This window comes from Mustela erminea, chromosome 8, assembly GCF_009829155.1.
Source record: "Mustela erminea isolate mMusErm1 chromosome 8, mMusErm1.Pri, whole genome shotgun sequence".
Taxonomy (NCBI): Eukaryota; Metazoa; Chordata; class Mammalia; order Carnivora; family Mustelidae; genus Mustela; species Mustela erminea.
The window spans coordinates 15,214,254-15,286,342 of NC_045621.1; the positions used below are offsets into that span (position 1 = coordinate 15,214,254).

Below are 72,089 nucleotides of genomic sequence, written 5' to 3' on the forward strand. Positions count from 1 at the left end.
CAAATGATTCAAAGCTGTAGAATTCTTTCTTCAAATAAGGCCATCCATAAAAACACACCATAAGAAGCAGTTCCAACTGAATCTCCTCTCACCGAGGTAGGAGCAGGAGTTGGAATCTGTCTCCTGGTAGCTTTTACAGCATGTGGTCTGTGGCGAGCAGTTTTAAGACCAAAGTCCCATTTGGGGCCCTCTGTTGTGTTGCCTCTGAGGAACTTGAAGACATGCCTTTGCTCTCTTAAGTTATATCCTCAAGTAAATTCTTTTTCTTTTTTTTTTATTTTAAAGATTTATTTATTTATTTGAAGGAGAGAGGTGGGGGAGGGGCAGAAGGAGAGAAAGGGGCAAAAAGCCCAAGCATACTCTCTGCTGAACATGGGGCCTGCCACAGAGCTCAATCTCATGACCCTGAGATCATGACCTGAGCCAAAATCAAGAGTTGGATGCTCAACTGACTGAGCCACTCAGGCGCCTTTATCCTCAAGTAAACTCCTTTTTTTTTTTTTTTTTTTTTAAGATTTTATTTAGTAGGGAGAAAGAGTGTGTGTGTGTGAAAGCAGAAGGGGGGCAGGCAGAAGGAGAGGGAGAAGAGGCTCCCTGCTGAGAAGAGAATATGGAAGCCCCGCTGGATGCCAGGACCCTGAGATCATGACGTGTGCTGAAAGCAGATGCTTAACTAACTGAGCTATCCAGGTGCCCCTCCTCAAATAAAATCTAAAGAAAGTGTTATGAAAAGTAAAAATTTGATCCCTTTCAAGTCTGAAAATGTTTTTATTTTGCCCTCACATTTGATTAAGGATATGTGAGTTGAAAATAATTTTGCTTCAGAACTTTGAAGGTATGTCTTCATTGGCACAGGAGTCTGATGCCCTCTGATTTTCTCATCTCTTATGTGGGGAATATACTTGTTTCCTCTCTCTAAACAATTAGAATCTGATTTTAATTTTTAAATTTTCTTTCACTATACTTATAATTATTTGTATTATGTGCAGCACACACACGTGTGTGTAGGTGCAGGAATATATGCATTCTTTATCACCCTTAACATGTTAATGTTCCATGTAGTCCTTACTTCTTGGATCTTGGTTCATCTAGATGTTTCTGCAGAGAAATGATTCACTTCCATAGCAGCCGGTGTTGTTAATCCCTCCCTTACATCTAGAGATGAGAGATCCCTGCTGTTACTGTCCTAGAAACCACTTTAAAAGCCACATGGATAGAAGTCAAGCAGAGAGAGTCAACTACCATATGGTTTCACTTATTTGTGGAGCATAAGAAATAACATGGAGGGCATGGGGAGATGGAGAGGAGAAGGGAGTTGAGGGAAATTGGAAGGGGAGGTGAACCATGAGAGACTATGGACTCTGAAAAACAATCTGAGGGTTTTGAAGGGGAAGAGGGTGGGAGGTTGGGGGAACCAGGTGGTGGCTATTATGGAGGGCAGTACTGCATGGAGCACTGGGTGTGGTGCATAAACAATGAAATGTTACAATGAAAAGAAATTAAAAAAAAAAACCACCTGGAGTTTTAAATAATCAACGTGTCCAGAGGTATAGGAAGAGCAGATGCTATGAAAACAGGAACTATATAGAGCTGGTTCTGAAGCCAGATTCTTAGCAAGGACAATTCTTTGTATTCCCATATGGTTATGATGATTAATTTTATGTGCCAACTCGACTGGAGCACCGGGTATGGCCATTTGGACAAACATTATTATTCTGTGAAGGTGTTTGGGGTGAGTTAACATGTAAATTGTTAAACTAGATAAAGCAGATTGCCCTCCCTGACGTGAGACTTACTCAGTCAGTTGACTTGAGTAGAACAAAAGGGCTGACCTTTCCTGGGTAAGAGAGAATTCCTCCTGCATGAGTGCTTTTGAACTAGGACATCTGCTTCGACTTGGCTAAAGCTGCACCTTCAGCTCTCCTGGGTCTCCAGCTTGTTGCCTCTATATCTTGGGGGCTTGTCAACCTTTATAGTTGAATGAGCTAATCTCATATAATTATATGTACATATATTACACACACACACACACACACACACACACACACCCCTTGTTGGTTCTGTTTTTTTTGGAGAACACTGGCCAACACACTGATGTCCAAATTGATACTTATCTGTATGTTTTAACATTTATTTTGTCTCATTGACCAGATTTCTATAGACTAGTGCCTCATGTAGTTTATCAAGCACTTTTCTTTAAAAAATAAAGAAAGAAACCGGTTTCTGGTCTGGCAAATAAGGAACATAGAAGTTGCCATTCCATTATAACAGAAAGCAAAAAGCTGAACAAACTAAAAAGTCAAAAACCCTTCTTATATCTTTCAAAGAGCTGAGGTCAGAGGGTCAACTGCTGTGCCTAACATTGGAGAGGCAGGCAGATACAGATAATCATGACTAACCAGAACAGAAGCACCCAACCGGAAACCTCTGTGGGAACCAGTGCTAGGGTAGGAAAACCTGAACTATAGTTGATGAATTGCTGGCGGTTCAGTGTGGACAACTGTGAGAGTTAAAAACTCCACGGAGATCCAGTCAAGGGTGGGGAGGGTCCTGTATACTTTTTTGAGTTACACCTCCAGGAATTCTACCAGGTCTCACAGTGAGTCCTGCAGAAAAATTTTCTCCTATTGCCGGCACAGGGAGGAAGAAAAGAAGGAGAAAAAGAAGTGAAAAGCATTGGAGAAGTTCGTAGTGCAAAGGAACACATTACCATTTACATTAACAGCTCCTGAAATGAAATAGCTAAGTATAAATCTCATAAAATACGGTTAAGATCTATGTGAAAAAAATACTAGAGTTCTGATGAACAAAGTCAAAGAAGTACGAAATAAATGAAGAGTTAATTCCACACCTATTGCTAGGAAGACACGATATTGTCAAGATACCAGTTCCTCCTAACTTGATCTATAGATTCAATGATATCCCAATGAATAGCTCAAAAAAAATATTTTGTGAATATGGACAAACTGGCTCTACAGTTTATATGGAGAGAAAAGATGTAAAATAGCCAACTCAATATTGAAGGAGAAGAATAAAGTTGGAGGACTGACAATACCTGTTTTAAGACTTATTATAAATCTATAATAATGATTGCTGAAAGAATAAAGAAATGGGTTGCAGGGAGGGAAAAAATGAAGCAAGATGATTTTGGTGGGGGACAAACTATAAGAGACTTTTAATCACAGGAAACAAACTGAGGGTTGCTGGGGGGTGGGGGGAGGGATAGGGTGGCTGGGTTATGGACGTTGGGGAGGGTATGTGCTACGGTGAGTGCTGTGAATTATGTAAGACTGATGATTCATATGCCTGTACCCCTGAAGCAAATAATACATTATATGTTAATAATAATAATAAGGAAAAGAATGAAGAAACAGATCATGGAAACAAAATAGAGAGCCCAGAAGTAGACCCACATAAATATAGTCAAATGGTTTTGGGCAAAGGAGCAAAGGCAATACAGTGGAACAGAGATCATTTCTTCTACAAATTATGTTGAAACAACTGGGCATCCATATGAAAAATAGTAAATCTTGACACAGATCTTAAACTCTTAACAAAACTTAACCTAAAATGGAAAACAGACCTAAATGTTAAACCTAAAACCGTAAGACTCCCAAAAGATAACGTAGGAGAAAAACTTACATGATCTTGGGTGTGACAATAACTTTTTAGATATACATCAAAGGCATGATCCTGAAAGAAATAACTGATAATATAGACTTCATTAAAATTTAAAATGTCTGCTCTGTGAAAGAGAACATCAAGGAATTGAGAAAATGAGTCACAAACTGGGAGAGAATATTTGCAAAAGACACATCAGATAAAGAACTGTTATCCAAAATATGCAAAGAATTCTTAAAACTCAACAATAAGAAAAGCAACCTGATTTAAAAAGTGGGAAAAGACCTGGACAGCAACCTTACCAAAGAAAACACACAGATGGCAACATATGAAAAGATACTCCACACCGTAGGTCATCGGGGAATTGCAAACTAAGACAATAATGAGATCCCACTACACACCTATTAGAATGGCCCAAATTGGAACACTGACAACACGAAATGCTGGCAAAGATGTGAGGCAACTCTCACTCATTGCTCAGGGGAATGCAGAATGGTATAGCCACTTTGGAAGATAGTTTGACATTTTCTTACAAAACTAAACATACTCCTACCATATAGACCAGCAACTGGGCTCCTTGGTGTTTACCCAAATGAACTGAAAACTTAGGTCCACACAAAAACCTTCCCATAGATATTTATAGCAGCTTTATTTATGCTTGCCAGAACATGGAAGCAACCAAGATGTCATTCAGTAGATGAATGGATAAACTAGTACATCCAAATAACGGAGTATTATTCAGTGTTAAAAAGAAATGAATTATCAAGCCATGAAAAGACATGAAGGATGGGGCACCTGGGTGGCTCAGTGGGTTAAAGCCTCTGCCTTCAGCTCAGGTCATGATCTCAGGTCCTGGGACTGAGTTCCACATCGGGCTCTCTGCTCAGCAGGGAGCCTGCTTCCTCCTCTCTCTCTCTCTTCCTGCCTCTCTGCCTGCTTGTGATCTCTCTGCGTCAAATAAATAAATAACATCTTAAAAAAAAAAAGACATGAAGGAAACTTAAATGAAAATTACAAAGTAAAAAAATCCCATCTGAAAGGACTACATACTGCATGAGAACGGAAAACTGTGGAGACAATAAAAACCCCTCCCAGAGTTAAGAGAGAGGGAGTTATGAATGGTTATATCACAGAGGATTTATAGGCCATTGAAACTATTCTATGATACAATGATGAAGGATACATGTCATTAAACATCTGTCAAAATGTTTAATGCATAGAAAGTAAAACACCAAGAATGAATCCTATTATCAACTATGAACTTTGGGTAATAATGATATATCAATGTAGGTTCATTGATTGTAACAAATGTATCACTCTGTTGTTACACTCTGTACAACAGAGTGATACATTTGTTACAATCAATGAACCTACATTGATATATCATTATTACCCAAAGATTTTGATGGTAGGGGAGGTTGTACATTCGTGGGGACATGGGGTCTATGAAAACTTTCTGTACTTTGCAGTCATTTCTGTTGTGAACTTAAAAACTGCTCTAAAACATAAGGTATATTAATAATAAAAATATGTAGGAAGAAATATATTTGGGATAATATGAGAATTTAGTGATTATTCATAGTTTAGAGTGCATTAGTTAGGGGGGATGTCTTTTTTCTTCTACTAAGGGGAAAAGTGAGCTTTGATTATGAGTAGGGAAAGGAAGAAAATGGTAAGGGCTTAGAGAAACATAATAACACGGATGGGTAGAAATCAGTAGGTAGTAGAGGAATTAAAATGCACCAGTGTCCTTTTTTTTTTTTTTTTTCAGCTTAAAATGCTATCTAGGTTTGGTTCTATGTTATATGAAGTCATTGTTGCATTGATATACACAGGTTTATTTTTCTTTTATAACTCAATTATTTGCATGTGTAATTTTGTGTTTTCCTTTTCAAGGGTTTTACTCCTTAATTCCTTTTCTAGTCTTATTGCATTAACCAGAACTTCTGGAATAATGTTGAGTAACCAGAGTATGATAGCTGAATTCCTGGGTCTTGTTCCTGACTTTAATTTGAATATACCCAGGATTTTAATCATAAATATAATGTTTGCTTTTGATTTCTGTTAATAATCCAAGATTAGAAAAATATATAACAGTAAAGTATACTAAGAACTTTTTAGAAATGGCTTTTGAAATTTGTCAAATATTAAACTATTTTATTTTTATTTATTATAACTTTTTCATAAATTTCTTAACTATTTATACATATGCACATGCTTACACACATGCATAATTTTCATAGATGCATACGTGTGTAATGTCTGTACTTTTTACATTCTTACTACACTTTCTCCTATAACCCAGATGAACAGTTTAAGATGGATCCTTCTATTTTTTCCCCAAAATGATATAATTCATTACACATGTTCATTGCATGCACTCTTTTGGTTTTGACTTCTCTTATTCCACAATATTTCATGGAAATGCCTCCAAGTTAAACAGATGTTACATTTTAGTCTTGCCTCTGGTATTTATTAATTGCATGTCCTTGGGTAGGTTAAGTAACTTCTCTGGCACAGGTTTTCCCACCTAAACATGAGGATAATTATTCCTTTCTCTAAGGACTACTGTGAGAACCAAATGGTATGACACATCTAGCACTAACATGAAACCTGGAAAATACTAGGTTCCAAACCAGGGCTACTTGATCTCAAGTCCAGCAGTGGGAGAGCCACCCCCTTTTGGCAGTCATGGCCTTTGGCCCAGGGATTTGTAACTCAGCAAATGCCTGAGTTACCTGAGCACCTGCTGCGGGGCCATGCGGGTACCCTGTGTGGCACTTGGGTTCAGAGCAACAGTCGGGATCCCCACGGTCTGGTTTTGAATCTATGTCCATCTCTTTGCTGTTACGTTCATTACAGGGGACAGACTGCTTAGTTTCTCTGTGTTCCACATGCCTCATCTTCAAAATGCAAACAACCGTCCTCATCTGTTACATTTGTCATGGGTGTAAACGGCACGATGCACGTGGCACACTTGGAAGAGGGACAGGCACACCGAAATGGGGACAAGCAAGTAATGTGAAAGTATATGGGTCTCGAAGCCATTCAGCTTATCTTTGCCATTTACCCGCTGTGTGACTTGGCGGTTACCATGAGCTGTTTAATCCCCATCTTCATGTGGAAAACGGGGATTCTAATACCCGCCTTCAAGTGTTGCTTGAGAGTGACGGAGGTCAGGAATGGTCAGTGGGGGCAGAATGGGCGCTGTGCGCGCAGTGCAGGCTGCCTCCCGCCGCCCTTGCTGCATATGGTCCCGGCTACGAGTGGCTTTGGCCATCCAACAGCTCTAACCACCCTTCCCTGTTCTCACAATTCCAGACATGGACCTGCCAATGAGCTACCAAAGTGCATGCTTTCAGTGAGTTGAAGCGTGTCTGGGTCCCGACTGTCCATTCTCTTCAAGTGGTTCATCACCTTTCCCAGCAGGGGCTGGGGCACTCTCTGTTCTCAGGAGCCTTTGCTACCTTGTTTTGTTTCCTTCCTGTATGTGGAAATATACATTTTGTTTGAAGTTTCAAGATCTTTCCAGAAGACTACAGATTTTCTTCTGGTCAGGTGAGCACAGGAGGAAAACTATGAAATGCATTTGCAGTTAGAGAACAGAGAAATGGGACCGAGATGAGGTGGGCAGGTGCGCATGGCTATGGGCTGGTTTTCCTGCCTTCATTAGGCTATTGCAATTCTTCAAGGACATCCTGGTTTCCTTCTCAGATCTCTGAGTGGAAGCTCTCCCACTAACCTCCCCAAAGCAAAGCAAGATAAAAAAATGGATAGGTTTTCAGGTAGTCATCTTTCAAAGCAAACACAAAATTCTTTTGACAGAATCCAAGGGAAGGTATCACTACATGGATTTACCCATCTCTTCTTGCAGAGATTTTCTTGCTTTTGTTGGCAATACAGGGATTTACTGAGTTAGCTTTATTGGCCTATACAGCAAACTGTTAAAACAACAACAACAACAAAAACCTTTCTTACACTGCATGGCACGCATGCCTATGGAACGAGTTGATGGGTATTTTTATTTTTTCATTTTGCGAGCTAAATGTGATTCAGCACCACCCCCTAGTGGCTATATTTGGAAACTGTCGGAAGTTGTGCAATAGAAATGAATTTTGGGACTTCAAAGCAGGAAACGTATAGAAAAACTATTTTTTCTTTAGTACCTAGTGATATGGGCTACCCTGACACTCCCAAGTATGTTTAATTACATAGAACTCTTTTTAATCACCTGACTGCTTTGTTTTGTTTTGTGGGTTTTGTTTTGTTTGGACAGCCTAACTGAATAGAAACAACTGCTTTTCTCTGTTTTGGCCTTTGGAATATTCCATCTGGGCCATACCTCTGCCTGTCACCACAAGCAGCACAAACCCAGGAAGGGGTGGCCAGTCCTATTCTTTGATTAAAGAAGATTCTGCCGTGCCGCCACGACATGACAATGGATTCTGTATTCTACCACAAGCAGTTGCACTTTGATATCACTTTCTAAGCTGTGGATGCACACTGTTTGTACTGCTTGTCAAAGGAATTATCCCAGCTAACCACAAATAGGTCAATGCTTCAGCCTCTCCATCAGACATTCCAGATAATTAAGAGTTACCTTATATACTCCTTACATAAATGACTAGGGAGATCTAGTCATTATCACGAAACCTGCTGATGGATAGACTCTCTATAGTTTAGTACTAATTTAAAAAAAAATACATTCGACAGACAGAGATTACAAGCAGGCAGAGAGGCAGGCAGAGAGGAGGAAGCAGGCTCCCTGCTGAGCAGAGAGCCCAATGCAGGGCTCGATCCCAGGACCCTGAGATCCTGCTTGGATCCAAAGGCTGAGGCTTTAACCCACTGAGCCATCCAGGTTCCCTGTTAGTACTGACTTTTAAATAAATTATTAAACATGAAAAAGCTGATAAGATGAAACACTTAGGCAACGGAGCCAGCTGGAGAATATATAACGGAAAGAGTGAAATATGTGAATCCCAGCCTCTGCCCGTTGCTATTTTCTTGATCCTCAGTTTTCATATCTGGTAAAATGGAAACACTGAGCATCAAATGAAAGGTGTGTTAAGGTCTTAGCACAGTGTACAGAAGCTTGAGTAAACCTCAGTTCTCTCGCTATGTCATATAGAAAGAGGGCGAAGTTAAAACAGAGTTTACAGTCGGTAAAGCTTGAGTTGTGGGATTTGAATTAACAACGCTGCGGCTTCAAGAAAGTGTAGTGAGTATAAGCCTGGACTATGGGATTCCCTCCCCATATTTCAGATTCTAGATCTGCCACTTAACAAGCAGAAGGATGTTGTACAACTTACAACCTATTTGTCACTCGGGGTCTTTGCTTGCTAAGCAGGGATAATAGCAACATCTATCTTATCAGATTTTGTAGGGATTAAACGATTTTGTAGGAATTAAATGATTTTATAGATTTTATTTTTACCTATTTGAGTCAGAGAGAGAGAGAGCACAACTGGAGAGAAGGGTCAGAGGGAGCGGGAGAAGCAGGCTCCACACTGAGCTCTCGATTCCAGAACCCTGAGATCATGACCTGAGCCAAAGGCAGATGCTTAGCAGACTAAGCCACGCAGGTGCCCTGGGCTTAAGTGATTTAATACAAGTAAGTGTTTACAAAAGATTCTCAGCAAACCTTGGTTGTTATCAGAATTAAAAGGAGAAATACATCAAAAGAGCCTAGAAAATCAAAGATAATTAAATCCCTACATTTTCTACTGTGAATGTGCTCTTTTAAGTCATATACTTAATTATATTGTGTGGTGTCAACCAACACTGCCCAATAGAACAATATTGTGATCACTTACAGGATTAAAGCTTTTGTAGCAGCCACACTAAATAAAAGTAAAAGTCAACAGTGAGAAGGCATAGTAACACCCCAAAGCCCTTGGTTGGCTACACTGGAAAGGATAACTCTCATCTGTAATTTTTCTTGCCCCAAAGAGAAAGCCTCATTGCAACCAAGAGAAAACACAGATAAGCCTGAACTGAGGGTTGTTCTGCAAAATGAAAGATGAAGTGCTCTTCAACAGCATTAGGTTCATGAAGGATGAGGAAAGACTGTGGAACTGTCACAGATTGAGACTAAAGAAACATGGCAACTAAATTCCATGTGGTATCTTGGATTCAGTCCTTGAAACAAAGCAAAACAGAACAAAACCAGTAGAAACAAGTGGTGAAAGTGAGTATAGTTTGTAGTTAATAGTATCAGATCAATGTTAATTTTTTGGTTTTGAGAATTGTACTATGGTTATGTAAGATATTAATTTGAGAGGAAGCAAGGTGGAGATTATATGGGAACTCCATATAGCTGTGCAACTTTTCTGTGGGTCTTAAATTGGTTTAAGTAACTTAAAATTTAAAAAGAAACAAGTAGGGACACCTGGGTGGTTCAGTCGGCTAAGTGTCTGACTCTTGGTGTAGCTCAGGTCATGATTTCATGAGTTGGAGGATTGTGCAATTGAAACTTGGGTTGGGGGGGGGTCCTCGCTCAGTGGGGAGTCTGTTTGAGATTTCCTCTCTCCCCACTTGCATGCTCTCTCTCTCTCTAATAAATAAATATCAAAAATGAAAAAAGAAACAAGTGAACTTAGCTTTACTGTTTTATTCCACTCAATACATCCACAATATTATTTCCACATGTAATTGTTGTGAAATTATTAATGAGATTTTATGGGTTTTTTATGGTCTTAAAAAAAATCTGCTGTGTATTCTAGACTGGAGGCACATCTCAGTTTCAACTCTCTGCAGTGACACCTTTTCCAGCTCTGGTCTTGGGCCTTCCCCTAGAAACTCTGAGCCCACAGAGATGATTAGCCCCTAGGAGGGGGCTCAGGTAGACTAAGTCTGGTTATCATTGTTTTCTGGTCTCTGAGAAAATGTATAATGTGTAAAGACTATAGTCCTTTCTAAGGAATGAAATGTTCATAGCCCCTGTACTCTCCAAAGGGTGGAATGGATGCAATTAATTTTAAGAGATGTAAGACAAAATGATTTTGAGTGGTATTTGGCCACTGAATAACATTGACTCACAAAGTGAGAATACATTTTTTCTCATTTCAATTTTTATTCTTTTTGATTACATTAAAGAACAAGTCTCATTTAGTTCCTTTGTATCTTTAGTATATTGTTAAAAGAGGCTAATCTCAAACTCTCTCTTGCTAGAGTTTAATGCTTTATTTGTTTCCATTTTGTTTATTTTTGTCATTGCCTTTTATTCTTGGCAGATAATACTGGCTTTCCATTTAATTACTGATATGAAAAATTTTGAAGTTTTTTATCTAAATGAAAGACTTTCTTTTAATATTTTATTTATTTATTTTTTAAACAATCTCTATGCCTAAACTGAGGCTTGAACTCAGGACCCCAAGTTCAAGAGTCACGCGCTCTACCAACTGAGGCAGCAGCGCGTGCCCCTTTAAGTTTTAAGTAAAAAGAAATGTAAGGACAAATTTAGTAAAAACACAAATATTAAGATAATCTTATAGCCCAAGGGGCTTTGGGAAAAAATAGAAACAGAAAAAAACACCCAAGAATATCAACCACCAAAATCTCCCATGAGTACAAGAATGTTTCAAATTTGGGGAATTTACGGATCAGATCTTCGTTTCAGAGGTACCCTCCTTTTATAGAAGCTCTAAGAAAATATTTAAGCCTAGAAAGGCAGAATGAGGTATTCTCAGTAAATCAGTAAATCTTTCTCTAGAGATTAGTTTCCTTCTCATAGTCCCCTGTTCCTCGGGCTGTTGTCTCTCCTTCCCTCTTTTATTTTATTTCTCGCGCCTGCGCCCTTTCTCCACCCCCCTCACGTTCTCCTCACCCCCTCATTTGTTGCCTCTGCCGCCGTATCTTCCACCATCTGACCAATCAGGGTGCTGGGTCAGACACCTGGCAGTTTCCAGCTTCCTCTGGGATCTTCAGAAGAGGACTCGCATACAGAAAGGCCCCTCCTTGGATATTTTGAATCCATTTAAGGTGACTTTAACAACTTCTAGGTTCAAATTCTGCATAACTGGAGGGTACTTTTATCTGTAGAGAGTAACCCTGCCCATGATGCTTTCATGCTTGACTTCTCTTGGACCCACCAGTGGGTTTTCCGGGTGGTGGTGCACACCATTTTATGTACTTTGTGCACTGCTGGGACAGCACAGTGAAACTTCTGGAGTGTGGCTTTGGATAACTTATGTTCTTGAAGGACTGATATTGTAACATAAAGTTCTGGGGGTGCTTAGGAAAAGCACTACCAACACGAAACTAATATGTCCAAACAAGGCCATCCATTTGGAAACGACCTAGGGGAAAGCAATGACAGTTTCCCTCTCTCCCACCATGGTCCTGGGTGGAGTTGGATAGGAAAGAGAGACTCAGGGAATTGTTCCTCACCGTGAGACAATATGAGAAAACCTCACACCCCAGAGCTGAAACTAATGTCTGATGCTGCATTTAAGGTCCTTTGACATGACTTCTCTTTTCTCGCCATCTTTTTCTCTTCTTTCCTCTTCCTTTCTTTTCTTTCTTTTTCAAGATTTTATTTATTTGAGAGAGAGAGTATGAGCAGAGGAAGGAACAGAAGGCAAAGGAGAGGGACAAGCAGACTCTGTCCTGAGCAGGGAGCCCCACTGGGGGCTGAATGATCCTGAAATCATGACCTGAGCCAAACCAAGAGTCAGATGCTTAAGCCACTGAGCCACCGAGGCGCCCCATCTTTTTTCACATCTCTTATTAGTCCTCTTGTCTCTACATTCAGCTTTCGAGCACATAATAAGGGATAGCTTCAACTTTTTGCTAAATCTTACAGGTTGGACCAGAGAAAGTTGGAGTTTTTTTGGTTTTGTTTTGTTTTGTTTTGATGACATTGAACAAGCCCTGCATCTTCAAAACAAAACCCACTGAGAAATCTGGTGTCACATAAACCTCACCACCACCGCAGGCCCAGTGCAGGGCCCCTAAAAGACAACCTGCGGTTAAATGGTATTGACCATTTAACCACGCAGGTCATGGCGGAGAAGTGTGAAGAAGGGGTGAGAGTCACGTGCTCTTTGTCTGTAAAACCAGCGCAGCCCACACTTACCGACCCAACGAAACATGTTAGATTCTAGTGGAAGTACTTGACCTGTGCTAACTTACCCAATGCCTACAAGAAGCCAATGAGGCAGGGATTGTCACTGTTTTCATTTTACCCTGGAGAATGGGGACCTCGGGTTCTGTCACCTGCCTGTGGGTCTGCATGCAGCTAGAAAGCAGGGGTGGGGAACCTTGGGCTTGAGCCCAGAAGGCGTGGCTGCAGGAGGCCCGCTCAGCCCTGCTCAGCCCAGCTTCACCCCTGCACCGTGAATGGGCCTCTGCGGGCCAGGGGTACGGCTGACTCCACAGTCTTGTAGCTAACCAGAGTCTATAAAGGGAATCCAGTTTTCCCTTTTGGGAATCCAGTGGTATTCCACAGGAAAAATTACTAGGTGTTGGGGGGTAATGAATACCACATTTGAGAATGAGAGAAAACTTCTAATTTTATACATTTGAAGGAAAAACTCACAGAAACTATCATTAAGAACATGAAGCCTCACTAAATTAAATAAAAATGAACAGCTCTGGAACTTGAAAGGAAAATGAGACAGTATAAAACAAATGACTCCACGAAGAGGGTTTCTGTCACAGATGGCAGTCCGTTTTTTGAGGCCGAGATCTCTAAAACCCTAGCAGTTTGGTTTTGATTTTCTTTGAGTTTGTTTTTTAATCAGTCCCAAACCTACTTGATGCTTTTACATTTATTTTTCAGGCAGTGGGTTCCCAAGCACAAATTCCAAAAGAGAAATCTATTTTTTTTTAAATTTCCACTATAGCAGACATATGATAACCTATTAGTTTCAGGTGTACATCATAGTGATTCAATATTTTTATACATTTTTAAATGATCCCCATGATAAGTCTAGTTACCTTTTGTGGGCATACAAAGTTATTACAATATTATTGAATACATTCCCTATGTAGCGTGTTACATCCCCATGACTTATTACTTTTTAATGATTGCAATAGAAGCAGGAGGTATCTTGGTAGTATTTACTCCTAGAGAGAGAGAAAAAAATAAATGTGATTTCCTGGGGCTCTTTCTTTGTTCTCATTGCTGTTTACACCTTCCCTGTTCATATAAGGCACTGGCCAACAACAAACGGAATAGACCATTAATCCTTAGGAAGCAAGTCTGGCAAATTAAGGGGTTTGGTTTAGGTCAGGGCTCCTGGAGACCTTGCTGTCGCAGGTAAGGCGATGAATAATGTTTGTTGGAGTAGCAACACCTAGAGGCTGGGTAGGGAACTGACCTCTATGACCCAGGAGGAGTCTTCTCGTATCTTATCTTATTATTTTATTTCTTACTCTTCACCCCAGTTGAATTGCCATATCTCGCCACCTGGTAATCCTTGCACTTTATCATTGTGTGAGAAGAGAAAACACATTAAGTCCTAACAGGCCAAGTCCTTGTTTAGAAATGAGGCTTGTCTGCGTATTTGGTGGGACGGTGGGCAATAGCCCAACCCCAGGTTAATTTCCCCAGAACGGCTGGCAAATACATGCACTGACAATTTTACTGCCTCAGATGATGGATCTGATGGCATATATTGCTGAACAGATAGATAACAAAATGGCTTGCCTTAGGGTTTATACATACAACTTGCAGCTTCATGATGCTAAACAATGAATTAATGTGTTTTTCTTGGTCTTGTGGAGGAGGCTTTTTTTTCCCCCTCCCCCCAAAAAGAAGTCTTTACTTTAGGACCCTTTGGGGTTGGGTATAAATTAGCCTGCTAGGGCTGCCATGAGGAAATGCTACAGATTGGGTAAACAACAGAAATGTCTCACAATTTTGGAAGCGGAAGTACAAAATTAAGGGGTTGGCAGGATTAGTTTCTTCTAAAGGTCCACGAGGGAATGATGTGTTCCAGGCTTCTCTCTTTGGCTGAGAGATGGTTGTTTTTTTCTTCACGTTTTCACACAGTCTTTCCTTTCTGCCCATCTGTCCTAATCTCCTCTTCTTAGAAAGAACCTAGTCATACTGGATTATGGCTCCCTCCCCTGACCTCACTTTACCTTGATTATCTCTTTCAAAGTCATATCTCCAAATCTAGTCACATTCTGAGGAATTGGGGGTAGGACTTTGACATATAAACTCTGGGGGCGACACAATTCAGCTCCTAACCATGGGTAACCTCATTTGTTCTATGCTGATAGAGGTGTTTAACTTTAGAGCTAGCCTACAAAATTTTAAGTTGAAAAAGTCTATCTTTAGTACACACAGTATTTTTTTTTTTTTTTGCCCTGGATCCTGTCTTCACTGTGTTGTCAACATTTTCTTTATCCTTATCAGAGTCTGTGCCTCACTGTTCTGTCATCAGCCTCACTCTACCATCAGTGCTATCTCTCTTGAGAGAATCTGTTATCAGTCATTTATATAGTGGGAATATTTTAACTCAGGGCAATTTGCACGTAACAGTGTAATGAAAGGCTCTGTCTCCATTTCAAGGAAATCCACCCAGTAATGAGTGCATCAGTAGGTGACAGGGAAGTGAGATCAATGACTTTTCCTTGCCCCGCCCCTGAAATAACAAGATGTAGCCAGACACTAACTAAATTCATCTTTTTACAAAATTTGTCCTTGGGATCAATGGGGGTACCCTGGCCCACTGCCTGCCATAAAGGAAATAAGCAGTAAATGCAAGCACGAGTAGCTGAGAAAAGCTTAATAAAAAGAGACTATTTGCAAGGGTGTGTATAGGGTTAAGGAAAGCCAGTAAGGAATGGGTGGACATCCCAAGGCAAGCAACAGCAGGAAGCCCTTACCAACTGTAGTCTGAACATCAAGGGCAGGAAATGCTGACCAGAATGCAGACAGAGCCATAGGAGTAGCTGCCAGTGTTAGAGGGTCCCAGGACCGAAGCTATGGGTTTGCAAGGAGCTAGATTAGGGAACAGTCAACCTCACTCTCCTCCTGACCTGCGATCTCCTGCCAGTGCTCCCTCTGCTGAAAGCAAATGGAAGCCAGAGGTTGAGGAAGTCAGTGTGGTCTATAAGGTTCAGCAGAGCAGACCAAAGCAGAGCAGAGAGGACCAGGTCCTTCTCACTCTGTGTTTCATCTCTTTGGGGCGTACGAGGAACAGTCCAACAGTGAGAGCGAACTCCAGGATCCCATTTTCTCCTCCTCTGTTTTTAATGATGAAATGACTAAGAAAAGGCCTCTGTTAATCACTGTCAATTATTTAGTTTAAGAGTCTTGTATACAACCTACTGTAATGAGTCCTTATACTGTGCCTTGAACCTTTATTTTATCAGATGAAGGAGGCATTCTCCCATCTGTGCAGACTTCTGCTGCTTTTATCTGCTTAACATTCCTTTTCTTCCTTTCTGGAAACAGCAGCTTGGGTTTCCTTTAGGGGTCACTGTCCTCAGACTCTTAGTTGTGCTTGGGGCAGGCTGGCCCTGGGCTCCAGGGCTAAGCAGGGCTCAGCATCCTCTTTGCCATGGGATTATTTTTTTACAAAGTCATGGACTTCTATCAGTTGATGCATCAGACCCATATCAGTTGATGCATCAGACCCATGACTTCTGCTAGTGCAATATACTCTTTTAGTTATTTATTTATGAAAGATTTATCTGTTTGGGAGAGAGAGAGAAAGTACATGCAAGTGGGGGGAGGGGCAGAGGGAGAGGGAGAGAAGCAGACTCCCCACTGAGCACAGAGCCAAGGCTGGGTTGAAGTTGAGCAGCTGGAGATCATAACATGAGCTGAAATCCAGAGTCAAAGGCCTCACCGACTGAGCCACCCAGGAACACTACATGCTTTATAAGCTGCCGCATTTGTAAAGCTGGCAGTGTGTAAGCCCAGAGTTTATTAACTTCAGAATGATGCCATGACAGAAAACAGCAGAAAAGAGATACAAATAAAGATAGATTTCTGGATCTAACTAACTGGATCTAGTTAGATCCTGAAGATCTAACTTCAGGAACTACCTGAAGTTCTCTTGAACTTATTTTAAGTTTCATGAACAATAATTCCTTTTCTTTTCTTAAGCCAGTTTGGGTTTCTGTCACTTGTAATGGAAATTTCTGACTAATATATTCTCTGTGGTCTTAAAAGTCAATATTGCTTTACGTTGGGTTCTATATACATTATATAAATGGTCTGGGCTCAGTCCTGCGCTTTGTGTTTCATCACAGGGATAGGGGGATTACAATGTTGAAGGTTCATTTTTTAGCAGAAAAGTAAAATTCTGTACAGGCTATCAACTGGCATGTTTTTGTAGAAATAGAAGCCACCTATCCATTGTAAAGAATATCACTTTTTTGATGGAATAATGCAGAATGAAGACATAGGCCATCCAGGGAATATGGAGCATTAACTTTTAGGGTTTTTTTTTTTTTAATGTGTATATACTATAGAACCAGGTTACTGGAGCAACGAAACATATAGCACATTTAGAAGCTGCTCTTATTTCTTATAGATCTTTAAGTTACATTAACCATATTCCAAAGCCTCCTTTCCTTAGTCTGGGAAGGAAAAGCAGAAAAGTTCCTATTACCTTTTCTATTTGTTTTTGATATTATTGTCTTTGTGATGATACGTAGGTTTTGGCTATTTCCAGGGCAGATTTTCAAAGCTGGAACAGGTATATACTCTAGCACATTTCTCAACACTAAACAATTAAAAGAATAGAATTCAATCCTTGGATGATTCTAGATGGCTCTAAAGAAGAGGAAACATCTCAATGTTCAGAGTTTGTGTAGATTTGTAATGTAGAGGCCCATCTGCCTATGGGCTTGAGGGTCCATCAGAGTTTCAGTAAGCAAAGGCCCGGATCTGTTTGGAACTCTCTGATAAAGTGGTAGAGCAGACTTCCTGGGAGAGGTCCCTTGGTCGGGAGGCTGCATGATGGGCTTGAAGACTTGGGATATTTATTATCAATGTGCTCTTAGGGAGGTTGTACCACTGTTCACTACTACCTCCTGTTTATATCAAAGTGCCCATTTCTTATTTCTTGATCTAAAACTGAACATTAGATTTAGTTTAAAATCTTTTAGATATCAGGTTCCTGGGTGGCTCAGTCAGTTGTCTGCCTTTGGCTCAGGTGATGATCCCAGGATCCTGGGATCAAGTCCCAGCCCCCACTGGGCTCCCTGCTCAGCAGGAGTCTGCTTCTCCCTCTCCCTGCTCTTGTGCTCATTCTTTCTATCTCCCTCTCAAATAAATAGGTAAAATCTTTTAAAAAAATAAGAAATAAAATCTTCTAGATATAATGTAATATCTTTTAAATCTCATTTAAATATCTTTGCCAACTTGGGAGGACAAAAATGTATGTTTTGCTTTCCATATCATTTCACTTACTAGGGAATTTGAACTTTATTTTCCTTAATGTGGATTTTGAATTTTTGCCTTTCTCTCTTTGTGTAGATTGCCCCCTTGAGCCCTTTATCAACTTTTTAGAAGGTTCATCTTACTATGGATGACTTGTAAGCAATTTTATATATTGATCATATTGGCCTTTTGCTGTCAGAGTTACAAATACCTTTTCTGCCTTCCCGGTTGACCTTTAACTTTAGATTTTTAAAAAGATTTATTTATTTATTTGAGAGAGAGAGAGAGAACAGGGGGAGGGGCAAAGGGAAAGGGAGAGAGAATCCTTAAGCAGACTCCCTGCTGAGTACAGAGCCTGATGCAGGGCTCAATACCAGGACCCTGAGATCATGACTTGAGCTGAAGGCAGACACTTAACCAACTGAGCCACCCAGGCTCCCTAACTTTAGATTTTGATGCATGAACATTTGTGAGTTTTTGTGAATTAGACTTATTAAGGTTTTTCCTTTGTCTTATTTTCTCTTTGATTTTGTATTTAAAATAATTTCTTCACCCTGAGATGAGGCACATAGTCATCTATATATTTTTCCAAAGAAATCTTTACTATTTTTTTTCATGATTTTTTATTTAAAAACCATGATAGTAGAGATGAGGAGAATGTTTGAAAAATAACTATGAGGAGCGTTAACCTTTCAAGAAGTTAAGAACTTTTCTCATTTAAATTTTCTCCGAACTCTTTTATGATTTTTTAAAATTTAATTTTGTATCAGGAATTTATTTTGCCATTTTATGTGAGGTTAGAACCCTACTCCAACTTAATTTTTTTTAATTGTTGGCTAATTATTTCTAACTTTATTTAATGAGAAATACATATTTCTTCCACTGCCTTGAAATTTACATATCTATCATTTTGTCAAATTCCTATGTTGTGTGGATTTGCTTCTGGACCTTGTATTTAGTTTAGCAAATTCATACATCATTCTTGGGGTTCAACCACTTTGACACCTCACATTACAGTCCATTAATTGTTTTAGTTATTTTCAATTTAAAATAATTGAAGCCACTCACAGAATAGTCTGGGTGCAGCTCTTTTGTTTGGGCTGGTTTCTTGGTTTCATTTTTATTTTCTTCTTAGGTTATTAGTCTAATCAGTTTTCTATTTGTTTCAATTTTCTATGTCCCAGAAAATTGGCCATTGCAACCATATTTTAAAAAGATATAGCTTACTAGATGTTGTATTTTCTTAAAAAAAAAAAATCTCATTAGTATCTGTATTTTTTTCTAACATTGTGCATGTATATATTTTTTCCCTCATACAGAGATAGTCTTGCTCAAGTTAAAGATTTTTAAAATAAAAACATAAATTTTAGTATGTATATGTTTCCAAATTTAGTTTTTCTATTTGTAAATATATATTAACTCTACGTCTCTGCCTTTTAAAGGCTTAGTTTTTATTTTTGTATCTCATATTCTAAGTGATTAGCTCATTAGTATTATTTTATTCTTATTTAATAATAAAAATCTAAAGTTATGTGAATACTTTTTTTTTTTTTTTTTTTTTTGCCAATTACAGCTTTGGCAACATCCAACATGTTTTGGTAAGTTGTGTTTTTTCCCAAATAGTCTATAATTTCAATTTACTATTTACTTTTTGACCAAAGAGTTATTGTAGAGTGATTTTTGAAAATTCTAAGACATATTTTTAAATTATTTTTATTTGTTATTATTATTATTTTTTTTTGGAGAAAGAGAGAATGAACAATTGGGGAGGAGGGTGAGAAGGAGAGAGGGAGAAACAGATTCTCTGCTGAGCAGGGAGCCTGATGTGGGGCTTGATCCCAGGACCCTAAGGTCACAGATGCCTAACCAACTGAGCCACCCAGGTGCCCCACAAGCAGACATAGTTTTAACATTTAAACTTTTCTTACTAGTTCTTAATTTAATAGTGATCACAGAAAGTGTATATCTTCTGTTCTTGAATTATATTGAGGGTTTCTTTGAGTCAATACATAATCATTTTTTATAAATATTCCAGATGTATTGGAAAAGCAGATATATTCTCTAATAGACTAAAAGTTTAATATGTATCTAATAAAATCAACCTTTATATTTTGTTTTTCAAATTTTATCTTTATACTTTTTGCTTACTTGAACTCTCAAAGACAAAAATAATCTCTCATTACTGTTCTGTTTCTGTCAATTTTCTATATATTTCTGGCAGTTTTATTTCTATATTTCAATGATATATCATGTAAGTACTAAGATTTATGACTACTAAAGCTTCACTGTGAATTTTTTAATCAATATGAAACTGATTGGATTTTTTAATCAAGATAAAACAACTTTTTTGTTTTGAGTTTTTCTTTGATAATGTTTTGACTCCATTTTTGTTACTGTTTATCATACAGAGACACGTCTTTTTATACTTTCCTTTGTCAATTTTATATCAAGTGCTTAGCCTAACCTCTCTGTGAGGTCTTAATGTTTTCCTGTCAGTTTTCATAGCATTTTACATATGAAAGATATCAATCCTTTGCCTCTTTCTTATAAATATTGTTTGTAATCTGTTTGAATTATAATCCTTAATTTTTATGTCGTAGAATTCTTTTTGGATCTAACCTGTTACTGTTTCTCTAGGAGATTTGTTTTGTTGCTTTTACACTTAGAATATACTTTTTCATATTCTTTTATTTTTTAATGTGAATTTGATAACTTTTAAATTCATATGCATTTTATTTTGGTGTATGGTAAACTATAGATCTAAATAAATTTTTTTCCAACCAGGTATCCAAAGATTTTGTCATTATTTATTAATTAACTCTCCTTCTAGCTGATGTGAAATGCTTTTTTTGGTAGATACTAAAAATTGGCTTGCTCAAGTTTCATTCCAGCCTCTGAATGAGTTCTCCTGCCAATGTGGGAAATAGGAAAACTACTTTTCTGGGATCTCTTATGGCTAAGGTTCAACTGAATTTTGGTTGAGCCAATCAGATGTGCCAACACAGCACTAACTTTTGGAATCACATTAATGGAAGAAAAGGGAAAGACATCTATTTTGCTAGCACAAATTATGGCAGAGGCAGGATAGTCTTATAGTCAGCAGATTTCTGACACAACAGTCTCCAACAGTGTCCATGGTAGCTTTTATGATCATCATAGGAACTCTGTTAGCTGTAGGGTTGGAGAATTATTTTTGGAAGCTAAACCCAGAGTTTACTTCTTTAGCCTTTCCAAATATTTTGTAATATCTGATAACAAATCACTTCCTGGTTAATCTAGAGAGGATGGTTTCTGTTATCTGCAATAGAACCCTATGTAGTATAATGATTTTATCAAACATTTGAGGAAACTGCTCATCATCTGGGCTGGGGGTCCAGGTTGGACTCTTGATAATAAGCCCACTATAATGGTTACAAATAATTCTAAGATTTAAGGTAGAAATTTTTTAAAATTTAAATTCAAGTTAGCTAACATATAGTGTCTTATTAGTTTCAGTGGTAGAATTTAGTGATTCATCATTTACATACAACACCCAGTGGTCATTATATCAAGTGCCCTCCTTAATACCCATCACCCAAATATCCCATCCCCCCACACCTCTCCTCTAGGAAGTTAAGAGTTTGTTCCCTCGAGTTTGTTCCCTAGAGTTAAGAGTCTCTTATGGTTGAAGTTTCGATAATAAAGTGGGACATTAATTTTCTTTTTTGGGGGGGCATTGATTTTTATTGCTTTATAACTGTACCCACCAAAACTTTTTTATATTTTAATATCAAATGATTTACGAAAAGCTAACATCAAAGAAGTCTGGATATTTCAATACATATATAATCTGGAGAAGGAGCAATGGTTGCATGAGAAGAGGCTAGGTCCAAGATTATTCCTAATTGCATTCTGTAAGCATAGGAAATTATAAACTGTCAGAGACTGATATAGAACAAAGCCTCCGAGATAATCTTCGATAAGCCCAGTATGTTTCTCTCTTTCTTCCTACATACTTATAAGAATAATAATCTGAAGCAAGTACAGAGGAGTTTTGATTTTCACTCTGATCTAGCTAATTTGGGCAAAATACTCAACTTCTCTGAGACTCAGGTTTCCATTCCTGTAAGAAGGGAAATAATAACTATTCTGTGCAAATCATTGGTTTTTAACTTAGTGTATGTGCAGGTGTCACATGACCTCCACCACGCCATACAAATATGAATTAACACATTTTCTGTCTTTTATCACCTCTTTTACCTAGCTTCATCATCAAGACATTCTGCTCTATCTTCTTTATCAAGCTCTGCAGCCCTCTCTGATTATTCTTGACCTATCATGAATCTAAAACAGCTACTCATTTGCCTTAGTTATTATCACCCATTTAATCTCCTGGTGAACACCACTAGTCTTTGCAAGATCCTTGCCCTTCTCTCCTCAAGTGGTTTGGACTCAAGACTGAGGAAAACTCTTGTTACATGCTAATTTCCTGTAGCTAGTAACGACTCCTCAGGACATGAAATAGTGCTTAGGAAATAAAGATGGACATTGATTAAAAAATACGAGATTAATTTTGTACATGTTAAACTTTCATTGGACTTTTAAGATGAAATGGTTAATGAAAGCTATGAATTACCAGGCTGTAGGATGCTCCTGGGATTAGAAGCAGTACCATAGATCTGGGCACGAAATGCCAAATGAACTCAAAATCCCAGTGGGATTTGAGGTGTGAGGATGTTGGACAGAGAGAACTTGTGAACATTTGACAATGGTTATTAGGTTCATTTGGAAAAATAATTAGGTAACAATGGATATTTTTAAAAACGAAGAACAAATCAGAGGCTTCGCCTGGCCAAAATGTAAAGCTTGTTATTAAGCTATTTAATCACTTTTGTCCTTTGTGCTTTTGGTATTTTGCTTCCTCATGCATAAGATAATTTCATAAGACTTTTGCTAAAGAAAAAAAAAGTATCTTACACACACACACAGTGCTTAGTTGTTCCTGTTATGAGAATGATACATGTTCATAGGAAAAGATTTCAAAAGTTCAGAAAAACACAAAGGGAAAACAAACATTTGTTATACAAGCAAATTAATTTCTGGTGCCTATCCTTTGAATTTTTATATACACTTTATATTTTTTTATTTATAAATTTTCATACAAAATTTAAACATTAACCTCATATATGTATAATACATGTAACTCGTTTCTACTAATTGTATCATGGACATTTTCTCATGATTCTATGGAATTCTATGGAATTCTATGGAACCTGTACCTCTAGCAATTACACTTTGACAGTGGAGGACTCTGTTACATGTTCTCCCCACCCCTTATTTTGTCTTAAAAGATGAACATTTATTTTTCTTCTTAAAAAGAAAAAAGCAGATTTTCATTTTATGCCAGTAGGTGTCATCCGTTCACACAAAGCACAACCCAAGAAACCTAATGTAATTTGACTTAACCTCCATAATTTCTACCAAATTCCAATGTTGTGTTTTAGCTACCTTTGCCCTGAGGGTGCTTGCAAAGCAAGCCAGAAAAAAAAAGAAACAGTTTTAAAATGGAATAAATTTCATAAGCTTGAAGTCATTTTACATTCTAAAAATACATTAATTACTGGAATAAGTTATTAAAATCTTACTCTGAGTAGCCACTCAAGAAAGGTCAATGATATTGTCATGTTTTCAGAAAAAGAGGGTCACGCATCTTGATCTTATGTGCAAAATTTGAGATGTGTCAAAATATAATAAAGTATTTTTAAAATATCAGAAACTTATGGAAAAAGTCATGAAATTTAAACATTATAATAATTAGATCACTTGGTAGCATGTAATAGTTCTTAAGAGCTTTCATGTCCATCAGCTTTTGGTCCTCACAAGAACCCTTAAGGTTATAGAAAATAAATTTCTGTTCAGAGAAGTTAGGTATCTTGCTCAGGGCCTCACAGCTGGTAAATGATAAAGCGAGGTCTAGAACAAGAGTCTTCTGACTTTATATGCATATTTATGTATTGCCAAAAGAGTTATCTTTTATTTTTTATTTTTTTAAAAGATTTTTATTTATTTCTTTGACAGACAGATCACAAGTAGGCAGAGAGGCAGGCAGAGAAAGACGGGAAGCAGGCTCCCTGCTGAGCAGAGAACCCGATGCGGGGCTCGATCCCAGGACCCTGAGATCATGACCTGAGCTGAAGGCAGAGGCTTAACCCACAGAGCCACCCAGGCACCGCAAAAGAGTTATCTTTTAAAACAGAGGTTAAAAATTGATAGTTCATGGGCCAAACTGGATCCTTGAATGTTTTACCTGTCTTCTATTGTGCTGGCTCACACTATATTTTAAATTATTTAAATGAGTTGCAAAATTTAAGAATTGGAATATTTCCCATCAAAACTAGATTTTCCAATCTCTTTGGGAAAATTCAGCAAGTATGGCTCCATTGGACTTCTATTCTGTTTTAGCAATGTATAGTTGGATCTAATTGGCTACTTCTCCTTTGTGGTCTCCAATTTGCCCCGGTTTCCTCCCCTCCCTATTGCTTTATACCAGGTCCACTTCATTCATGTGTTCCATCTGCCTGGCCCCTGTATGCGTGTAAGCTTGTGAGTCTTTTGAGTTTCAGTCTTTTGGGAAAGATTATGCACTTATTTCAGCAATACCATTATGGTTCAAACATTTGTTCGAATCACAGAATCACAGAAGAGACATGGGGCAGATATTTTAACCCATGTAATTTTTTAATTAACAAGACATTATCTGCTTGATCACTTAGGTAAAGTATATAGAAGGAGGAAAGCAGAGAATTGAAGCTTCAGTTCTGGGGAATATCAAATCAGCATTTAGGAGGACAGAAACATGGGAAGAACTAGCAAAGAGGCTCACACTGGAAGGGGTTTGAGAGATGTTAAAAAGAAGACAGCAATGATTCTGACCATATATGGGGACCATGAAGGGGCTGCAGTGAAATGTTTGAAATCAGGAAGCTAAAGGTTTCCTTCTGAGAGTTTGACTTTAATTCAACACAGAATAGATCAGATTAAGCATATGCAAAGTAGTCTAAAAAAGCATAATGGTTCTTGGTTCTGATTACTCAGTCAGAAATGGGTGCTACTGTTTCAAGATAAAGTCTGTGTAATATCAACATAAAGTAGTATAGCATCAAATGATTCAGAGAGGTCAAGGAAGGAAAAGATAGAGGATGTTGGTTGGATTTGGCATTGTAGAGCTCATGGGTGGGCTTAGGGAAAAGAGTTTCAATGGAATGATAGAGACAAAAATTAATCTACAGTGCATTCAAGACTATCTCGGAAGACTAATTATGGACATCTCCTTCCTAAGAAAGGAGAGAGAGCAAGAGATGGCAAGGGTTGCAGGGTCTGAGGAAATGTGTTAATGACCGGAGAGCTCCCAGCTCCCTCAATAAAAGGGAAGGAACCATAGTAGGTGGTCCAGGGGCTAAATATGGGACCGAGGGGACCAGAACCCTGGAGAGGCTAAAGGGAATGAGATGCAGGGAGGTGCTTTATGATGTTTTTGTGCAATGGCACCATCACCAGAAGGAAGGCCTTCTTTGACAAAGTGACTATGTTGGGGTATTTTTGCTAAAAATATAAATAATTCACTTTATATAGTTACATCTTACACTGAATGTTTTCACTGTTTATGGAAATGTGCAATTATTTTTCTGGGCTTCATGAATTAATTACTTTTAATTTAGAAACTATTTGGCTGTTAAAACAGACTGTTCTTTTGTTTGATGTTTAGAGATGGACAAAAGGTTGGATCAGAGATAAATCAGAATGATTATTATATTATTGAATTAATTTCCATGTGAAATGCAAACATCTTGATAATTTTCTGCCCTCAAATTATGATTCAAAGAGCAAAGTGTTTAATTGGTGGTTATTCCAGAGGTAATATGGTTCCTTAAAAAAATCAAGGATTTTTCAAACATTCATTCATTCAGCAAATAGTGATGGTGGAAAATTTTTTAAATTTAAATTCAAGTTAGTTAACATATAGTGTCTTATTAGTGCCCCTGGTGCTGTGGTAAACATTGACGATATGGATGCAAAGAAGGCATCTTCTTTGGACTTTAGTTATGGAAGTTGTTGGTAGTGAATGAATCAGGAAAGGCATCTTTGATGTATTGATGGGTGTGTAAGCAAAGGCCTGAAGCATGGTAGGATTCTTGATAGAGAAGGGAGGCTGCGGTATTGGGGAGAGTAGGGACAAGAAGAGGGCTCCTGGCATTTGGAGGAAGTGTAGCTTGGGGAATCTGAAGAACACCACATCATTCAATATGGCTGAGGCATCCATTGCAGAAGGAAGAAAGAGCAGATGTGGCAAGAGATGATGTTAAACGGGGGGCTTATTGTAAAGCATCTTGTAAGGAGGTTAGGTCTTACCTAAGACTTACAGGAAGCCAACGGAGGGTGCTAAGTAGGGGAGCAAGATGAATTAGATTTACATTTTGTAAAGATTACTTACTCTTGGTATACTGTGGAGACAGATTGAAATGGGACAAACGTGGGGACAGAGAGATCAGGAGAGAGATGCTGGAGGCCTGATTTAAAGCAATGACACTAGCAAGAAAAGAAAAGAAACAAGATGGCTGCAGCCAGGAAGTAGAACAATAGGGTGTACTGGTGAATTTCTGAGGAGCAGAGGGAGCTGATACACAGGTTTCTGGCTGATTCACCGACTGAATCGTGGTACCTCTCAACAATGGAGAGAAGTGAGGAGGAGAAACCATCCTGATTAAGGAGAACACTTCTCTTTCGATGCTTTTCTACCAGAGAATGGCAAACCAAGTTTAGGTGAAGCATGAATAACTTTGCAGGAGCTTTTTAAAAACCCCATTGTTGGAGCTCAGTGGCTCTGGCGTGTGGGCTCCTCTACACATGCACATGTTGCTTTCAGTAGGTTTCAAGCAAAGCAAAAGAAAGCTATTCACCTGTGGAACTTCAAAAAAGCAAGCACACAGCACCACCCAGGCTGGTGCCCACAAGGCAAGGAATAATAAACATTCCATTTTTAACGTAACAGACTTTCCATTCCCCACCCTCACCCCAGGCCTCTGCACACACAAATCAAAACCCTCTTAAGTCATGGAATGAAAAAAAGAAAAAAGCAAATATAAAGTGCTTCCTGGGGGAGTGAACGGAAATTGTTGCCCAGTTTATTTTCCAAGCACATGAAAAGTAGTTCTGAATATTTAAAACCACAAGTAACTGCATTCTTAACTGAGATTTTTGAGAAGAGGCAGCCCGGACAGGATCACTCCCAGGGGTCTTGGACATAAGGCACATTTACATCAGAGCAAGGCCTGTTCCCCTTTAATACCAGTTATGACCAAGTGGCTTACAGAGAATCGTGTTGGTTGGGAAAAAGCAAAGAGATTCAGAACAAATAAGAATATGCATACTCAGTTGAACTAATGCGAGCCATACCATACATAAAGTGTGTTTCCTCTCCTTGAGATGGAAACACAGCTCCTGAATTTATTAGGAAAACTTTTTTGCATTAGAATATTTTAAAACTTCGTCTGGGACCTAAGTGTACCCTTCTTCCACCAAAATATGAGGCCCCAAATCATGTTACCAGTAATTTCTGACCAGATAAATGAAGACAAGCACATGAGTATAGAGTGGTAATTAAGAGTGTGGAATTCACTTCCATTCCTTTCCTTTTTTTTTTTTTTTTTTTAAAGGTTTCTTTATCTTGGAGAGAGTGAGCAGGGAGAGGGGCAGAGAGAGGGAGAGATTGGGGATCCTAGTACGGGGCTCGACCCCAGGGACCTGAGCTGAAATCCAGAGTTGGCTGCTTAATGGCTGCTTAATGGATGTCCCCCAGGCATCCCATGGAACTTGGTTTCTTTGTCTGGGGTTGACCTGATTCCATTACTTATTGGCTGTGTGAGCTGGGACTAATTACTTAATCTTGTTAAGTCTCAGTTTTCTCATTGTGAAATGGGAATAATAGTGAGATCTCTGTCCTAGAGTAGCTGTGAGCATGGAATGAGATCATTCACATGAAACACAGTTTTGGCACGTGGTATGTACTCCATAAATGTTCATTATTAGATTCCTGCCCTAGCGTCCTCTGCAGAACCACAGCTGAGCTCTAGAATTTGTGGTAGCTTTTATCAGATGAAACGAAGAGCTTTCTAGACTGAATTCCAGAGCTTGACCACAACTAGGTTAGAAAAAATCAATTATTCTCCACTGTGTCCTTTTGGCTGGAAAAGGACTCCAGTACCATGACCATAGGTCTGGAAGCATTTCCTCTTGATGCTATCAGGGAGTACACTGGAAAGGAAAAGAAGGAAATCAGGGTAACAGGTTTCCGGGGTCTTGGTGGGTCAGTATTTCTTGGTCAGGCTAGCTCAACAGCTCAAATAGTTTTTTTCACACCCACTACTGAGGCCTAGGAGCCCTAAAAAAAAAGGTTGGAGAACATCAGATACTTAGTGGAATCACTGTAGGATCAGCCTCCTACCTTATTTGTGCAACCCCTTGGCTCTGATCCGGGAGCCCCCATTGCTCTCCTAGAGCTTCACACCTGGATTCTGCTTCAGAGGTCATACATTGAACTGAAACCTTGGTTGCCCTGACCTCCTGATCTCAGCTTCTCACCTGGATGTCCCTTCTGCAGACTGACAGTTGGTCTCGCCCTGTTATTCCCCAGAAACCCAACCTGGATCCAGCATCTTGGAAGTGGTTCAGACCTCCGGATGGTTGGCTTGAGAGCCTCTACCCCTCTGGTTATGAGTGAGGACTCTGGAACTAGACTCTCCAAATCCCAGCATTGCCACTTACTATTTGATTTGTGCCAGTACTACACAACTCTCTGCCTCAGTTTTTCTCATCTGTAAAACGGGAGACTAGCAGTCCCCATCTCATAAAATGGTTAGGAGAATTAAATGAAATAATATATGTATAAAACATAATAGAAATTCATATACACAAATAATCCAAATTAAAATAGTAATATTAGCTATTTCTATTCTGTTTTATACATAGTAAGTATATATGGTTTTACATTTAATTTTATGCATGTTTTACATTAAGATGAATATCCCATATAAACACATATATACAAATCTACTTATTCATATTATTATTACTATTGTTGTTATTGTCGGTTCTATCTCCCTGCAGAGATGGAGAGACCATGGGTAGGCTTTTCAACTTTCTTGTTTTCATCTGAGGCTATAGGCACAGAATTCCTGGCTTCTAAAAACTCTGCTGTAATATGCAGGACAGAGTTTAGTTTTGATTAAAATAGACCCTATCATTTGGAGAATTACAATCTGCAGTGAATGTGATATAAATATTTCTCTGATTCCTACGTCTCTCTTCTTCCAGATACATCTTCATTTCCATTTCTGTAATAATTCCCTTTTTTTCTTGTCCTGTTTCAAAGGGTTTCTATCTCTGGAGCAAATCGTGGAAGATAGAAAGGTATCAAAAAACATGTTATTTATCATGTGGCTATTTTTAGATCCTGTTATCCCCAGTAACTACTGATTCAGTGGAGTAGGGTGGCTTTGAAAATAGGCATTGCCTCTTTCCCTCATTATATTGGAACCAGAATGAAGGTAAGGTTTCCCTCTGTTTTCAAAATTTTCAGCAATCCAATGGATTAAACTAAACCCCTGTAAACAGTAATGTCTCTCACATAGTCACTGACATCAATGGAGAGACACCTCCTTGCCTTGATGGTAAGTGTCAACCCTCATAAAACCCACTTCCTTTCCAGCAAATAGAAAACAGTTGAGAACATGAATTCACTGTCAGCTCTGAACACTGGTGAGGACTGCATCTGTTTCTGGCAAACATGAAGTCAGACTTGTGCTTTTTCCTTCTCTTCTGCTTCCAAGTTGAAGTCCTAACAGGTAAGTGGCCCATTGATTATTTCTTATTAAATTATGATTCAAGTGAACATTAAGAAAACCCAAAAGGAAAAAAAAAATCAGGCACCCCATAGGAGGGCTTTTTGTTTGTTGGTTTTTTCCTGTGTTTTGTTTTGGTTTTGTTTTGTTTTTTTGTTTTTTTGTTTTTTTTTTTAAAGATTTATTTATTTATTTGACAGACAGAGATCACAAGTAGACAGAGAGGCAGTCAGAGAGAGGAGGAAGCAGGCTCCCTGCCGAGCAGAGAGCCCGATATGGGACTTGATCCCAGGACCCTGAGATCATGACCTGAGCCGAAGGCAGCGGCTTAACCCACTGAGCCACCCAGGCGCCCCATTTGTTTTTTTTTTAAAGATTTTATTTATTTATTTGACAGAGAGAGATCACAAGTAGGCAGAGAGGCAGGCAGAGAGAGAGAGGAGGAAGCAGGCCCCCTGCTGAGCAGAGAGCCCGATGCGGGACTCGATCCGAGGACCCTGAGATCATGACCTGAGCCGAAGGCAGCGGCCCAACCCACTGAGAAGAACCCCAAGCCCTCGGCTCAGGGAATCTGTGTCGCCATGTCACAGTTGATGGCATTGAGTTTGTGTTGCTTCCTTTGATACCGTGTTTTTTAAGATGAAGAAAAAATATTTCATCAGACCATTAAAATTTTAAATTACTTGCTTGGAGTTACCTGTTAGTGGAGAAAGTAGAAGAGTGGCTTACTCTTCTCAGAGAAAGATGAAAGGCAAAATGACTTGTGTCAACTGAATGAAAGTAAAATAGTCCTGGCATCTGGGCTGGGAACTCTTTTTGAAGGAGAAAATAAAATGGAAGGGCTTTGAAAAAAAGAATTTTGATTTTAATCTTATCTGGGTGATCTGTTGTCAGAAATGTCCAGGCTGCCACTGAGTTTTGTTTTGCTTTTGTTTTTGACACAAAGTGTCAGGGTCCCTCTAAAAGGCCAGGGAGTAACGGACACTGCAAAAAGGCTCCCTGGACCTTGGAAACATTAAAGAAAAGCAAACCACTATTCTGAAGTCCTCAATTCTTTCTTAGATGGTATATATCAGACTATTTGAACAATTTAAATAATGTGACCTACAACTAAACTGAAAAATGTGATTTTGTTGCTTTTTACTTGGAACATTTTTGTATTACTTTCTATCTTTCACTCTGAGTCATGTTCTCAAGGCTGGCAAAAGCAAAGTGAAATTGTATTAAACTGGAAAGTTCTATTAACACTAAAAATGAAAGAAGAAATCTAGTAGGTATAATCTTGCCTAGACATAAACTTTGTAGTGGTGCAAGGAAATAGGGTTTACTTTTCTCTCCAAAGAATTAAAACACAAAAGCAGATTGGTCGAATGTTTCATCTTCTGGTAGCTCAAGGTGATTCGAATGCTCTTACGTAAAGAGGAATGAAGAGTGAACAATTAGAGTCTACTTACAAGTTCCAAAGTCAGTTTGGGGGGCTACTTGCTTATTTAAGCCTTGTCTACAACCCAGTGAAATCTTTTAGCAGCATGAATGACAAATAAATCATTTTGGAGCTAGCTGATATTCATTGATTCATTCATTCACTTCTCTGTTCATTCACACAACACCAAGCACTTGCCATGCGGGAGGTACGGTGCTAGCTGCTGTGTGTACAATGATGAACAAAACCACATCAGTCCCTGCTCTCAGGAAGCTAACTGAATGGCTGGGAGAGAGACATTTTTCGAATAATCTCATGACTTAATGATAATTACAGGCAGAACTCAGAGAATGTAACAAAGAAGCCTCTCTAGCCTGGGCCTGTTTTGGGGTGGGGTTGAGGAGTGGTGTTCATCAAAATCTTTTCTGTGGCAATGACACTTGAATTAAGATTTGAAGGACAGGTGGAATAAATGGGAAGGATAGTGTATGTGGGGGAGGAAGAACATTACACAAGAGGAGAAGAGGAAGTGCAAAGGACCCGTGGCAGGAGGAAATGAGATAAGGTCAGGGAACTGTAAGATGGTGGGTGTTTCTCAGCACAGAAGGAGATGGGTTTGGGATTGTACAAGATGATGCTGGAAAGAAAAGCAGAAGCCAAGGACCACTTAGACTATATGGGTCATGTAAAGGATTTTGGATTTTTTCCCAAGAACATTGGTATAAGTCATTGAAGGATTTGTACTGCCAGAAGTTACCCCAATATGCTAAACCCATTTAGGCACCTATGGTTGCTGATAGTGTGCTTATTATCAGCTTTAAATTTGAATTAACAATTGTGTTTTCTCTGTGGAAAGATAGATGGAAGGAGAGATCCAACCTAGGTAGAATATTTCAAATTACTAGACTAAGCTGCTGAAGACATTGTGCTTCTAGAATGATATTCATCATGGGCTCCAATGGAAGAAAACCAATGTTCACTCTCACTACTTAGAAAACGATGCTACATGACAAGCCATTTGTTGGTTTGAGGTATGAGTGACTAAATGGAGATTGTAAATTGCTAACCTTCTCCATGTTCAAAATACCATTAGGACGCATTTATCTAGCACCTACCCATTCTTCAAAGCCTACACCAAGCACCTGCAGGGTTTTTTTCCTTTGGCATAGTCTTCCAAACTAAGTAGGTTTTCTCATCCCCCCAAAAGGTTAAGCATTCTTACTGCCAGTGGATGTTTGAAGAATCTCAGACCAGGAAAGGCTAAGTGATTTGTTATGTAGTAATTCATAGCAGAACAAAGATTAGAACACAAATGTATCTGACTCCAATATTCATATGTTCCACATTGCACTGAAGTAGCAAGAGATAAAACATAATCTTAAAAGGGAGAAATTCTCATCAGTGTTACATTTGGTTAGTGAGTTAATAGGCAGGAAATCTTGGTGATTTCTTATCTATTGTTCTTAGTGTGAAATTTAACAAAGCCATCTTCTTTTAATGATTCTCGAGCAATAGGAAGCTCTTGTTTGTAAAAGGATCTGGGAAAAATGTGAACCTCTACCTCCATTTGGAAGACCCTCTTCCTACACCCCAGTGAGAAGCATGCTGGTGACCTTATGAATTCTGACTTTAGAAAGACCACTCTGAAATCAATGTGGAGGCTGCGCACGAGTGGGAAAGATGGAAGTCAGATGGTGCTTAATAAACGTGCATGTCTCAGAGTGTGTTCTGGGAAGAAGCTGGGAGATAACCCTCAGGTTCATTTTGAACCTTGCTTTTGTTTCTAAGCCTTCCAATCCATGATTCCGGAATTCCATCACCCCAAGAAAAACAGCCCTTTGGTGTCTGCAGATAGGTTCCTCCCCAGAGCTCAGAGAGAAGTCTGCTGATCTGAGCCGACCTTCAACTCCTCCCACAACTCCCTTCAAGTATTCCTATTGGCTTTTTAAAAATCCAAATCCTCCCCCCCCCCACGCCGCCCCCCAGCAACCCCCCATCTCCAGAGAAGAATTCAGGTCATTCCCATTCAGTGTGATAAGTCTGTACTTCATTTTATCCCTTCATTGTTATGCTTATTTCTATCTATCTTCTTTTGCCATTTTATCTTTTTTTTTTTTTTTTAATCTTCGTCAGATTCTTTTAACTTTCCCTCTTTGCCTCTGTAATTTAGAGGGTTGGCTACAGTTCTTAACTGAGTAAGTCATTATGTTCGGAGCATCTTGAATGTCTATTTATTTATTATTGGCTTAAAATAAATAATAACAATGGCCTTGCCTGATGTGCTGACCCCACACTCCCCACTGACCTGAGAACTTCTGAAGGTTCCTCCTGTTCCACTCTCATGCTGCCCTGTTAATGCACCCCAGCCCCAAATTTGGGCTCTGTTGAAATAATAATTATAGATCATTGCTAGTTTCCTCTTACAGTATTTCTCTTCTGTTTTAAGACTCCCTTCTTTATGCTTCCTTCATGGATTTTCAGTGACAGTATCACTCTTGCTTTCTGCTCCTGTCCTGTGATCTCTATTCTGATACAGTGATTGGTAGCTTCCATTACTTTCCTCAGATACCCTGAACTCTATGAATTCTGGCACGGGTAAAGAAGTCTTTCTTCTACTCTGATGAATGACTAATATCTTTTCTGGGAATAGGATTCCTGGACTGACATCTTCTCTCTTAATGATCTGTGGATCCCCTTTGTGGCCTGCTGGCTTCTAGAATGGCAGGTGAACAGTTTCCTGATAGTCTGATTCTCGTTCATTTGTAAGCAACTTAAAAAAAAAATTCTCTAGATATTTCAATATTGGAATTCAGGCATTCCACCAATATGTGCCTAGCTTTGTGAAGATTTTCATGATCATTGCTTGGGACTGGGTGAGACTTTTCCATCTGTAGACTTGGTGGGTTTTTTTTTTTGTTGTTGTTGGTTTGTTTTGCTTTTTGTTTTTTAAATTTCAGGGATATTTTTCTCCCTGTAGCTGTCTGATCATACGTTTTCTTTGCCTTTTTCTCTTCTTTCTAGGAATACCTAATTATTCTCACAAAAGATTTTGAGTGCCTTGTTTTTTCATCATCTTGAACACAGTGGCTTTCATAACTTGCCATTGTTATTAGCAACTCCTTCAGGTGAAATGGAATATTATAGTTTTTAAATTGCTAGCAGCATAATCTCATTTCTTGGTAGAAACAGAATGTAGGTGTGTAGAGAGGACCTAATTCTCAGTTTTGCTCACTGTAAGGTACACAGACTTGTTTGACTTAAAAAAAAATGGCCTCTATATTCACAGTTGCAAACTGTACAAAACCCACAGCTTAAGCTACCTTCCTATCTTAAGGATATACATTTTATATGTAAAAGGATTTATTACCCTTTGTAAATTAAAAAAATTAAAAATCATCTATTGCATTCAAACCCTAGGAAAGGGCTACATTTACTCCATAAAAGGTATTTCTGTGCTACCACTATTCTAATAAATTGAGTCTACCAAATGGTACTTTTTGGTCATTCTAAGTAAAATAAGACCTTTGGCATTTGAAACTTTCTCATGAAAACTCAAAACTATATTTTAGAAAGTGGAACTTAAATAGGTAGAAAATATAGAACACAAATGAAAACTGTTAGTAAAAATATGATTTTTTTTTCATTGGTTTCAAATGAAAGGTTGATCAAAACAGACCAAGATCTACAAATTCAATGAGAGTCAAATGTTGTGGAAATGGGCTTTCTCTGGGTCACATATAATGCATTGATGCCTGTTTCTACTTTGCTTGAGGAAAAGCTAAGAAAAATCAAGGAGTCTTTAGGGAGGATGACAGACTCAAGAATTTTGATTCTGTCAACCACTTGGTCTGATAGAACCTTTTGTTTGTCTAAGCCCTGTTGACACAGGCATGGCACCTTCAACAAGCAACTGAAAATGACTTAAATGTTGCTGTTTTAAATTTGAGAAATCAAACTTTTTGCAACCAACATTTATATTTTTCTAGGACTCGGCACCAAAAAGCATCCATTCATAGAAAACAACAAACAAAGCTTCTAGTGTGCTCATAATTAAAGTTGTGTTTATTTTGTACTCTCTAGGTCTAAAGCAAATATCTCATAGTAGTTTGTACTTATTTAATGATGATGAAAGTTCTTGTATGTGAATCCATATTTTTACATGTCTACAGGCAGATAAGTTTCAGAATAATCATTAAAAATTTAGACCCTGTCAGAAAAAGGAGCTAGACTTTGCTACAGATTCAAATACATGGGACAGTTCTACACATAATGGTTGATGAATGAGGATGTGCAGAGAAATGAGTGTCTTCAGCACAAAATAATTTCATATCTAAGAATTATTTTATATATTTTTGGCATATGATAACGTTAAATCACAGAATACATATGAGGCATCAATCTAAATAGTACTTTAAGTACTTAGGACATTATTATACCTAATAAATCTGGAAGGAAAAGTATCCAGTCAAATTTAATGTTAAAAGCTTCTTCTTTGTTCTTTCTTTCTTTTTTTGTTTTTGTTCTTTAGCAAGTCTCTTTAGCTTTTACGCTGTAGCTTCTATAAAGTTAGGGGGTTGGACTAGATTTTTGGACTAAAAAACTCTTAAAGAATGTGGATTCTGGTCTCAGATTGTCTAGGTTCATATCAGGGTTTCACCATATATTGGCTCAGTAGCCTTGGGGCAGTTATTCAAGCCTCAGTTTCCTCAAATAAATGGCTGACATAAAAGGCTGTTATGAACATCAAATATTCATATATTTCATATATGAATATATATATTTCATATATATATAATACATATATTTCATATATATATATTTCATATATTCAAATATTCATATATTTCATTTAATGCATTTAGCACAGTATTCAAAGCATGATAAACTCTCAAAGTATTCAAAGCATGATAAAGCATGTCTTACCAGTTGTTATATTATTATTTGGAAGCTTTTGGAAGCTTAAATATTCATTTAACTTCCAGACTTACTAGGCTTCAGAGAACTGGTTGAGTATTACTAGTTTGAACCTTTGCCTTTGGACTGGAGAACAAGATCCAGTAAACGAAGTCTCTTGCTCTGCTTTTCTCATTCTTCTCCTCAGTCCGTTGTGGGACATTTGCCAACCAGGCTCAGTCTCCGTTTTTCTATGCATCCATTTATTTCATTGAGCCTCTAATATGGTCCAGGTCCTGGGATGACTTAGGTGACCATACTATAGTACTTATCTTTGTGAAGCTCATGTTTAAATGAGGAACACAGACAAAATAATTGTGATCTAAGCCGATAATGCATTCTAAATACATTGGTGTAAACTAAGTGTTATTGAGAGGATAAAGAGGAGTCTTTGAGGTCTCAGGGACCTTAAAAATGGTTCTTAAAGCGTGATGGGGAAAAAATGAATGGGGTCTCTAGAAAGATAAAGATACACTGGGATATTCTAGTTTATGGTTATAGTATAAGGATGTGAGAAGAATTGCCAAAAAGTTTAGAGTGGCTTGAACATATGTGGTCCACAGATTGTGAAAGGATTTTGTATAATGCTAAGACAACTGATTTATTTATTTATTTATTTATTTATTTATTTATTTTTTGCCTCATAAGCCACCATCTAATAGAGACTTTAAGCTGGGGAATGAAATGCTTTTTAGAAACACAATTTTGAGAATAGCATGGAGGCTGGACTTGGAAAAGGGAGAGAACACTCTGGAGAAGGTTAATCAAGAAGCTTCCATAGATGAGGGAAGATAAAAATGTTCTTAGATTGGCAGTAGGAATAGAGAAAAGCAACTGAATTCAGGAGATATGTTGGAGCTACAGTCAGCTGGACTCGGTGGTCAATTGGGACAGGAGAGTCAGGAGGGGTCAGATTAGTGACTCCCTTAAATGATGAGGTTTGAGTTTGAGAGTGAATATTGAGTTCAGGGTGGAAATGTTACTCTTGATCATCAGAAGAAACCAGATGGAGATGTTAAAGGAAATTGGAAATAAGGGATGGGAGACAAGGGAAGGGGTGGCTGAGATAAAGGCGTGGGTTATTGGAGCAGAGATGAGAGCTGGAGCCTTAAACGTAACAAGTTCACCAAGCCAATGCTTTCCTTGTTTCTGTGCCCAAAGGGCTTTAGATAGCAGCTGAGGGATGGGAAATAATGTGGATATTTTTGGTTGCGAATGAAATTCTTTCTCCTCCCTTTTCTGTGGAAGAGACTCCGTTCATTTAATCTCTTGTGATTTCGCTGGTAGGACAATTTCAAATCAATAACAATGAGTTAACTAACAAAATAACTTGTTTGAAAATTAACAACATCATGAATATTGCTAAAAAGTTTTATAACCTATTTGACATTCTTCCATTTTCACAAAGAAAATTTTTGCTAGAAGAAAGTCAGTCTATTATTTCTTGCTATATATATAATAAGATGCACACTTGAGAGGACCAAGGATTGTTTTTATTCCTCCATACCAAGTTCCTTGGAGAGTAAAAACAATTCACACATTTAGTGTGTTTGTGTGTGTGTGTGTTTGTATGCTCTTTTGGCTTTTTTGATTTTCTCCTCACTTTTCTTCTTCACATTTTTTATCTTTCTCTCCAACACATGTTAAGAATTTAGATCAGACTGGGCACCTGAATGGCTCAGCTGGTGAAGCGTCTGTCTTTGGCTCAGGTCATGATCCCTGAGTCCCAGGGTCAAGTGACCCATTGGGCACCCCACTGAGTGGGGAGTCTGCTTCTCCCACTGACCATTCCCCCCTCTCATGTTTTCTCTCTCTCACTCTTGCTTTATTTATTTATAAATAAATAAATAGAATTTTTAAAAAATTAGGTCAGATTGGGTTTATTTTGCCTATCCTACCACTGACTTCAATCACTTCTTTAGAGTATGGATGCCTTTGAAGAGCAATGTAAGTATAGAAATGATGCATGTATAAAAATCCAAGTCATAGCCAGTAGACTTACAAGAAATGACAATTCTTTTATGAAAGGTGGAAAAAAGTGGTAAATGCAGATTTTTTTTTAAAACCAAAATTTCTTAGTAATAGATCAAACGTAACAGAACTTAAACACTGCAATTTTTAGAACTTCACTTCTTATGTCACACGCATGTGCTGTGCTAAGCTAAAGCTTATTGTTTGATTACAGAAAATATGTTTAATAAGCACTATCATTAATTGCAAACTCAGGAGATCTTATCTTTCTATCACTCAGATCTTTGTGAAGGTTTGTGGTTAGTCTGAGTTGAGGAGAAAAACTCAAATTGCTGATTAGTCTCACACACTCTGCAATTGTGTGGGTTTTCTAACATGTTTTTGCCAAAAGATTTTCAGTTGAGGATAACACAACTGCTTTTAAAGAGTCCTGGCAGGATGGGTTCTAGCAAGACCATCGGATACTGAAGAAATGGAAGAGTTTAGATATTAAAAGAACAAATTTACAAATAAACTTTCTGAGCCACAGTACAATTCTCAGGTGAATGATCTTTTCTTCCAAGTTTTTTTTAACAGCCTCCATACTGCCCTCACTCTGGAGATATGAATGTTCTTATCCCTTAAACAATTTGAAATCACCTAAATATAAAGACTAAAGAAATCACCTAAATATAAAGACTCTGAATTTACTCTTGAAAACATTAGTCTACTAATGTCAAGAGTAATGTTATAAAAATCATAGCAGCAGTTAACAGGTCGGAACCTCTATTGGGAAGGTGTTACCCTTTAGATATGGTATTCAATGTGATTTGTTTAAGAAGACATAGTACCTGTTTCCTAGAGTACTTATAATCTAGGAATATCAACAAGAAGTACATAGATATGGTAAGAAAACAAAAACCGATACTTAATATTCAGATTTTTAAGACCCATTACCAGGATTCAAGAGAACATATTTTTATTGTGTTTTTAATAGTGGAGTAAATGCTAAAAGATGTAGTGTGGCATTTTATCACAAGTCACTAACATAACATGCTGTGGTTATGAAACATCTGGATATATTGGAAAAATCATTGGTCCAGGGGCCCTTATTGTGGCCATACATTGGGAAAATTTAAGAAGTATGCACTCTGGAGGATCTAAATAATCAACCAGGCTTAAACTTGTCCTCTCCTCTGTAGACAAAAAAACAGTCAAGAAAATCATCAATTATCTAAACAAGGCTTTACGAATCTAGTGTATATTTATAGATAAAGAACCCGTTTCTTTGAGGCTCAGACAGAATTTTCATTAGAATCTGACATTCCATTTCAGGGGATTGATTGATTGATTATACATTTTGCTTGATTATATATTTGCACGTACTTGTTTCCAGAAGAAAGACAATGTGACATAGCTAATCACGGGATCATGTTCCAGCTATGAGCTCTGTAATCCTGGGCAAGATACTCACTTTTCTGCTCCTGGTCTAGCTTGATAAATGTAAAGATAAAATGAAAGGCTTAACTGGATCATTTCTAAGAGACTTTTTGGTTTTTACATAGTTTATTCTATTCATCTCCCCAGATTTATAACATCACTGAGATCTACATATTCATTTGTTCATCTATCAATCCTTCCAATAAATATTTATGATGACTTACTACATACAAGGTGCTATTATAGATACTTGGGAGGGGTTGATGAATAAGATCAACAAGGTGCCTGATTTTAAGGCTGATCAGGTTATGGTGGGGTAGCCAGACAATAAATAAATAAATAAATAGATAGATAGATAGATAGATAGATAAACAAACCAGATAATTTTAGATAATAATAAATACTTTCCTTCAGGTACGTATGATAGAAAATGACATGGGGTCTATGTTGGATTGAGTGGTCAGTCAGTGGCTGCTGAAGAAGTATGAAGTTGTCATGTGAAGATCTGAGAGAACATCCCAGGTGAAAAACCAACTATTCCAAAGCCCAGGGGACCAGTTGCTTATGTTTGAGGAATAGAAGGAAGTGCAGTGTGGCTGCAGTATAGTGAATGACTGGTGTAAAATGGTGTTAGAGAGGTAGGTAGGTCCTGCAGGTCATAGAAACCAGGCTAAGGAGTGGGATTTTATTCTAAGTGAGATATATGTTTTATAAGCAAAGGAATGATATTATCTGTGAATGTTAGAAGATCATTCTGGCTTTCCTGAGGAGAATAAATGGTAATGGGCTGGAGTGGGAGCAGAAAATCAGGAGGCTCTTGTAGTCCTGCGGAGAGAGGATGCTGGTTTGGCTCAGTTGAAGTTTAGGTGCAAGAGTAGTGGATAGACTCTACCAGACATAAAACAGAGGTACAGGAAATTAGCCCTTCTTCCTGTAGACAGATTTTAATATGATCTTATAAGAGTCAGTCTGTAGTGATCATGAAGTATCTAGCTTCATGTGGTTGCCTGCTTCCATTATACTTCCCTCGATTGTTGCTAGTGGCACTTCAACCTTAGATTGAACCTAGAATCTTTTATGCACCTAAGAAGTTGTATAGCCTCAGACAAATAATCTAATCTGTCTGGGTCTTTAGTTGTCTGAACAAAAGAATTAGACTTGCTGTATAATTTCTAAGTTTACCAGGTCTGGTTGTTTATGACGCTGGGTGGAGTTTGAATCATGTTATAGAAAATGTGAAGGAGAAGGTGTTTATGGGGCTCTGAAACATGGACAGTTGTCTATGAACACCTATGGGTACTGGAGATGGAGATAGGATATTAGGGAGGATGAGGAATATATCAAAGACTGTGAGAAGGAATATTTTGGGGCATGATTTTTTTTTTAAGATTTTATTTATTTATTTGAGAGAGAGCGAGAGAGTGAGTGTGCATGCACAAGCAGGGACAGTGGTAGAGGGAGTGTAAGAGGCAGACTCCACGCTGAGCAGGGAGCACCACATGGGGCTTGATCCAGGACCCTGGGATCATGACCTGAGTAGAAAGTACATGCTTAACTGACTGAGCCACCCAGGTGCCCATGGCGGATGATTTTATATTAAGAGGTGATATATGAAAAAAAAAATTAAGCTGAGAGAAAAGAAGAAAGAACAAAAAGAAAGAGATTGGTAAGGGGAATACTCACAATTTTTAACTTCCAATACGGCAGAAGAATTGACCAAAAAGATCTAATACTCAACCAAAACAAACACTGGCTATAAAAATTGGTGCTGGGATACCAGCACTCATGGTTGAATGTTAGAGTTGAGATGAGAACATCCAGGGAGGGTGAAGAAAAGATTCTAGCTGTTTCTGCAGTTTAAGAAACTAATACATTCAGGTTTTCTTTATATTGTCTGCTGATCCACTAAATGCTTTAGCCACGGTTCTAGGGATGATCTTCTTTTGATACTAATTTTTCACATGTCATCAAAGGCTAAGGAGCATTTGTAATTAGGTATTTCAGCGTATCTGTTCTACAGGGTCTACCAGGTAATTAGGAAATAATTGATTCAATAGCATACCTGACTCTTTTAATTGAAAACATTCAAATTGCAGACTTAGAGTTGTCAAAAGGTTTTCCAGATGAAAAACCTAAGCAGTGGATATGTAGAGATACAAGTCAGGTGTCTTATCACTACGTTTCATAATAAAAAGCTCACCTGGGAAGTTTTTATAAACATTTTTTGTAAGATTTTATTTATTCCGTTGAGACAGAAAGATACAGAGAGAGAGCATGAGCAGGGGGAGAGGAAGAGGGAAGGAAGAAGCTGACTCCCTGCTGAGATGGAGCCCGAGGTGGGAGCCCCACATGGGGCTCCGTCCCAGGACCTAGAGATCATGACCTGAGCTGAAGGCAGACGCTTAATCATATGAGCCACCCAGGTGCCCCTCACCTGAGAAGTTTTTAGATTAAATATCAAAAAATGAACAAGTCACACCGTCCAGCAGAAATGACATTTTGGAATCCCCACTTACTCCTCTAATGTCAATGGCACAGGACCTTGGCACTTATCCCTCAAGAAAAATTTAGGTAGTCTTCTTAGCCCTACCTAAATACTTTCATAGGGAATGTGAATGTCTCATTCATTTTCATTTTTCCTGACTCTCTGGAATCCCTCAGTAAGATGCTGGGACAGAGAACTATGGGAACAACAACAAAGTCATAGCTCTCTTAGTTGTTTGCAGTCTCCTCTGGATATACTTTGATCCTGGATCCCTAGAGAGTAAGTGTTGGAAAGGATTTTATGTTTTGGTTTTACTTCTTTATTTCTCAGATCAAGAGGCTGAAGTCCAGAAGGGTACCAGAGTCACAGACTTGCTAAAGGCAAGACAAGAATTTTCCTCTCATTTCCTCAGGAATCACGACATTGTACTCCCACTACTCTGCTCTGCTGACTATGACATTTCATCTTGTGTTGGGTTACGGGTCATAGTGTGGGCATAGGGTGGAGAAGGAAAGCTGCTGACAAAACATCTTCAGAAACACAAGACAGTGCATCTCTGTCTATGTGTTTACATGGTGGTCACAGTCACTTTTGCTCCAAGATCTCTTTGTGGCTTTCTTGCTGTCATTCTAAAGTCCTTGGGAAATGTACTCTGAACATTTCTGAAGAAACTGAGAATGAGCCCACTGATTTTATCATTGGCAACAAGCTATAGAGACTTAAACATCAGAACAATAGTCATGCAACATCATTTACTTTCAGATAAATAAGTCCCCAAGCAAGAAAGCCTTTCTTTGAATCTAATGTAGACTACACAGGCTCATGCTATCCATTTTTTCCTTTTTTGCCTTGTGCCTACATCGCTTCCTCTATTTTTTAAATGAAACAAGCATTATTTTCCTTCTGTATTTTAGATTTTGTATTCCAGAAAAAAAATCTATACAGAAAAGCAAACGTAAATGTACAACTTAATGAATCATTGTAAAATATTACTACCTTACTCCCATAATCACCACAGCTCAAGAAATGAAACATTGTCAGTGCTCAGAAGGCTTTCCATCCCTGTGTTTTCCTTTCTGATTTCAATGCTTCCTTCCCTTCATACCAGATCATTAGGCTGCATTTTGTGATATCTGTTTAGGTTAAATATTGTTTCTATTCTTTGAGTCATTATGTAAGAGATAATGTGCATGCTTCACTTATCGAAGTTTTTCTTATTATGTATACCTTTACTCTTTTTCACTTACTTCTAACTGTTAATGTCGAGACATCACCTGTTAGTCTAATAGCTCCTTCTCTGGAGGTAATCAGTCTCTTTTCTATGGCTTTTTAAAGTCTTTTTTCTATGGACTTTCATTATGATTTGTCCAGACATGCATATTTAAAAAGTGTGCTTGTGATTTGTTGGGATTCTTAAATCTGGATGAGGACTGCATTTCAAATAATTTTCCAATCTAATTTTCTAGTTCACCAATTCTCTCTTTAGCTCTAATATTCTTTGAACCTATCGTGATCATAGTTACCATGTTTTTTTTGCCAGTTCTACTTGATTCTTTTTGAAAATTAATTGTTTTTTTTTAGTTTCCTGTGCTTTGCAGATATTATTATAAGTTTCTCTTTTATTGCCTTAAATGTAGTAAACTCAATTTTTTATTTTGGGTACCTTATAATTCAAATATATGATTTTGGGGGGTTTGTTTCTGTAGTCTGTTATTTCTATTGTTTTGTTTCCTTGCATATCATTGTTTTTAAATATTATTTGCAGATAGGATTTGAGGTCTAGGATTTAAATCTCTTCTTCCTGGAATAGTTGCATTTTTACTCTCAAAAGCCCAAGGGTAATAATGATCCAAATCATCTTAAACAAAATTCAAGGATGTGGGTTTTCTGGACTATTGAAACGATTTGAAGATGAGCTATAATCCGCATAAGAGCTGGGTTTCTTCTGGCTTAACTGTATTACAGGACGGAAACCCTTTGAGACCCCAATTTATTGAGGAGAGGCTCTTTAGATTTCTTGCTTTGCAGACTCTAGGAGCTGAGACATACAAACAAAAGCTTGAACTTGGCAGAACAGCAAATGCTCTCAGAATAAAAGCAACTTCTGAGCTCTTCTCTTCTCTCTGGAGTCTGGTTCTCCTCTTTGTGAAAACTTGCTAAGCCTTTTTAAAAAATAAAATATTTATTTATTTGATAGAGTACAAGCAGGGAGAGTGGCAAACAGAGGGATAGAAAGGGGCAGGGAGCCTGATGTGGGGCTCTATCCCAGGACCCTGGGATCATGACCTGAGCTGAAGGCAGATGTCCAACTGACTGAGCCACCCAATCACCCCTTGCTTTTTGATAATATTTTTAGACCTTTTTGTTCAGCATTTTTGGTTGTTTTGGTGTAGGAATTTGTTTGGATCTGGACTGCTGTAACTGAAAAACTAGAACATTTGTGCATATTTTCACAATCAAATCCCCAAGTGGAAACTCTATTTCCCTTGTAATCTGAGAGCCATAAGTTAAAGACTATAGATATTAAGGAAAATAACTATGCTAAGTCTTTTTTTTTTTTTTTAAGATTTTATTTATTTGTTTGACAGAGAGAAAGAGATCACGAGTAGGGAGAGAGGCAGGCAGAGAGGCAGGCAGGCTCCCTGCTGAGCAGAGATTCCCGATGCCGGGCTCAATCCCAGGGTGGTGAGATTACGACCTGGGCCAAAGGCAGAGGTTTAACTCACTGAGCCATCCAGGCACCCCTAACTGTGCTAGGTCTTAAATAAAATCAAGGCAACCAGTGCAAGCAGAGTTGGTGGCAAATGAATCCACCTGTCTAATGCTAGTCCTCTCACGAATGGGAGTTCTTTCAGAAAGCAGTGTGGCAATACATAATGTTATAAGCATGTTTAGGCATTTTGGTGATGTGTCATAAAAGCAAAATGCTAAAGATAACCATAATATTCAATCTTAGTGGAACGCTTTAACAAATTATGTATTAATACTATGTCCTAATATGTAGTCATTAAAAAGGATACTTGTGGCAACTATATAAAAAATGGGACATTTATGATATACCATTAAATGGCAATAGCAGGATGCAAAGTAATATGTTTGTTGTATATATCTGGAAGGTAAAGAGCAAATACACGTAAATAGCATTCCTATTTCACTGTAGGGCTGGGCAACTTTTTTTCCTTAAACATTCATTACACTTGTTATATATTCTTTTTAGGAATAAAGGCAGAGAATTCAAAACGTAAGCAAGAAACTTTCCTGCTAATAATTTTCCCACATTTATTTGAACAGTACTCCACTGCTAGCATTAATTAGGATGGTTTACTATGTATTTATTTGTTTACCATCTGTCTCCAATATGAAAGGGCAGGCACCATATCTGTCTGATTATACTATGTAAATATATTACTTAATATATTACATATGATATATTCATATATAACAAAAAATTTTCTGTTTAGGTTTTTTTTTCTCCCCAAGGGCACAGTTTTTTCTTTGCCATGTTCTTTTGGTTTTAAAATTCTTTTGTTTTGATTCAATAGAGGGGACTCTATGAAAAGAAGACATTACTTCTGTGTTTAAGTATAATTACTAGAGTAACATCTTCATTAAATGTCGTTTTTGCTTTGTTTTCTTCTTTTTTATTCAGGAGAAACCAAGGATTCTGCCAAGTCTGAGATGTTTACGTTTCGCGATGGAGGTGTACAAATTTTATGCAAATTCAGTGATACTGTCTGGCAATTTAAAATGGAGTTGCGGAAAGGGACGGAAGTGCTCTGTGATCTCACTAAGACAAAGGAAAGTGGAAACACAGTGCCCACTAAGCATCCCAAATTTTGTCAGTCTGAGTTATCGGATGATGGGGTCTCCTTTTTCCTGAATAACTTGGACAGTTCGCATGCCAGTTACTATACCTGCCAACTGTCAATTTTTGATCCTCCTCCTTTTCAGGAGAAGAACATTAGCAGAGAATATCTGAATGTTTATGGTAAGACAATGTTTTTCTTTCAGACTCAGGAGTACGTTTGCATTTTTAACAACGTTTCTCAAGAATGTAAACATGCAAATAAGTATCTTCTGTGAGTTCATTTTCGTGCAATTGATGACAGTCATTTATTATGAAAATATGCAAAGGATAACTGATTAATAATAATTAGTATTAATCAGTAATATGCAATTTGGTCATGTAGATTGCTATGTTAGAAATAGATCATGTTGTCTTTAAATTGCATATGCCATTAGAAATCAGAAAAAAAATTAAGACAAATTACCTAAATCCATGGCTTCATGGTCATTGCCTCTATTCACATAAAGTTTAGGTTTTTGTTTATGGAGTGAAATAATTGAAAACAATAGTTTTTTTAATTGAAGATTTTGCTTATTTATTTGCCAGAGAGAGTGCCTGGGGGAGAGAGAGAGGGAGAGAACAAGAGTACAATCAGAGAGAGCAGCCGGCAGAGGGAGAAGCAGGCTCTCTGCTGAGCAAGGAACTCCATGGGGGACTCGATCCCAGGACTGTGGGATCATGACCTGAGCTGAAAGCAGATGCTTAACCAACTGAGCCACCCAAGCATCCCTGAAAATAATAGTTTTATACCATTACTGTTCTTACTTACTTTTCTGCAAAAATATAGATCAAAAAAGTCCTTTCAATTAACCCCATTTATAAACATATACGTGCATAGAGTTTTTTAGGTTTTAGCTTTTAAATTCTTGCTATGGTACTAAGAGGATGTTATTTACAATTTATTGGATTCCATGATTGTAGTGAAGCCAAGCTTCATTTGATTAAATCACTTTTAAAAATTTGGTAAAAGAACCTGCGATTCAGGACTGAAAGAGGAGATTTGATTCTCTCAGTTTTCCCTTAACACATCTCTTTTCCAACCCAGAATCACAGACTTGCTGCCAACTGAAGTTCTGGTTACCCATAGGATGTGCAGCTTTTGTTGGAGTCTATATTTTTGGATGCGTATTTCTTTGTTGGCTTACAAAAAAGGTGAGCGATGTCTATTTTTTCTTGCATTTGTTTTTACTGAAGAATATCAGTAGTTATTTACTCATCAAAGCACATATTGCTCTAGCCAGAGTAATTCGATTAACAGACAGACAATTTCTTTTCCACAAGATATGCCTACTAATTAAACTACTAACTTGGCAGAGAAGCTTATTTATTTTACAGCTGCTTCAGTCTAAAAAAGGATTTGATGGCTTACAGAGGGAGCTGTTATTGTTATTATTCAAAAAAGAGAAGGGAATCGGGGCCAAGAAAACACAAAAAGGCAGGACAAAGATTGAAACATAAAAATAGATGCTTCTGATTTCTAAGAATTATTACATGCAGGCTGCATTTGAGTTTAAGTTTTCAGAGCCAGGGCAAAGATGAAACTGCCAGTTTTAATGTTTCCCTGAACTTTTCAATTGAACAATCAGTGAGAAATGACCAGCTTCTTCCCATGGTAAGTTGTTAGGACTCTGTTTTTAAAGAACAGCACAGAAAAGCTAGGGAAATAACTCAACAAGGACAAAACAATCTCTCTGTGCTGGGGATATTCTTTCCAGCTTTTCACAATAGAGGTTCTCAATGAAAGAAGTTAACATCATTTTCATATGACACAAGTATACCAATACCCAAGTATATCCATAGTGTGATCATTGACCAGACCGTGGGTATATCTGTGCCAGAATGGAATTTGGAAAGAAAGAGAAAGAAGGAAGACAGTGGGATAGGGTCCATGATCTAAATCTTCAGAGGAAGAAACAATTAAAACAAAAATGAGGAAGAAAATAGGACAGAAGTCTCTTTATTTAAAACCCTTTTCATATTGTTTTCCCACTTAGCTACAGGTCAGGAGCCTGAGCCATAACCTAATACTTTTGTCACATACCACTTCAAGAATAAAAACAGTAAAGGGAAAAAAAAAAAAAAAGACCAGGGAGACCAGGGATGGAGATAAGGAAGAGCGGATGACAAACCATGCTTCTGACTTTTCTTCCAGAAATATCGATCCAGTGTGCATGACCCTAACAGTGAATACATGTTCATGGCAGCAGTGAACACAGCCAAAAAACCTGGATTCACAGGTACCTCTCCATCCGGGGCTTTGGGCAGAGCAGTGTGTTCTTCACATTAAGTCTGGAATTTTCATTTTTTATTTTAGAGGACGGGCCAATGTCTCTAAGGCCCAATTTTAGATTTTCCGTGAAATTCTGAATTTTCACTTTAAGTTTTTACTTTCTGCAGTACATTGAAAACAAACATTAAGTCTGTAAACCACTATTAAAAGTAAACAAGCAGAAGATTCACAAGCCACTGCTGTATCAAGGCAGTTTTCCAACTAGTATTTCAAAAACTGAGATGATTCTAAGTCTTCCTTGGGAACAAGTTCTTTAAGTCACCTGAGGAATATTTATTAGGTTTTGATGAAGTGCAAATTACTGAGTTGAGGCATGGGAGATACACAAACATGTGGAGGAGTGTTTGGGGCAGAGATTCGGAAGAAAGATCTGGGCTGGTGCTCCCCAGGGGAAGGAGGGGGAGTCGGGGAGCCTGGTGTTATTCTGATGAAAAGAAAGTACAAGGTCAGAGAGTCTGGATGACGGCACAAGGCCAGTTAGGTGTGACTTTGCTTTTTTCCATTCAGAGTGAACATTGCCAATTTGAGGGTTGTTAAGCATAGAGCACCTAGAAAGTTTGAAACATCCCTTGTGGAAAATTATAAGTCCTATGCCTTTGAGGTTGGGATGAGTTGAAGGACGTAATGAGGAAGTTTCTAAATTTTTGCCACCATTCAGTGGTGGAGGACTTGTCTACAAGTCCTTGGATGCAAACAGCATTTGTAATCATGGTCTTAAAGCATGGGAGCAGAGTTAATGCTCCTTCAGTCTAACTCTTCATTCATTGGGTGAGAGAATCAATTATGTCCAGGGTGTTCAGTGATTTCTTTTGCTCCCTAGAGATTTCCTACCCTAGCTTTGTGACTAGCAAAGAGTGTGTGTTTCATGGCTTTGCTGTTGAAAACAACAACTTTTCTTCTAATCTCCCTGCTGATGATAATGTGTCCATTTTAGCTCAGATCCCTGAAAGCAGACCCTGAGACAGAGACTTGAGTCTATAAGTAGTTTATTTGGAAGGCGACCCTAGGAAAAAAGGGGTGAGGGAGCAGGAAGTATGAGATAAGCAAAGAGGAAAAGCAAATCAAGGTTGTATTACTGAGATCTCAGCTGGAGGCCACAGAACCTCTGAGAAGTGTTTAGATGTCTCCCAGAATTGTTCTTCTCAAGGATGGCAGGTGAGGTATCTATCCACTGGCTCAGGGTTGCCTGCCAGAGCCTCCTGGAGCAATGCTCTATACTTGGAATGGTGTCTCCCAAGTCTTCAGAGAAAGCCCTGAGGTAGAAAGCAGAGAAATGCATGGTGGCGCTCTTGTGCTAGAACAGACAGCATGTGCCAAAGTATCTACCTAGGCTGTGGCTGAACCAGAGGTGGGAAGTTTCACATCCCACCTACCAAGTGTAATAACTGAACATGACCAGAGTGCAAACTTCTTGAAGGTAGGTAGGGTCTCTCTGTATTCTGAAACCACCAAGCAGTCACAATTTCAAGAAGAGCATGTCTCAGTTGCCAATATTGATTGTATGATAATTATGTACTTAATATCATGCTGAGTAATCCGTGTTGGGTTAGAGGGAGGGAAGACTCAGGACAGTCCTCGTGTTCAGTCTGTAATGTCATTGGGAAAGCTGACGTGTTTGCAGAGAGGGTGGAATCATGTGAACATGTCAAAAGTACTCAATTAAGCAAAGTGTAGAGTTCAGATAATGTCTATTACAAGAGTCAAGAGTGGGCTGGGAAAAACTTCATGGAAAATGTGGAACTGGTGCTGAGGCTTGAAGAATACAGAAGAGTTTGGATGGCATGTGTGTGTGTACACACGTGTGTGTGTACAGGAGGCAGATCAAAAGGACAAATATGTTGAGGGGAATTGGAATAGAGTGCTTTTAAAAATGTTATGCTGCATGTTGTTATAGGTACGACTCATAACTTGGAACTCTGTAGCACCCAGGCATGAACCATGCTGGTCAGCTCCCCCGTGACATGAAGTGCAAGATTCCCACATTCTCTGGACCACGGAGAGTAACACTTGATTGGAGTACATACATCTTCTGCTGGTGTTTTGTTCAACCTGGATCAGTGACTCTATCAGTCAAAAGGGATTTTAACAGGCTGCTTCAGTACTGTTGGGTTATCAAAACACCTTCTTGCAACTAGTTTTACAGAAAGCCCAGCTCACGTGTGCGCAGCAAACAGATGTCACTGGGCCAGAATTCCTATCCTCATACCTGCTTCTAGCAATGCACCAGTGAGTAAAACAAACACGTCTACCAATATTTTTAAGAGAGGCCCAGAGTACTAAATCTGCAGAGCAAATGGGCAGCCGAGGGCCAGTATCTGTTTGCATTCCACTAACAGACTACCTCTTCTTCCTGTAGGAATGAGCATTCCTTTTTAATGAAATACTGGAGGGAGATGCTTCAAAATTCGTTAGTTTATTTCTGAGGTGTGGACATGTAACCATACTTTTTAAAATCCATTAGTACCCAGGACTCTTTTCAAACTTCTGAACCCCAGTCTCCCACTCCAAGGTTTAGATGCCCTCGTCTGCCTTCAATTTTCCTTTTTAAAATATTTCTATGCGACCACTTGACAGACATTCTGAGTAAGGATCTAGATCTACATTTCCCCCCTCTACTTCTCAATAAAACACATATGATACATACTTAGTTGCAGCCCAATGAATATCGTTTGCCTATATTCTTCCTATAAGAATATTTTTGCTCCAGAAAGACATCTTATTTTCCCAAATTCAGTAAAAATGATTTACTTTGTGGACTTATTTTGACCACAGTAGTGGTAAAAACACAAACAAACAAACAAAACCCCTACACAACAATACATTGCTTAGAAGCAGTAGGGACGTTACTGTATGATTCTATTTTCTACCATTAGCTATGTTTTCATGGTGCTATTAATAACAAGCCAGGCTGTTTCTGCAGAGCATATTAAAATTGCAGAACAAAAACTACCAAAATCATCTTTCCCTCTCAAGCATTGTCCTGGAGAAAGAGCCAATGACTCACTCAGCAGAAAGCTATAGTTCCTGGAGGTCACTTCCCAACTATAGCCACGGTGACCCCTGGGCTTTACAGGTTGAAATGATCCTATCAGCCTGGAGCAGCCCTCCAGACATGGGAAGGAATTGGAAGGGTTGAGAGACTCCCGTGAGCTGAGGACAACCATCTGCTCTCACCCCCAGTGGCAGAAGTCACTCTGGGGATCACGGCGAGTCCACCTGCGTTTGTACTTCCGAGGTCTGGGAGGAAGCACAGATGTCTCAGGGAACATCAGCACGATTCCCTCTCCTAGGAAACATTCAGCCTGCAATATGGCCCTGGCCCTCAGGATAGGCTTCCTTTGAATACAATTTCGTTGGAAAGATTCCTAAGTACTCATAATATGTGATTGGTCTTAGCTGGGTTATTTTCTCCACTTCCTGTTTGCATGCCCAATGTTTCTGAAGCAGCCAGTGTATGTGCAACGATATTATTAACTTTAGGTCAAATGGCGTTGTTTAGTAGTGTTAAAATTTGTAGGTGCCTGCTTCTAGCATACTTTAAAAGTGAGATCAGGTATGTCATTATGCACACTTATGTTGTTGTAAGCGTGTATAATGCTGGATGTGTACAGTACAGTACTGCATTTGTAATTTGAATCAAGTATGGGATTCTGTTTCCAGCTGACTTGGACAACCTGGTTGGCTCTGCAGAGGTGTTCCCAAAGTGGCCTGCAGCTTGCTGGGTGAGGGGTTGGAGTGGGGAGTGGAGCCTTCATGTGGGGTCCGCCTGGCCTGGTGGTCCAAACTGGGGATCTGAAGCATTCTCCTCCTCAGCACTGGACATTTCAAAGGGAATTATTAAAAGATACAATTTCTGTGAAATAAAGACTTGTTTTAAGAGGAGCTACTCATGAACTAGATTTTAGCAGTAGTACGAAACTAAGGAATAAATGTTTGATATTCAGCAACTGAAACTACCTCACAGTGTTTTCTTGGGGGAACAGAAATGGTTGCCTCGCAAACTAGCGCTTGCAAACTTGACCTTCTTTGCAAACTAGCGCTTGCAAACTTGACCTTCTTGAAGGTATTATACTGCTCGGAATAGTCCCTCTTTGTTTTTTCTTTTTCCTTTTTAAATATTGAAATAACCACAGACTTGTAAAAAAGCTGAAAGTGTAGCAGAAGGACTCTTCTTTTCCTCAGTGAGTTTCTGGCCTAATGCCCTATTCACCTCTGAACAGTGTATATTTCCTAGAGACAGGAACACCCTAGTCTCCATAACCACGATAGGACCACTCTCATCAGAAAGTTAAGTCTGATACACTGCTGCCTTCTCATCCTCAAGCTGTATTCAAGTTTGTCTGGTGTCTTCCTAATGTCTTTTGCAGCGGAAGATTACGTTCAGAATCTCCCTTTGTATTTAGTCATCGTGTGTTTGTGGCGTCCTTCAGTCTGACAGTTCCTCAGTCTAGACTGGCATGGCCTTGACTTTTGAATATTGCAAGCAGTCATTTTGTAAAATGTCCCTTGATTTGGTTTAGTCTGAGGTTTCTTGATAATTAAAATCAGGTTATCGATCTTTGGCAAAAATAGTACAAGAGCGATGCCGTGTTTTTCTAGCAGCATCCTGTCAGGTGGCTCACGATCTTGATCTATTACTGATAATGTTCATTTTGATCACCTTGACTAAGTTGGTGTCTGTGAAGCTTCTCCACCGGAAAATACTCTTTTCCTCTTTATAGTTAACAAGCAGTTTGAAACCTTCTAAATCGTCTGTTCCTTGTCAAATTTTCAGTGTATTCATTCGTTCATTTTTATCTGTACAGTTTCCTGTCCTGTGCAATGGGTAAACATTTGTTATGTAATTATCTTATTCGGATGTTCACCTTATCCCATTCCTGGCCTGCAGGAACTCTGTTTAGGAGTCCTTCTGCCACACCCCCCAACATTCTTTTGGCACTTCCTTGCTTTCTGGCAGAACAAGATACTCCCTGCTCAGTTAGTGTTTTCCCATCCCAGTGCTGGCATCAGCCATTTCTCCAAAAAGCCCTGGTTTCTTTGAGTAGCCAGTGGTTTTTAGAATCCAAGATCTAGGCATTAGTCAATGCTCATTATTATTAGGGTTTCCCTGCTCCTAGGACCTTTGGTGGACAGAACCAGGATGCACACACACACACACACAGATGTAAATGTGTATGAATATATAGGTGTATATATGCCAATATATCTATATATAATATTTGTATATATTATTTGAGTATAGTTGACAAGTATTACATTAGTTTTGGGTGTAAACACAGTGATTCTGTAAGTCTACTTTATGCCCTATTCAAGACAAGTGTAGCTGCAATCTGTTTCCATATATCACTATTACAAGATCATGGACTATACTCCTTATGCTATACCTTTCATGCCCATGATTTCTTCATTTCTTGACTGGAAGCCTGTATCTCCCTCTTTCCTTCATCCCCTGCCCTCTGGCAACCCTCAGTTTGTTCTCTGTATTTTATCCTCTGTATATTTAAATATAGATGTCACTGTGTGTGTATTTGTGTATAGACCTATCTATGTATATATTATTAGAGACATGGAAGTGTGTGTACATTCACACCCACACATATATATACACTTTTATTTCTGTATTTATTTCTGTATCTATCTATACATGTTGAAATACATGGGATCATCCCTGTACCTTTAATTCTAGTGTAACATTCCAGGGTTCATATCAAATTTATTCCTTTCTATTCTTGGCCCTCTTGGGACAGTGAGAACCCTGACTCTTACCATATTTGCTCAGTCTCACTGCATGAATCTCCCATCTTGGTTGCGGGCTCTCCCTGACATGGTAGCTTCCTTCCTTTGCCTGGGCTCTGACTCCTCATTCCAGGTTGCCCAAGCCTAGAATGAGTCAGTTTGAGTCCTGACTCCTGGCACTGGGCGCTCCCACTTCACAGATGTTCTTCTCACCCTCCTCGGGCTCTAACACAGGGCGGGTTATCCCTCACTTCAGCTTGGGGCCACAGTGACTCCCTTGCACTGGGGTGGTTCACCTTATGGCCCATGTTTTACACTGGCTGGCAGAAGTTATCCTTCATGTGAAGTTCTAATCTCCTGCTGTGATGACTGGTTTGATGCCCTGTGCTGGCATCTATTCCTTCCCTGTCTCACATCCTCGCATCCCCACTGGGGTTCCCTTCACTTCTCACAGAAACTGCTTACTCTGGAACCTTTGTCATGGCCTCTACTTTTGGGGGAACTCCCACTCAGACACTACCTTGTCCCTCCAGGCCTAGGGTAAACATCTAAGACAGTGAAACAGTCCGTTATCAAATCTAGAAATAACTCTTAATACCGATTCTTGTGAATTCTTACTTTCTTGGTCTTCCAAGTATATCCTGTGTCATTTCAGGGACATGCTCTGACCATGACTAAAAATCATAACTTCTTCCTCTGTCCCCTTAGCATAGTGCTTCTTATGTCTTTTTCCATTTTTAAGAAGCTAATGGAGGTGATTAGGCATATTCAACAGGAATCTGATCTCTGCAGGTAGAGTCAGACAGAAGCCTCCAACTAACCCATGAACATCCTTCACCAACCCCTCTCAATAAGAAAGGGCATTCATTGATACAGGATTAAAAATGAATCTCAGAGGGTGCCTGGGTGGCTCTGTTGGTTAAGGGTCTAAATCTTAATTTCAGGTCAGGTCATGATGTCAGGTCATGAGATTGATTCCTGCGTCAGGCCTCACACTGACCATGGAGTCTGCTTAAGATCTTAAGCTTCCCTCTCCCACTGACTTTCTCAAAAAAAAAAAAAAAAAAAAAAAATCTCTGGCTTCACAGGGAGAGGTTTTTAGTCTTTATGGTAATGAAGACTATAATGGCAAAGCATGGCTCTTTGAGAAAAATACTGAATTCTACATGTGACTTCTCCTTTGTATGATTTCTCTCTACTCGTGTCTTCTGACTCAGTGGTTATAGTTCAAAATGACTACAGCTTGTCTAGAGGACATGGCATTCTTCCAACAGTATTCCAATAATTTGGAAGTCATGATGAAATGTTCTCTTGAGCTGGGCTAGGAAGAGGACTTGATTTCACTTTTTTTTTTTAAAGATTTTATTTATTTACTTGATAGAGAGAGAGATCACAAGTAGGCAGAGGCAGGCAGAGAGAGACAGAGAGAGAGAGAGAGAGAGAGAAGGAAGCAGGCTCCCTGCTGAGCAGAAAGCCCAATGCGGGACTCGATCCCAGGACCCTGAGATCATGACATGAGCTGAAGGCAGAGGCTTAACCCACTGAGCCACCCAGGCGCCCCAAGGACTTGATTTCAAAATGCAGCTGAACACCCTGTCATATCCAAAACATCAGAAAAATTACCCTAAAACCCCTAGAATAAAATCAAGATACCTCTGGGCCAACTCAGAATTACACTGAAAGAGGTGACACTCCCTCAGAAATAAATTTTAACTGAAAACATGGCTCTTCTCAGTCTTTTGAAAATATACCAAAATGGGAATGTGTTTCATTCTCAAAGCACAACAAAACTTCATTCACAAAACTTTTCCTCAAAGCTTTCCACCAAGCTTTTCCTCATTCTCAGTGCCTCTTCTATATCTGCAGGCGGCTCTCAAAGCAGCTCCTTCTTCCTTTTCTCCTCAAGTCTTTTCCAAGCCACCAGGACATCTCTTCTGTTCCCTCCCTACACAGTCCCTTTCAAAGCACCTGATAAAATTGCTCTCTTCCTAATTCATGTTGTACGTGTATAGGTTTCCTATCACTGCTATAACCAATTACCACAAATTGTGGTGGCTTAAAACAACACACATTTGTGGGGCACCTGGGTGGCTCATTCATTAAGTGTCTACCTTCAGCTCAGGTCGTGATACCAGGGTACTGGGATTGAGAGCCCCACACTGGGCTCACTGCTCTGTGGGAAACCTGCTTTTCCCTCTCCTTTTCCATCTCTCACTCCCCATTTGTGTTCCTGCTCTCACTGTCTCTCTCTCTGTCAAAAAAAAATAAATAAAATCTTTAAAAAAAAAAATTGTTGTTCTTTCATGGTTCTGAAGGCCAGAAGTCTAAAATCGGTTTCACTGATTAAAGCCAATGTGTTGGCAGGGCTAGTTCTTCTGGAGACTCACGGGGAGAGTATCTCTCTTTCTCCTTCTCTTCCTTCTTTTTTTTTTTTGCTTTTCCAAATCTGGTGGCTGCCAACATTCTTTGGTTTGTCATCACTCCAGTCTCTTCTTCTGTATTCTAACTGCCTTCCCCATTTCTACTGTGGCATCTCCCTCTGCCTACCTCTTATAAGGATACTTATAGTTGCATTTAGGTCCCACCTAGATAATCTGGGATAATTCCCCATCTCAAGATCCTTAACCAGTCTCATCTGCAGAGTCCTTTTTGCCATACGAGGTAATTCACAGGTTCCAGGGATTAGGACTAGGATATCTTTCATGGGCCATTTTTCAGCCAACCAGAGTTCCCTAAACACCAGGGATTTTGGGGGTGGGGAATTCTCTATGAATCTTGGTTTCTATACTTAGGATTCCCCATTCTCTCTTCTAGTTCTCTTCGGAAACTCCATACCCTTCTTGACAAAGCACCATATCATTTCCCTTAGGTTTTCTTTCCACTGCATCTACCAAAAGGAGCTGAAGACCACTGGTTTGTTTGCTAGTTGGTCCATTATAGTAAACACATCCCTGAAGAACAGACTCTACTTGGGAGTAAGTATAGTCTGAAACCAAGTTAAGAAAGGACTCGGTTGCCTCACTTAGCCAAGACCCCACCCTATCCTTTATGTCACTGGATCCGCATTACTGTGAAATAAAAATGTTTTTCTTGCTTTATCTGGCAGGGGCTTTCAGAGTTCTAAAAGAAGTTGACGTTAGCTTTTAATGGTTGTTCACTTTATTAATGTGGGAAGGAGGCTGGACCTAATGAAATTATTTTGGGTCAGAGTTTCCCCTCTAATGGAAATCAGGGTGGGATTTTCTATTTGCCTCCATCCCATGGTATATATTAAATGCTATGGGATCTGAATTTATTTCCTAGCAACAGTCAAGAAAAATGGATATTTCTGGGAAACACTCCTCTTTTAATATAAGGAAACCCAAGTGAATGAACATGAGAGATACGGGAACCATCGTCTGCCTTCTAGTTGGAGCTTGGAGTCAGTCTAGCTTTTCCCAAACGGTGCTTTGAGCATAAATATTATTGGTATGTGAGGACCCAAAGAGTGATTTAAAGTAATCAAAGTGCGTCTTTATCCTTTTCTTTCCTGCCCAATCCTACTCTCTCATCTTCAAGGAGCAATTACTTTATGTTGAATTCTAGGTTTCAAGCAAAATGTTACAGAAATCCAACTGTCCAGATTTTCAAATGTTTAGAACAATCAGCTTTATATGAGTGAAGGCAAGGTCTGAGGTTTCAAATCTGATGACAAGGAAAAGCATTTATAAAGCTCAATGGAACAACCACAGAATCTCCCACATGCTGTCTAACCACAGAATTTCCAAGGATCCAGACAAAGTCAAACCTGATAGATGCTCTGAAGAAGTAAAATGATTGCTCATGCTTACATTCTTCGTGAGTATCAGAAGCAGACTAGAAACTGTGCCTTTTACTTTTGACACATTTCTTATCTCTTTCCACTTGCTTTATCTCACCTAACTCAACTTCCCATACCTAATTTCCTTTCCCTAAACACTCATTCTCCCCTCTTATCTCCCACTTTCTACCACCCACCAAGGCAAGGCCAAAGAGGTTAAGGAAGAGGAATCATAGGGCAACAAGTGGGCAAGCAGCCTCTATGACAGACGATGTGTCAATTCCAGTTTCCTTCTCACTTTTCTTCTTCACCAAGACCGGTACCCATCTCCAAGTCCGCTGCCTGCCCTACAGGACCAGTGTTCTCCCAAAACCCTACTCTGCCCCGACACAAGAGACACTGGTGTAACCTTCTTCCTCCAAGTTCTAGCCACATTTGAGATGCTCCGGCCAAAAACTGTTTTTGAATGAAAGGATCAGAGAAGATGAGGGCTATATACCTGAATTCTGGGACTCAGACTCTTATCTTTTCATTCTCCACTAAATCCTTTAATTTAGTTTAATTGCATCTCTACTGATCACCACCTTTGCTAAAACCTGAGAGTTACACAGTTACCTCATCACCACTCCAAGTGATAAATAAATTGCCAGGATTAACCTTGGTTTCTAAGAATTCTGAGTAAGAGAAATGGTTACTCTCAGTCACTAAAGTTCCAGAGCCCTACCTTATCTGAATCTATAGTTTACTCTGACATTACAACTCTAGCCTGTGTAATCCACCAGTGTAACTACTAACCTTCAGGCTCTGGGCCTGCCACTGATTTGGATTTATGGAATACACACACACACACACACACACACACACACACACTGTAAAATATTATATATATGTGTGTGTGTGTGTGTGTGTATATATATATATATATATATATATATATATATAGCACAATTTAAAAGATGTTCAGCATCATATTTATCAGGTTAATGCAAATTAAAACTATGATAAAATAGTTCTACCCATCCACAGTTATGGCTAAAATTGAAGTATGGAGATGGATATGGAGCCTCTGGAACTTTTATGCATTGCTTGTGAAAGCGCAAAATGGTAAAGCCACTTTAAGAAACAGTTTGGCAATTTTGTATAAAGTTAAGCATACCCTTTCCATATGATCCACAGTCCACTAATAGGAATCTTCCCCAAAGAAATGGAAATACACATCTTCACAAAAGCCTTTATTGAAATGTTCATAGCAACATTTTTCATAATAACTGAAAACCACCAAAATGTCCATTAACTGGTTATATTCAGGTCCAAAAATTATGGTAGCTCTATTTGTGATAAATTAGGAAATGATCCATTTAAGCATTAGATTTAATTGTTAGAATCTCAACTAAGACTTTCAGAAAGAATTTACAGAACAGAAGAGAAAAATGACCCCCGCCCGCACAGATATACCCCATGACTGACGAACAAAATGGAGAATGAAATTCTTCTCAAAGCCTAGAACATCCAAAAGTTGAGGGAAGACAATAATGCTTTAAGGATACAGGCAGAGAAATCAACTTCCGTTAGACTTGTAGGAAGAAAATACTCTGAAACAGTCATAGGCACTTCAGCTTAGAGATCTACTGAGGCTAAGACTCTGGCAGACAAAAAAAGAAAGAAAAACAAAAAAGTGGAAAGTAGTAACATCTTTTCTAGGAAATGGATTTCAGGCCCAAACAATTCTACCTCAAGAGGTAGGGGCAGGAGCCATTGTATCATAAGGCTGAAAATGCTTGCTAGGAAATGGGTGTGGAAATGATGGTCTGAATAGATACTGTGCTAGGCATGGCACCAGGCACCAGAAACAAAAGACTTGAAGGGGAAGTGGCAATAAGATCTTCTGACTGCTACAGTAACCACTGTAAGTTTCTACACTTTCTAAGAAGGCTACAAGGTCTTCAACACCTCTCGCTGAGAAAAGCTCTTGGATGCTCTTAGATTTTTCCCTCAGATATGACATTAACCCTTGGGAGAAATTAGTCTCTTATGAGAAATTTCTCACAGTTGAGTTTAACTTCATAGTTATGAATTTTAGATAACCGACATCAGCTGACTAGCATCCTGAAAAGACTAAAATTGAGATCTTCTCCTCTCCGACTCCTCTTTTCCTTCAGTACCACTGATTTGCTGCCATGATCTTTGGCCCCATTAATGTGGATCTAGACTATGGTTGAGTTTGGGAAACAATTTCATCTTAGATAAATTTTCTAGGGGCTGGGTTTTGTCTTATTTAAAATTTCCTGAGTGTAGTGCTACTGCTGTGATAATCTGGTTATGTCTTTGGGTTCTTTAATTATCAGAGAACATAAGAAATTATGTTCATTTTAGTGATAAAAATCCCAGGCAGCAGTGGTTGAGAGAACCCAGACTCTACCAGATATCTGAGCCTAAGTTCTTTCTCTGAGCCTAAGTAGAATAAGAACTGGGGAGAAAGAATTAAGGATGTTAATTCTTTCACCCATTAAATTATTTGAATTCTAAGTTGCAATTGAATTTAATCTTTCGATTTCAATTTCTTCTGGGAATTTCAGAATGGGAGAGAGTTTATATGCAAATTTCAGGCACCTTTATGTTGCGGCAAACTTATTAGTGGAATATGTTAGTGTTGCCATTTAATCATATTGCCTAACCTCTGGTGAGCTATATTGGGCATAATTTGGGATGGGAAACAGAGGGAGCAAAATTCTCAGCCTTAGATAGAGTGTGGATTTGGAGTTAATCTAATGAATGTACTATTGGGAGCATTTTTATTCCTCCTACTAGTAGTCACAGGAGGGTAACAAAGGAGCAGTAGGTGGTATTGAGGAAGCCGCCCATGAAGGTAGAAACAAGATTGCCTTGAGCAGCTGATCTCCTCTCTTTCAGAAGATTGTCACTCCCTTGGTTGTAATAATTCATGGTGAATCCCAAAGAATAAGATAAAAAAATATATAGGAAATGATGCAGGAACCCACCCCCCTTCACCTTCCACAATCTTTTCTTTTTTAATCAGAGGGTCTTTAGCTAACACCCATGTCTCTTACCCATCTTATCTCTTACTCCACCCCTTCTGATAATAAGAGACCTCTATTAGTCCATGTTGCTTCATTTGACAGAGTTGATTTATTATAATGTCCCAAGGAACGGGGTGCTAATTTTTATTATATCCTCTCCATCCTGGCTCAGTAGGCGGCTGAGATCCTAGATAGTGTTTTATTTTGCAGATCTTAAGTTTTTCCCTCAAGTGGGCTTTCCTAAGGTCTACCTGGATAATGAATGGGAGATTGCATAGTAGGAAGTGTCCATACACCATTTTTATTGTGTAAATGACCACATACCCCACCTCAGCTTTCATAATAGTAAGTCTAATATTTGGATCTCCATTTTCCTAACTACAACTGAGAGTCTATTTCACAGTTGGTTTTTAACTCAGGTGAGGAGTAGAGGTGCTATTATTTTATTTTTATTTTTACTATTTATTTATTTATTTATTTATTTATTTATTTATTTATTTGGGGGGAGTCTCTCGAACTGGAAGCATCAGTACAAAATCACAAAGATAGTAAAGAATTGGGTTTGTTAGAGACAAGTCCGTGATTGGAGTTTGTATGAAAATAGCGAGAATGAGTTAGGAAATGTATCTGGCTCCAAACATGGGTAATTGGTTTAATTTTTTTAGCAAAATGTGAGAAGCATTGAAAGTATTTGAGCAGAACGGAAACATTGCCAGAGAGATGGGTTTTCTAAAAAGCAATTTGGTAACAGGTAAACAGACTGAAGACAGATTAAAGGAGATGACCAAGGGGCAATGTAACGGCTGAGGAACAGGAAGAAGGGATGATAATGCTAGAGGTACAACTTGGTAGATAATTCTCTATCGAGGGTGAAGGGAGTGCAGTTGTCAAAATACAAACTTTGGAAGTTTGGAGCGGGGGTTACAAAACTTTTTCTGTAAAGGGCCAGATACATATTCTAGGCTTTGCGAACCATACAGTCTCATGGCAACTATTCAACTCTGCCACTGTCGCATGAAAGCATAGCTAATATGTAAATGAATGAGCAAGGCTGTATGCCAATACAACTTTATTACTAAAACATCCAGCCCACAGGCCATGGTTTACCAATCCCTGCTTTACAAGGCTATAACATCAGTGCTGGTTATTAAGCTCTCCCCTTTGAGTTCCAAACTCACCATGTTCCCTGCCCCAGGATGCTGGGGGTTAGACTCTTGGTTACTCAGGAAAATGGAGATCAAAATATTAGACTTAACTATTTTGAAAGGTGGGGTGGCATATGTGGTCATTTACATAATAAAAATGGTGTACTGACACTTCCTACTATACTATCTCCCATTCATTACCCATGTAGACCTAAGCACGTTTCTGTTTTCCCAGCTGCTCCCTATGAGATCTGGAGTGGGGAGAAGGGATATACTCCTCCCTGTTTTGCTCACTATTTCCTGTCAGGTCATCTCCACAGTGGTTCTTTACCTTGGCAACTGCAGTTGGTTTGGATTTCCAGTTTGTTCCCTTCCTCAGAGATACTAGCAGCAGCTGCCTGGCAGCCCCTACACAGGAGTTGGAGTCTGGCATCACGAGGCATCTCCTCTGAGATCCTAAGGCATCAGTCCCAGCCATGCAGAGCTCTCTCCCCAGATCTGGGAGTCTAGGTCCTAACAACCCTAACCTCTTCCCTCTGCCCTACCAGCACTACCAGTGGTAACAGCTTCCTGCAGTTACTGTCTTTGTGCTACTCCAGAATTCCCTTTTGCTTTCTCCTTGCAATCCACCAATGCTTGTTTAACTTATTTCTTGTATTGAATTCTCTCTATTGGAATAACTGGTATGGTGTCTTTGACAGCATCCTGACTAATACGGAACATTCTGTGTAGAATAGGAATTTACATAGGGATGTAGATAGCAAATATGAGAAATGTAGTCTTTTTTTTTTTCAATATTGTTTATTTTTATTTTTTTTTTTAAATTAATTTTTTATTTTTTATAAACATATATTTTTATCCCCAGGGGTACAGGTCTGTGAATCACCAGGTTTACACACTTCACAGCACTCACCAAAGCACATACCCTCCCCAATGTCCATAATCACACCCCCTTCTCCCAAACCCCCTCCCCCCAGCAACCCTCAGTTTGTTTTGTGAGATTAAGACTCACTTATGGTTTGTCTCCCTCCCAATCCCATCTTGTTTCATTTATTCTTCTCCTACCCACTTAAGCCCCCATGTTGCATCACCACTTCCTCATATCAGGGAGATCATATGATAGTTGTCTTTCTCTGCTTGACTTATTTCGCTAAGCATGATACGCTCTAGTTCCATCCATGTTGTCGCAAATGGCAAGATTTCACTTCTTTTGATGGCTGCATAGTATTCCATTGTGTATATATACCACATCTTCTTGATCCATTCATCTGTTGATGGACATCTAGGTTCTTTCCATAGTTTGGCTATTGTGGACATTGCTGCTATAAACATTCGGGTGCATGTGCCCCTTTGGATCACTACGTTTGTATCCTTAGGGTAAATACCCAATAGTGCAATTGCTGGGTCATAGGGCAGTTCTATTTTCAACATTTTGAGGAACCTCCATGCTGTTTTCCAGAGTGGCTGCACCAGCTTGCATTCCCACCAACAATGTAGGAGGGTTCCCCTTTCTCCGCATCCTCGCCAGCATCTGTCATTTCCTGACTTGATGATTTTAGCCATTCTGACTGGTGTGAGGTGATATCTCATTGTGGTTTTGATTTGTATTTCCCTGATGCCGAGTGATATGGAGCACTTTTTCATGTGTCTGTTGGCCATCTGGATGTCTTCTTTGCAGAAATGTCTGTTCATGTCCTCTGCCCATTTCTTGATTGGATTATTTGTTCTTTGGGTGTTGAGTTTGCTAAGTTCTTTATAGATTCTGGACACTAGTCCTTTATTTGATATGTCGTTTGCAAATATCTTCTCCCATTCTGTCAGTTGTCTTTTGATTTTGTTAACTGTTTCCTTTGCTGTGCAAAAGCTTTTGATCTTGATGAAATCCCAATAGTTCATTTTTGCCCTTGCTTCCCTTGCCTTTTGCGTTGTTCCTAGGAAGATGTTGCTGCGGCAGAGGTCAAAGAGGTTGTTGCCTGTGTTCTCCTCAAGGATTTTGATGGATTCCTTTCGCACATTGAGGTCCTTCATCCATTTTGAGTCTATTTTTGTGTGTGGTGTAAGGAAATGGTCCAATTTCATTTTTCTGCATGTGGCTGTCCAATTTTCCCAGCACCATTTATTGAAGAGGCTGTCTTTTTTCCATTGGACATTCTTTCCTGCTTTGTCGAAGATTAGTTGACCATAGAGTTGAGGGTCTATTTCTGGGCTCTCTATTCTGTTCCATTGATCTATGTGTCTGTTTTTGTGCCAGTACCATGCTGTCTTGATGACGACAGCTTTGTAATAGAGCTTGAAGTCCGGAATTGTGATGCCACCAACGTTGGCTTTCTTTTTCAATATCCCTTTGGCTATTCGAGGTCTTTTCTGGTTCCATATAAATTTTAGCATTATTTGTTCCATTTCTTTGAAAAAGATGGATGGTACTCTGATAGGAATTGCATTAAATGTGTAGATTGCTTTAGGTAGCATAGACATTTTCACAATATTTATTCTTCCAATCCAGGAGCATGGAACATTTTTCCATTTCTTTGTGTCTTCCTCAATTTCTTTCATGAGTACTTTATAGTTTTCTGAGTATAGATTCTGTGTCTCTTTGGTTAGGTTTATTCCTAGGTATCTTATGGTTTTGGGTGCAATTGTAAATGGGATTGACTCCTTAATTTCTCTTTCTTCTGTCTTGCTGTTGGTGTAGAGAAATGCAACTGATTTCTGTGCATTGATTTTATATCCTGACACTTTACTGAATTCCTGTATAAGTTCTAGCAGTTTTGGAGTGGAGTCTTTTGGGTTTTCCACATATAGTATCATATCATCTGCGAAGAGTGATAGTTTGACTTCTTCTTTGCCGATTTGGATGCCTTTAATTTCCTTTTGTTGTCTGATTGCTGAGGCTAGGACCTCTAGTACTATGTTGAATAGCAGTGGTGATAATGGACATCCCTGCCGTGTTCCAGACCTTAGCGGAAAAGCTTTCAGTTTTTCTCCATTGAGAATGATATTTGCGGTGGGTTTTTCATAGATGGCTTTGATGATATTGAGGTATGTGCCCTCTATCCCTACACTTTGAAGAGTTTTGATCAGGAAGGGATGCTGTACTTTGTCAAATGCTTTTTCAGCATCTATTGAGAGTATCATATGGTTCTTGTTCTTTCTTTTATTGATGTGTTGTATCACATTGACTGATTTGCGGATGTTGAACCAACCTTGCAGCCCTGGAATAAATCCCACTTGGTCGTGGTGAATAATCTTTTTAATGTACTGTTGAATCCTATTGGCTAGTATTTTGTTGAGTATTTTTGCATCTGTGTTCATCAAGGATATCGGTCTATAGCTCTCTTTTTTGGTGGGATCCTTGTCTGGTTTTGGGATCAAGGTGATGCTGGCCTCATAAAATGAGTTTGGAAGTTTTCCTTCCATTTCTATTTTTTGGAACAGTTTCAGGAGAATAGGAATTAGTTCTTCTTTAAATGTTTGGTAGAATTCCCCTGGGAAGCCATCTGGCCCTGGGCTTTTGTTTGTTTGGAGATTTTTAATGACTGTTTCAATCTCCTTACTGGTTATGGGTCTGTTCAGGCTTTCTATTTCTTCCTGGTTCAGTTGTGGTAGTTTATATGTTTCTAGGAATGCATCCATTTCTTCCAGATTGTCAAATTTATTGGCGTAGAGTTGCTCATAGTATGTTCTTATAATAGTTTGTATTTCTTTGGTGTTAGTTGTGATCTCTCCTCTTTCATTCATGATTTTATTTATTTGGGTCCTTTCTCTTTTCTTTTTGATAAGTCGGGCCAGGGGTTTATCCATTTTATTAATTCTTTCAAAGAACCAGCTCCTAGTTTCGTTGATTTGTTCTATTGTTTTTTTGGTTTCTATTTCATTGATTTCTGTTCTGATCTTTAGGATTTCTCTTCTCCTGCTGGGCTTAGGGTTTCTTTCTTGTTCTTTCTCCAGCTCCTTTAGGTGTAGGGTTAGGTTGTGTACCTGAGACCTTTCTTGTTTCTTGAGAAAGGCTTGTACCGCTATATATTTTCCTCTCAGGACTGCCTTTGTTGTGTCCCACAGATTTTGAACCGTTGTATTTTCATTATCATTTGTTTCCATGATTTTTTTCAATTCTTCTTTAATTTCCCGGTTGACCCATTCATTCTTTAGAAGGATGCTGTTTAGTCTCCATGTATTTGGGTTCTTTCCAAACTTCCTTTTGTGGTTGAGTTCTAGCTTTAGAGCATTGTGGTCTGAAAATATGCAGGGAATGATCCCAATCTTTTGATACCGGTTGAGTCCTGATTTAGGACCGAGGATGTGATCTATTCTGGAGAATGTTCCATGTGCACTAGAGAAGAATGTGTATTCTGTTGCTTTGGGATAAAATATTCTGAATATATCTGTGATGTCCATCTGGTCCAGTGTGTCGTTTAAGGCCTTTATTTCCTTGCTGATCTTTTGCTTGGATGATCTGTCCATTTCAGTGAGGGGAGTGTTAAAGTCCCCTACTATTATTGTATTATTGTTGATGTATTTCTTTGATTTTGTTATTAATTGGTTTATATAGTTGGCTGCTCCCACGTTGGGGGCGTAGATATTTAAAATTGTTAGATCTTCTTGTTGGACAGACCCTTTGAGTATGATATAGTGTCCTTCCTCATCTCTTATTATAGTCTTTGGCTTAAAATCTAATTGATCTGATATAAGGATTGCCACTCCTGCTTTCTTCTGATGTCCATTAGCATGGTAAATTCTTTTCCACCCCCTCACTTTAAATCTGGAGGTGTCTTCGGGCTTAAAATGAGTTTCTTGGAGGCAACATATAGATGGGTTTTGTTTTTTTATCCATTCTGATACCCTGTGTCTTTTGACAGGGGCATTTAGCCCATTAACATTCAGGGTAACTATTGAGAGATATGAATTTAGTGCCATTGTATTGCCTGTAAGGTGACTGTTACTGTATATGGTCTCTGTTCCTTTCTGATCTACCACTTGTAGGCTCTCTCTTTGCTTAAAGGACCCCTTTCAAGATTTCCTGTAGAGCTGGTTTGGTGTTTGCAAATTCTTTCAGTTTTTGTTTGTCCTGGAAGCTTTTAATCTCTCCTTCTATTTTCAATGATAGCCTAGCTGGATATAGTATTCTTGGCTGCATGTTTTTCTCGTTTAGTGCTCTGAAAATATCATGCCAGCTCTTTCTGGCCTGCCAGGTCTCTGTGGATAAGTCAGCTGTCAATCTAATATTTTTACCATTGTATGTTACAGACTCCTTTTCCCGGGCTGCTTTCAGGATTTTCTCTTTGTCACTGAGACTTGTAAATTTTACTATTAGGTGACGGGGTGTGGGCCTATTCTTATTGATTTTAAGGGGCATTCTCTGAACCTCCTGAATTTTGATGCTCGTTCCCTTTGCCATATTGGGGAAATTCTCCCCAATAATTCTCTCCAGTATACCTTCTGCTCCCCTCTCTCTTTCTTCTTCTTCTGGAATCCCAATTATTCTAATGTTGTTTCGTCTTATGGTGTCACTTATCTCTCGAATTCTCCCCTCGTGGTCCAGTAGCTGTTTGCCCCTCTTTTGCTCAGCTTCTTTATTCTCTGTCATTTGGTCTTCTATATCACTAATTCTTTCTTCTGCCTCATTTATCCTAGCAGTGAGAGCCTCCATTTTTGATTGCACCTCATTAATAGCTTTTTTGATTTCAACTTGGTTAGATTTTAGTTCTTTTATTTCTCCAGAAAGGGCTTTTATATCTCTCGAGAGGGTTTCTCTAATATCTTCCATGCCTTTTTCGAGCCCGGCTAGAACCTTGAGAATTGTCATTCTGAACTCTAGATCTGACATATTACCAATGTCTGTATTGATTAGGTCCCTAGCCTTCGGTACTGCCTCTTGTTCTTTTTTTTGTGTTGAATTTTTCCGTCTTGTCATTTTGTCCTGATAAGAGTATATGAAGGGGCAAGTAAAATACTAAAAGGGTGGCAACAACCCCAGGAAAAAATGCTTTAACCAAATTAGAAGAGATCCAAAATCGTGAGGGGGGAGAAAGGGGATAAAAAGAGGTTCAAAAAGGAAGAAAGAAAAAAAAAAGAAAAAAGAAAAAAAAAAAAGAAAAGAAAAGAATTAAAAAAAAAAAGAAAACACCTAAGAAAAATGTAAAAAAGAAAAAATATATATATATTAGATAAACTAGTAAAAAATCGTTAAAAAAGAAAAAGGTAACAGTTTAAAAAAAAAAAATTTTACCCGAAGGCGAGAAAAAAAAAAATGAAAAAGAAAAAAAATTAAATTAACTGCAAGACTAAAAAAAAATCACAGGGAAAAAGCCATGAGTTCCATGCTTGGCTTTCTCCTCCTCTGGAATTCTGCTGCTCTCCTTGGTATTGAAACCGCACTCCTTGGTAGGTGAACTTGGTCTCGGCTGGATTTCTTGTTGATCTTCTGGGGGAGGGGCCTGTTGTAGTGATTCTCAAGTGTCTTTGCCCCAGGCGGAGTTGCACCACCCTTATCAGGGGCCGCGGTGAGTAATCCGCTGGGGTTTGCTTTCAGGAGCTTTTGTTCCCTGAGCGCTTTCCGTAGAGTTCCCGAGGATGGGAATACAAATGGCGGCCTCCTGGTCTCCGGCCTGGAGGAGCCGAGAGCCCGGGGCCCCACTCCTCAGTGCGCCCTCAGAGAACAGCGCCCAGTTACTCCCGTCTGCCTGACCTCCGGCCGCGCTCCGAGCTCACCGAGCCTGCGACCGGTTCAAGGTAACGCCGAGCTGTGAGCTCACTGTCGGCTCTGTCTCTGTAGCCGGCTTTCCCGTACCAATACCCGCAAGGTCTGCGACACTCAGACACCCCCGATCCTTCTGTGACCCTGCGGGACCTGAGGCCACGCTGAACCCGCGTGGGCTTCGCCCCGGTTTGCCTCTGGAGCGATGTCCCTCAGCGGAACAAACTTTTAAAAGTCCTGATTTTGTGCGCGGTTGCTCTGCCGCTTGCCGGGAGCCGGCCCCTCCCCCCGGGGTCTATCTTCCCGTCGCTTTGGATTCACTTCTCTGCTGGTCCTACCTTTCAGAAAGTGGTTGTTTTCTGTTTCCAGAATTGCTGTTCTTCTTCTCTTCGATCTGCCGATGGATTTTCAGGTGTTTGCAATCTTTAGATAAGCTATCTAGCTGATCTCCGGCTAGCTGAAGCAGTCTCAGCCTGCTACTTCTCCGCCATCTTGACTCCTCCGAGAAATGTAGTCTTGAAGGGGGAGATGTTGAGTCTACTTTTAGAAATGATGAGTTTGAAGTACTGACAAATAAATCACTTCTAAACTTCTAGCTGGGAATTGGATATTGAAAAAAGTCATGAATGTATTATTCATATAAAGGTGTTATTTCTATGAGCAGACATCAATAACTAGGAACGTATAGCTAGAGCGGAAAAGCTATAAATGGGAAACATCTTCGTTTTTGAGAGAAATGATGAAGGTAGGAAAGACAATGAGCAGGACAAGTAAGTAATTGCCTTAGAGGCAGAAGATAAACCTGCAGAATACAAGAAGGCAAGAAGACTGTTTTAAGAGAAAGGTTGCCAATAGGGGATCATCCTATATATATCAAGGGAGATTACTGTGACTTCCCAAGGGTAGTTTCAATAGAACAGTAAAGTTATAATAGGAAGAATTGGTAGGAAAAATGAGGCCACTAAAATCTTTCTTTCTTTCTTTTTTTTTTTTGATGACGATGAAAGGAAGATGAAGATTATACAGAGATCTATAAGCCTAAAAAAATCAAATGAATTAATGAAACCAGGAAAGCTTAAAGTTTTTATGTAGAGAAGTTATGGGTGGTGAGGGATAATGGAATATGCGTAGAATAAGGGACTAATACATGGAATACATGAATGGAAAAATGTGGGTAAGTATAGATGGGATTAAGAACCAAACTGACATAAAGGAAGGGCATCTCTTTCTCTGAGATTCAGGTAAATGGCTTATCAGGAGGAAAGAAGCTGAGCTTGTTTTGAAAACTGAACTGTCCTAATTCTGTATTCCTGTGTTAGTTAATGGAACCAGACATATTTTCCTATTCTTATGCTAAACAGTGCTAAGACCAAGCAATAACCAAGGCTGTTTGTTTAAGGAATACATGTTCATGGCTGATGAGACTCTGGACCACACTGTCTCGCTCCTTCTGCCCTAGCTGCTGGCAAATGCTGTTGGCAGAAAGCCTTTATCCGCCATTCCCTTCAAAGATTGCCTCAGCTGCAGAAAGCTGCCTTGCCCATTGTTTCCTTCCAGAGGTAGCTCATGTCCAGTGTTGTGGTCCAGGGTGGGACATTTCTGAGGCCTCATTTTATAAACACAGAGCTCTCTATGGAGATTGGCAGAGACTAAAGATCACAAGCTTGACTTCTCCCCCTGACCAATCTGGTTTCCTCTCCCTCTATAGCACAGGTGTTGATCTCAAGTGTATTCCCTAGTGACTATCCTGAATATTAAACTATACCCCAAAGCCTGCTTCACAAAAAATGCAACCTATAATGTCAGCTCAACAGTTTACTTCAGGACTTGCTTTAACATCCATGACCCATTGTATTCACCAAATCAAGTTATTTCATCAAAAATTCAGCCCAATCTCAACCATTTTCCTGCCTTAGAAACCCTGCCTTAGAATCATCCAGCCAGGGCCCTAAAACTCTATAGATAACTTGTTTCAATTTTCTGTTTTGAGACTATCAAAGTGGTATCCTCCCTTACTTCAGTGAGTTTAACAAACTAAGCTTTGCTTGATTAACAGGTTTTTCTGGGGTGAGGGGTCTTTTGGAGAATTGATATCTGAGAATTTTCATCAGATGTCCTTATTATTCCTATTATAGAAAGCCTGGTAGCTTCAAGGGAAGAGGAAAAGCTTGGAAAATACGTTTTGTCAAATATAATAAGGAATCAACTAAAAAAACCCTAAATTTTTTGTCTCAATTTGGGATTTTGCAGAGAAGAATGATCTCCTGGGGCTGGAGAGATGGTGGGAGTTCTATAAACGTGGGCTCAGATAACATGTTACAGGACAGTCAGAGTCGATAGTTACTGTCTTCATTTACAACTGGTGTTCCCAGAAGTTCTTATGCCTCTGATGGAACAGCTTGGGTTCTGGTGGAAGAGGAGTCCTTGGTATCAGCTTAGACTCAATAGTCATATTTTTTCCTTTGGGTTGGGATGGCACTGATTCTGAGGAATCTTTCACTTTCACTTCTCCTTTCCTCTATTCTCCTAGTCTTTTTATCCCACCTCCATGGTCCTCTGCTGCTCGTAGGCTTGGCAAGAGACACTTGTAGCTAGCGCAAGGTTTTCTCTCTTCCTTCTATAAAATATATTAGGAATTTGGGAACACAGAGACAATACAATAATTTTCCTTCCAAATAATCCCAGAGATATTACAAGAGTGATCATATTACTTTTGATATGTTTAAATAAGATATGATCTAGGAAAGTACAATCTATTCTCTTGCCTTCTGTTCTGTTCTTAAAATATCTTCATATATAGGAATTTTTCAGTAATTATCTACTAGGCTGTGCTTAGTTTTTGAAATTTAAACCAACTTCTTCTTGCCATTAGTGATGATAGCTCACATTACTGTTAGAAGTCGGCCAACCCTCTCATGATATCATGTTATATCCTTGAGAATGGTTTGTTAACCTCTTTTCCAATTCTCTTTTGGCCAAATGGACCTAGTTTTTCCTCTACCTGATTTCCAAAAGATGGTTTCTATTTCTCTTTTTTGAATGCATTATGGTAAAGGCAGGGGTGGGGCATTAATTAAGTCGAGTTCAGCCCACAAAAGATCCTTAACTCAAATAACCAGCCTCTGAGTTTTGAAACTTCTGAAGGTTAGGCTTATTTGAAGTCATTTGGGTTTTCCCCTCCTTTTATTATCTTCTTTATCAACAGCTAACTCTGGTGCCTAGAGGCACTAAATATTATCATTTTAAGCACCCCACCTAACTCAAACTCAAGCCTATTATGTTTGTGAAAAGTACCTTGAACACCAGCTGGCTCTGAGGCCACCTTGGGAGCCATTTTTACATAGGGGTGTAGCAAAGTTAGGACACAGTATTCAGAGACATAACGAGACTAGGTTCTGGTGCCTATAATCTAGAAACTCTGCCACCCCCACAAAGAACAAAA

General features: G+C 39.0%; 1 protein-coding gene across 4 annotated transcripts; it reads left to right on the forward strand.

Moving 5' to 3' along the window:
- Nucleotides 1–29,702: 29,702 nt before the first annotated feature.
- ICOS (inducible T cell costimulator) lies at nt 29,703–52,188 on the forward strand. Of its 4 annotated transcripts, XM_032354544.1 has the most exons (7): nt 29,764–29,850; nt 40,028–40,135; nt 42,429–42,478; nt 45,748–46,086; nt 46,991–47,097; nt 48,098–48,182; nt 50,130–52,188. In XM_032354544.1, exons 4-7 carry the CDS (start codon nt 45,777–45,779, stop codon nt 50,168–50,170), a joined length of 543 nt encoding a protein of 180 aa, XP_032210435.1. In that variant the 5' UTR covers nt 29,764–29,850; nt 40,028–40,135; nt 42,429–42,478; nt 45,748–45,776; the 3' UTR covers nt 50,171–52,188. The 4 variants fall into 4 exon arrangements, with proteins under 4 accessions (XP_032210434.1, XP_032210435.1, XP_032210436.1 ...); XM_032354545.1 differs by lacking the exon at nt 42,429–42,478; XM_032354546.1 differs by lacking the exon at nt 40,028–40,135 and having other exon boundaries at nt 29,789–29,850.
- Nucleotides 52,189–72,089: the final 19,901 nt, after the last annotated feature.

What these genes read in the sequence shown, in the direction of transcription:
- ICOS (XM_032354543.1), top strand. Translation starts at nt 29,793, where the DNA reads ATGAAGTCAGACTTGTGCTTTTTCCTTCTCTTCTGCTTCCAAGTTGAA. An exon ending in CCAAGTTGAAGTCCTAACAG is followed by an intron (nt 29,851 to 45,747) that starts GTAAGTGGCCCA and finishes TTTTTTATTCAG; the next exon opens with GAGAAACCAAGGATTCTGCC. An exon ending in CAAAAAACCTGGATTCACAG is followed by an intron (nt 48,183 to 50,129) that starts GTACCTCTCCAT and finishes ATGTTGTTATAG; the next exon opens with GTACGACTCATAACTTGGAA.